Genomic DNA, 72089 nt, shown 5'->3' with positions numbered 1-72089 from the left:
AACAACGTACAGCTCAGTACCGCTCCTCTTGTATCATGTCTCATAATCCAAATCAGCAATAAACAGGGAACCAAATGCCACTTAATTAGCTCTATAAAATACAAATAACATTATGGAATGATATGGAATGTTATGGAATGTTATAGACGTTTAATAGAATAGAACAGAACAGAACAGAATATAACATAATAGAAATAGAAATCTGAAATGCTCTAGCTCCATTGTTCCTGAAGGGAAAGCCAATTTTGAGAAGTTAGGATAATAGAAATCATTCAGTCATTCTTCTGTGTCCTAGACATTTTCGTATGTTATTGGCAGATAAAGATATAGTTGCAGTTATTTACATTTTCTCTCAGAATTAATAGCTTTGTTATCGTGAGAGCTATAGAGTCACTGTACAGGTTTTACAGGTACACTGGTATGACTGTCTATGGAGTGATGATCAGATAGAGCTTAGTAAATGAAGATGGGTTTATCAAATGCCTTTGGCAGTTCCATAAAGAGCTAGACTCTGCACCTTAATAACTTCGGGCCTGTGTTTCATTTTGCCCTTAGTGGGAAGATTCATTGTGCGTGTAGTCTTTTAATTAAGACACACCTATGATCCGCAAAAGTTACATCATCTCTGTGTTTGTTCCTCAGACAAGAAAGGTTGAAGGCTACCGTTCTTCTTCAGAACCAGTTAGATCTTCTCTTAAGCACTTGCATGATCTCTTCATTGAGCCATTCTGGACATTTCTTTTAAATTTGACATGGTGTAAGGCAAATCAAGATTTTGTTTTGCAGCCATGAATGTTGCAGCACTGCACCATGGTTAGAGACCAGGGAATGTACTAAGAAAAGCAAAAACATTCCAGTTGGATTTTTCTTTAAAAGTTGGAATACGGATTTATCCTTTCTCAGTTCACAATGGAAAATATATTTTGAGCTATCTGGACATGAAGAGAAATTGCTTGTCTGCAGAACCAAGACTAGCAGAGGTTCTGATCTTTAGGTGGTAGGACTGAATTAGTTACTCTGCCTTTCTCATGAGATCATCTCTAACTCCCATGCTTGTCCCTTTGGAATCAAAAGTACTGTGTGAACCTATTTGTATGGATGCTTAAAACAGTTTCCTGTTCATTCTAAACCTCTCATTTCAGCCCCTGTGTGGCCACAGAGCAAATTTCATCATAGACCTGACAAAAAAGGTATTATTTTCAACAGATTTCTACTCAAGTGGATGTTCTCAGAAGTACTAGTAGCAGCAGGGATGTAGCAGCAGTGTAAGTCTAGCGCCTTGGGAAAATAGGGAAAAGAAAAGGATAGGAGAAATGTTACTCCTTTTGACTACAGTCTGCACTTCTGTCTGCTTAAAACCACAACCTCATACACGCAGGTTCTTCTCCCTGCTTGGGGTGTGATTCTCCCCAGTCCTATGTGCTTACTCTGCACATTCACTTTTTGTCTTCAGGAATTTTTGGCAGCTATGAGATGTGGTTTGTATTGAGTAATTACTGAAGTGGAATCATCTAAATGTCCTTAAGGAGATGAAAGTTGGGGTGGGGATTTCACTTAATCCAGTTCTGCTTTCTCTTTCTTGGAGGGAGCAAAGTTTAACTCAAAAGTGTTACAGTCAAAACTGGTCTCCAAATTACTGTCATCACTGAAGCAGGATCTTCTCTCCAAGCACTCCATTCCACTGTAGGAGGAACATCAGACTATCACAGTTGTTTGGTTATGAAAAATGCTTCAAAGCCGTTTAAGATCCAGTTATAAAAACACCTAGGGGACATATAGGATGTTTGATTTCAAAAAAATTGCTTTATCATAGATAAAATGACATGTACTTATTAGTAGAGTAAGTAATGTCATCTGCTTAATTTAATTGCTTCTTTTCCAAACATTTGCATCACACTATCTAAGCAGGTTGCCTGCAGTTTACTCACTTACCAAGAGTTCCTGGAGCACAGGTGGCTGACCCTGAACCATCCTTGGGAAACCATCCAGCCAGTAAGCCCCCTCCAGAACATCTGGTTTGTGGCTGCAACCATGGACAGCAAGATAAACTTTGAATAACGGAAAAGCTATATATGTTGCATTTTCAGTCCAGCTGCTAATGTTGGATTACTGCCTCTTGCCCAACCAACTTTCAGCTCTATCCCTTTTCAGCTCTGTTCCTAGATTGAATGCATTTAAAGTCTGAAAGTGACTTGCTCTCCATAATGCTACTGTAAGCACACTGCTGTTTACTAGTCCTTAGCTGTGTTTTCTCCAAGCTTTGAACTTTAATGACTCATGCTGATACATGCGACATGATGAGTACTTTCTATATTTAATTATGTAAAAGATTTTTGTGATACTCTGGCTGCAGGTTTAATTTTGGTAGTTGGTATTCCTCCCAGAGTAGTCTAAGTGCTTTTGGAAGTCAAACAGAAGAGGAAGTACAGTTACACTTTAAACTAATTTCTGGAAATAGGTAAAAGTGAAATATCCCAAAATAGGTCCTCCCATCAAAATTCAGCCAGTAAGCATGTTGTAAGCAGTGCCATTCCTCTATGGAGGGCCAGATATCTCAGTCTGAGATACAAGTTTGCTAAAAATGTAGAGACAAGATTTGTTTCTTAGGCTACAAGAAAGGCAACAAAAGGCCTAAGGAACTATAGACATTCCCATGTGAAAGCAATCACAAGAACAGTGTTCTTTCAATCACTTCAGCCAGCAAATCTAAACCAGCATAGGAATATTTCAAAATATGATAGAGTTACTGTGTTTGCTTCATCAAAACTTATGAACAAAAACCCTGAAGAGTATTAACCTTGCCATCGCAACTGGAATTTATGTAATGAGATAAAACCACAGTTAGAATCTTCATCTGAAAGATTATGCATTTTGCTAGATCTCATGTTAGGAACCTAATCTGTATTTATAATTTGTTTATCATCAAGTCATCTAATATTTACAGATCTCATGAAAACTATGGTCCTACTTAACTCAGTAGCATTGCGACTTTCCATCTACTTTTCATTGTTACAGTTGTGTACTCATTCAGGTGTGTCCTCTGCAGACAACATTTAACTATGATCACTGAATTAATCATTTACAGCTCTGCAACTTAGTCTTTGAAGAAAGAGTTGCTTGTCTCTCAAAGGTCAACATGAGGCAAGATTACAAATCCAAGGGTAACAGCTCAAAGGCTGTTAATTAGCCAGCCAGCATGACTAAAACTGATTGTTGTCCCAACAATCAGATACTTGTAGACTAAATTTAACTTTTGTTTTACTGGATGAGCTAATTCTTGAAAGAATGATCAGAGAAGCTTGAGCACGGTAGAAAAGTAAAGCCTTAAAGACTATGCCAAGGCCACCAGTCTGCAGGCTGGAGCTCATAGCCAGGACCAGCACTGAACTGGAAGGTAGCTTCTGAAAAATAGAAGCAAAAAGTCAGACGTAGGCCGCTTACAGAGAAAGATGATTCAATACCCTCACCTGCTGTCACAGGCAAAAAGCTAGCAAGATTAGCTCAACATGGAGAGGCATTGCTTCTAATGACATTATAAAACTACTAACAGCCTAGTAACCCAGCAGCTTTATATCACAACAGTTCATCTTAGAGAATATCTGATCAGTGACTGGCATTATTCAAACAAATGAGTCACAATGAATTTTGCAGGTACAGGAAATAGGTTTCATATCTGCACATGTTGATTGATAAAGTTCTTTCAGACTGATATGGCCCATATACTGAAGCAAAACTAGGTGAAATAACTATCTATCTGAAGACTCCAGGGAAGAACTGGGATAAAAAAAATCAAGAAATCTAAAGCTCTGTGCAGATCTGCAAAACCATGCAGGGGTCACTTCTTACCTAAATGAGCAGTATGATCTGAATCACACTCAGGGTGGATCTGAGGGTTTCAGTCTTACCAAAATGCCTGCTTCTCCCTTCTACAACCTCACAGCAGCCCATGTCCATTTCCAGATGAGAAAAACACCATTAATAGTACACAGGCCTGGTCATGCCATGTTGTCTTGTGTCACTTCATCTCACAGTGACAAGTGGGAAATAACACATGGAAGAGTAATCTGTACTTACAGTCTGTCACTGATGTTCAGACAGAGTCATAGAAAGGAAGTTTGTGCTGTTCCTCAGATGAATTTTGACTAAATAAAGTAACTAGATAGAAAACCTACCTAACACCTTGTGTGATGTGGGTTTTTTTGTTGTTGTTGTTTGGGATACAGAGCCAGCCTTCTCTATCAGCAGCTACTCTCTATTCAGAGACTTTCCAAACAGATGAGAAGGATTCAACACCACATGACATAAATCTGGCTTTTAACATAACTTTAGCATTTGACTGTAATCATTCTCCAGGGATTTTATGTTGACGCTTAGTACATACCACTAGAAATCACCATTGTTTGGCTGTGGCAATCTACACACATGCAAACAATTATTGAACATCCTTGGGAATGAGTAATTTTGATAAGATTTTTAGAAAACATTCAAGTGTAAACTATATTTGGCTCTCATAACATTCTGTTCATAGCTTTAGTTTCTACAACAGCGCAGTGCTAACTGTAGGCCTTGAAACTGTTTGCTCAAGTCCATCTGAAAAGATAGTTGTTTTTGATCTTTTCTTCAAAGCTCTGCAGATCTTCACAACCCTACATATGAACTGATTACATTTCAACAAAGCAGCATTTTTTTTACTTGAAAAAATATACTAAAAGAAGCAGACAGCAGTATTATATGACCTATATATGTTAAAGGTATGCGTAGATGGAAGCCATCATTTAAACAAATGTAAGCCATGCATTTTCAGCTTTGAATGAGAAGTGGATTATTATCTTGCATATTAAGATTGCATATACAGATGATAGATCACTAGCTTCTGACTAATTAAAATATGTATTCCATATAATATACAAATTATAACTTATTTCCTATTCTATAGAATGTTTTTTCATTAAAAAATATTTTTTACATTTCAGAATATGATTTCATCTCCTGTAAGTTTTTATATAGGTTCCACCATTGCCAGAACACATGAAAATTTCAGGAAGGCTGTTCCAAATCTGAGTGAAATGAACAGTTATCATAATACATTAAGCCCCACTGTCCCCCTCTTTTTCACTTTTCTGTACAAATATGTATGTGCCTGCACACACATATGGGTGAAGAGAAATAAGATTTTTCCCCAAAATCTGAAGGAATGGTATACATAGATAGCGTTCCTTTCTTCTGCTGGTTTATTTCTTTTACAATGTCAAGGAAGTGTAATGTCAAGGAAGAGGGCAATTTAGCCAAAACTCAGTGTTTTGTTTCAAGCCAGCTCACAAAACCCACCTCTGTAGGCCACTGTATCCTTTGTTTCTCTCAGATAAATAGTGTTGTTTCTAAAATCTCAGTTCCAATGTAAAAAAATAATAATAATAATTTAAAATATTCAGGTATTTGTTCTGGAATCATAGAATCACCAGTCTTGGAAAAGACCTTCAGGTTCATCCACTCCAACTGTCCACCCAGTTTCCTCACTAAACCACACCCCTTAGTACAACATCTAAACATTTCATGAACCCCTCCAAGAACAGTGACTCCACAGCCTCCCTGGGCAGCCTGTTCCAGCACCTGACCAGTCTTTTGGAGAATAAATTTTTCCTGATATACAACGCAAACCTACCCTGACACTACTTGAGGCCATTCCCAATTGTCTTAAACTCTCATTCAGGACATAAAAGCAAATGTGGTTGAGTGTCATTTTCTGAATCATAGCTAACTATCATAAACTGGAAAAGTAATAATCAGCTTTTTGTAACAGAAGATAGCAAACAATCATAAATATTAAATATATATATGAAGTCATCATCATACAAATTACAAACAAATGAAAAGCAAACAAAATGACAGTTGTGTATATTACCTTCTCTTAAAGCAGACTTCAATGCCATAGGATTTAGACACCTCTATCTACACTTGCTGCTATAGACCCCCTTGATAGTCACTGATAAATATTCCATATACAAATGGCCTTTATCAACACGTTGCTCACACATGAATTCTAGGATGAAACAGCATACTGAGATGAATATAGGTATCTTTTAGATGACTAGCTAAGGCTGAGATGGATCCTCTTCATCCTACATGATGAAGAGGGAGCCAGACTCTTCTCAGTGAAGCCCAGTGACAGAACAAAAGGCAATGGACCCAACTGGAAACATACAAATGAATATCAGCATTCTTCAGGTGAACAGTGTTTACTGAGGGTCATCAAACACTGGAAAAAGCTGCCACAGAGACTATCAACTCTTTGTACTTGAGCATATTTAATACTGGACTGCACATGATCAAAGGCAACTTAATCTAGCTGATATTGCTTCAGCAGGGGGATCATCGTCTAGAACATTGTGATTCTGTGATACATTCAGAAGATTTATAAATAATGTTTGCATTTCACTTTGAAATCTGTTTTATGTTATGGGATTGATATACAGTATAATTAAAACTATGTGAGAATGACTTTCCTACTACATATATTTCTAAAGAAGACAAATCCCAAAAGAAATCTGTCTCAGCAAATGTAAATACTAGTTTGATAGCTAGCAACTAATGAGTAAGACAATATATAAAGAGCTCTGTCAATATTTCCATGAAATGTTATTGTATAGTTAAACTAGAAACAGTAGTTAACTCCTTGCACATTTGGAAATAAAGCTATCAACATTTAACACAGTGGTGCAGTATAGTGATACTGTTGTCAATTTGATATACAATCTTCTTTCTTTTCCTTTCCGTAAAGAAATAAATTATGTAAGAGACAAACTGATAAAATTACAATTTCTGACATTTTTGACATCCTTATAGTATTAAGAAAAGACAAAACCTGATGAGAATGAATACAGAACTATTTCCCTTCATTCTGCTGACACTTTGAGTTATTCACTGTAGTTGCAAGTAACCTCCTTTTGAACTTTATCACCATATCTGAAAAGTTCTTCGATAAAACCTGACAACAACTTTCCTCTACTCTGCCTGTTTTGTGACTAAGTTTCCCAATTTGCTATTTTCACCAAATTAAAGGCTTGAGTAATAGAAGGAATGTTACAATATATTAATTCATAATTTCAAGAATAATAGCTTTGCTGATTGAGTCAGTAATTCCAGATGTGCTGAACTTTGATCTATCCATGATATCATTTCAAACCTTAAAACAATCTATTGAAACTGGAATGAATAATTAAATAATCTTAGATGCTACTGGGGATTAATGTATAGATTATACTCATGTATAGCATAGCCTTTAGGAACCTTTTAGCTGTTGCCCTGCAAACTTGTACTAATGAATCCAGTCTAATAATTGCAAGAATATTCACATGGCAATATGCATCTCAGGTAAATTCCCACAGTCTGCTTTCCAAACAAAAGGGGCATAAATCATTACAGATCCTGTGAAGAAGAAAGAACAAAAACTAACAGTTTTTGTAACCATAAAAGGGGAAAAGTAGTGGAACCAGCTAAACGCACAGCAAATAACTCTGTAAAAGTGACATCAAAGAATATATTGTCAATACCACTGGCTATCCCAGGTACAATATGGGCCATTTGGGGTCAGAGAATATGACTTCAGGGTTTTATGAAGACTCTTTTTGCTACACAGTTTCATAATTTAAAGTTAAATAAAAATTAAGCAGCAGACTACATTGAACAGGCTTACAGTCCTCATCTGTTAGCACACGATGATGAGGAAGAAGTAGCAGCAGAATAGCTTTATGAGTATGGTCATTTGGTCATTCCTAGGTCATTGTGATGTAGTTTACAATTCTCTTTCTCCCAGCCTGCAGTGCTGCAACGTATTTTTCAAAATGCAAAATTTTTATTCAAACTTCAATAATCTTTCTTTATGGAGATTCATGGCAGCCACCATCCACCCAGATGTATATGTGATACCTGCTTGATATCAAGTCTTATTCTTCTCATGTTTCAAACATGATCCTTTTTTCCCTCTTTGTACTAGGGTAATAGATTAGGAGAAAAGGCGTAATTTGAGTGAAATTGTCTACTTGGTCTGCTAGCTAACTGGATATAAGAAAATCTTACCAAACACTGTATAGAAAAATTTGCTGTTACAAATTATTATTTATTTTTATGTTTTAACACTAATAATAAAAAAAATAATTCTGTGGTATTTAATATCCAGTCTTACCAATTCTCTGCATTCCAGTTTTGCTTGTGATCCATTTTCTTCTAATTGGAGTTAGGCGGTTCTTTTTGATCATTTTGTAACTCTAATGCATCCTTCTTTGCTTCTTTTTTTTTTTTTTTTAACTGAAAATTTTAAGTATTTTATTCCACGTGGAATAGAACATGACATGGAACTCAAAGTGACATTTTCGGGTGCTTTGCTTTGTCAAGTAAAAATTGAATTTTTCATTCCTTTTGATGTGTACTAGTTTTACTTTTATTTATAAATTCCACTGCTGAACCAATAAAATCAATTTCTCATGTTGCCCTAGTTTCATCTGCCTTTTTTGGGGGTAATTTAAATAGCATTTAATTTACTTGCATTGTTTTACACGTTCACTACAATAATGATAATGTATGCCTTACTGAATGCCTTACCGGTGGCAATATGATGATGATCCAAAGCAAATATGTCACAAGTCTTTTGAAATACCTCTATAGGTGATAGGCAAACATAAGCACTTGATGTTAAACTAAGTGCAAGACCAATGAATGTTTTCCAATGGTCAGGCATTACCTAAACAGCACACAAAATGTCCCCATTACTTATGCACAATCTTTTTTTTCATTGCCTGCCTCCTTGACTTTTGGAAAATATTTCAGGTCTTCTTTATTTTCTTCAGAGTTTCTGTACAGAATAGTTTTCCTTGTGACACTACTATCTTCACCATACCTTCACTATCATTCTGATAATATATAAAAGTTATCACTTAATCTGTTCGCTGCCTATATATTATAATATTATGGTCTAAATGCTTCAGGAGATCTGAAAGAATTTCTGGTAACCTTGGCTAATGCATGGATTCCCAAAGCACTAGAGCACTACCATCGTTCACAGTGTCTCTGAGGTCGTCATGTTTATCTGCATAGTTAGCAGCACTGTAAAATTGGTATGAAATCTCATCAGCTACAATCTCATCAGGGCACAGTTAGGACACAACAACTTCAATGGTAGATTTTTTTCTTGTTACTGAACACAGTTAACATAGCAGACGACATATCTTCATACTATTTTAGTTGGAAAAACAAACGTTTTATGGCCACTGAATATTCACAGCCTGATTCAAACATAGGTTAAATGAGAACATATTCATTCAATATAAAGAATAAATCATTTACATGAACATTCTAGCTCTAATGTAAATGGTGAAGCTGTGCTGATGTAGTCTAAGAAGGCTTGAAATGACTTTTGATCCTTATAGGATAATCCAAATCTAGCATTAATTTAAGAATTATGTATCTCTATACTTTATATATGAAAAATTCAAGTTAATCTTTCTTCAACACTTGTTATATAGAAGCACCTGTCTCCAGCTGATGGCTTATACAACCATAGCCAAAGTATGAGGAACCCCACATTTTGCCCAAACAGAGAAATTTGTTCACATGCTACTTAGTTGTAAAGAGAATACACAATTATTTTTTTCTTTTCTTTTTTCGCTTCCTATCATCCAACAGTCACAAGGCGAGGAGAAATCTCTGCAATGAGTCTAGTCAGAATAGGTCAGGTCTAGTTGTATGGCAGGATATAGTTGCACTGGCAGACTTCCCTAACTACAGAGGTGTGTTTGAGGCTTCTTTCTCTGATCTAATAGAAAACAAATGTATCTTAGTGAAGACAGGATTAATCCTCAGACATCCCATATCCTCTTCTATAGGACACAATGGGAGTTGTTCATACAAGGAGAATGCCCCAAGCCTGCAGAGGAGGGCATTGTAACTGCTTTTGAAGTGATGAGTGGTGCATCTAACCAGTTGAAGCAGGCCACCTGCATGCCATGCACTGGAAGCTGGGGAAGTACTCAGAAAGGTGTTTATAACTCCTTGGATTGGCAGTAGCAGATTGCGCAGCCTTTTGGCAAATAGTGACTTCAAATAGTGGATTTGCATTTACCCTTAAACAAGCACAAGGGCAACTCCAACTTACGCGTTCATGTTTTTATGTGTGTGTATGGATGTTGCATTTTATAAAATGCCTTGTTGACTCATTCCGGAAGTTCTTCATGATGCAGCTTGAGCTGTGTAAAAACAGGGCAGGATGAGTTGAAGAAAATATTCCAAGTAGCATTCTTGCTGTTCAAGTGAACTTTAAGTACTAAGGAAGAGGTAAAGAAAGGGCTAAAAAACGGAAAATACAGAAAGATCTACAGTCAAGGGAACCTGAAAGGGATTAACTTGGTCTCCCAGGCATGATTCGTTATGCTGATCTGAGAGAATAAGGCAATGTAGGGCTGTGGTAGCTGCTGACCTGCTAAGCCCTTTGGAAATCTGAATTGGCAAATATCACATCCCATCCTGAATGACTTGCTCCATCTGTGTTTACTAATGTCCAAATTGACAGCTGCCTGCCATTTTGGCAAGAAAGTCAATGCAATTTGAGAATCTGCACTGGATGGCTAGTGCATGCACACACAAAAGCTCACAGACTTCAGGCTAACAAAGCCTGTTAGTTAGTGACTCCAGTAAATAAAGAAGTCCATGCTTTCCAGTATGTAAACTAATTCCAAAATTATTAGTAGTTCTTGAATCCATTCACACAGTGGTGGCTGAACATGCGTTTACTCACACAAAGTAAAGAACTGAAGACTTCTGTATGCATTAACTCCCAGGTAGTCAATTCAAATATAGAAGGCATATGTTTCTTTAAAAAACAGAGAGATATCAATCTATCTGACTCACGTTGTTCAGACAGCTGTTAAGTAGCTGTTTTAATTAGGTTCTCATTTAGCAACTTTATCAAAGAACGGAGGATAAAAAATCCTCACTTTGAATGTGTATCATTGAATACATATACTGAGCATTGTAACTGAAAGAGGTGAAGAATAAATCAATAAACAAGGATGGAATAAATAATTCTTAATTCTTAATTGAGAATTCATTAAGAATTAATAAAGAATTAAGAGTTCTTTATTTCAGCCTTTTTCACTCTTCCACTTGAGATGGAGATGAGCTGCCAATGAGGAGTGCAATAGTTAGCAACATTGTTGTACTTCTCTATGACATTCAGAAAGACAGAGTGCAATTAATACTTAACATTTATAACATGGAATCAAAATGTAAGTCCCTGCCTACTTGTGGTTATCCCAGTCACCTTTATTCAGAAGTGAGAATAGAGTCAGAAGAGTTACATGGATGTTATTTACCGTCTGCTGGCATTTATTATATGTTTTCCTTTGTGTTACTTTAGCTTTACATGGTTACAGTTTTATACATTAGGCCCAAGTTATTTTATGGGATTTTAAAGAGGTGAAAATACCTCATAAAACAACAAAAAACATCATTGGTTTCCTTTTGCCTTTAGGTACATGTACTGAAACCAGCCAAAAGCCTCAGGGTAGACAAATTTAGGTCACATTTGTGCAAAACAGCTCTGTTGCCACAGTGCAAGTTACTTCTGCTTGCATAACTGATATTTTCAAGAAAGTAAAATCATCTGTTTCATAAATAATATTTTTTGAGAGACCCAAGAAAAAAAGTTTTTAAAACCAAGAGCTGAGCTCTAAACAGAATGATTGTCCCAAGAGGATAGTGAAGAAGCACAGGCAGAATGCCTGCTGTATTTCTCACTGTCCCTCTCAAGCTGTCCATGGGGGGAAACATTTACCTTGCTCAGTCCTGTGTGGGTGAAGAACAAACAGGTGACTGCTCCAGGAGGAATGGAGTGCCCTAGAAGCAGCAGAGAGTAAGTCTTGGGCATCCTTGAGTAAAATATTTGAGTGTGTCTGGCTTTGGGATAGGCTGTAGAGGTTTAGGGAAATTACTCTTCCCCTTCTACTCTGGGCTACAGAAAAGAAGAATGTCATTTCCAGCTCTTGGGGCAACAAAAAAGGTGCACAAAATGAGTATGTCTATCAGCAACACAAAGGCTTCAAGTTCCTATCTACACAGGGACGTTTGTGCAAAACCTACCAGTAAACAGAGCTGGCCATCCAACATCTTCTGGACCCCTTCTTCATTGTAGGGAATACCTTTTTTTTTTTTTTTTTTTTTCCCCAGAACATGGAAAAAATATAAGACCGTGGTTTGAGAGGGAGCATAAAACTGAGTCCAGGAGGATAAGTGCTGAATCATTCAGAAGCATCAGTTCCTGACAGAATTTTGTGCAGCTTCTGTGCCAGGAGAAAGTGAATTTGGCCCACTATACATACTGCATGGTAAGTTAGAATAATACAGCTGCAGCAGTGCAGTTTTGTGTGCTGCCTATTAATAAATAATAAAGCTATAATAATGCTCCAGTGGTTTCCTAACAGTTCATCAGGAGTTCACTGACTTCCATCTCTGTTGTTAGACCATGCAGCTGTATTTATTTATTTGTTTGTCTGTTTGTTTAGGTGTTTGCATAACACACCCCAACACACTCCCTTCACTCACCAAGAACTTTCAGACAATTTGCATAGTTAATCGACAAAATGTCGGCTTAGATAGTGTCTCATTCTTGAGCTCCGCTTTGTTTAATACGTTTCCAATTCCTAAGATTACCTCCCTCAGGCACAAAGCTGAGTAAATAGATTGGCCTTTCACCATACCTTGAAGGTCAACAAATTCAGGGTCTGTCAAGCCACCGGATGATGCAACTACTAAAGCCAAAGATCCTGCACCAATGCAGCTTTGCTTTCTGCCCCTGGACATTCTTTATGTCTCCATAAAAAGCCAGCTCTCAAGAGCTAGGCATAGGGAGGTTAATCCTTATTACTAGTGACACTGGAAAAAGCTTATGACAGATGCGCAGTGGGTCCCCTTTGAAAGACTGCATAACTGAGAACATGGGAAGGATGTTTTGCAGAGAACTGCCAGAAGGCTTAGAAACTGTATTAGAAAACTATTTTTTCACTGCATAGCTCATTTAATGAACCTCCATGCCTCAGGGTAAGGGAACGTACAGTATTTGAGTAGATAATCTATGTGATGTAACAAATTAACCTCTGAAAAGGACCTCAATAGTTATGCAAAGCTCTATGTTGCTTTCTTTTGAATAACTAAGCCTCACATCCTGAGTAAAATCAAGTTTTTACTGTAAGATGGACAGCTCCTGCTCTGCTATTACACATCATAGTGAAAAGAAGAAAAAAAAAAGTAATAGAAAGAAAGAAAAACGCTTCCAATTTCATAGGACACCTTTGCCTAAGCACTCTGAAAGAACTAGAAGGGTATTTCCTCTACCATCCTGCCTCCAAAAGGAAAGCATTTATGGATCAAATTCTCCTTTTACCGTAGATTGGTCTTATTGGGAGGGAAGAGATAAAATCATACAGAATCATAGAATCATAGAATGGCCTGGGTTGAAAAGGACCACAATAATCATCTAGTTTCAACCCCCCTGCTATATGCAGGGTCACCAACCACCAGACCGGGCTGCCCAGAGCCACATCCAGCCTGGCCTTGAATGCCTCCAGGGATGGGGCATCCACAGCCTCCTTGGGCAACCTGTTCCAGACTGTCACCACTCTCTGAGTGAAAAACTTCCTCATAATATCTAACCTAAACCTCCCCTGTTTTACTTTAAAACCATTCCCCCTTGTTCTTGAACAGCAGTAGGAGCATGTAGAATCACTGCTAGCAAGAGTCACAAAGTAGCAGATGTGCTCTGTGACCTATTTGAAGCCCTCCCATGGGGGTGAGTTGGTGTCTTCAAGATTAGATGAAGTGCACAGATCCCTAGTGCCTGTTGATTGGGCTGATGGTGGCCCAATATTTCATAAACAAGCAGGCCTCAGGATTATAACAAAAGGGAATACAAATTGAACAGGAGCTGGTTCATTTCAGATGAAGGCTTGCAGAAAAGCAGCTACATTCTTTGTTTACCAGATATTAGGACTGCCTTAAGACTCTCTTAGATCCCGGGTAAGTGATTTCACGGTGGCAACTTTCTGAGTAGTAAGAGATCTCACTCCAGCTTTTGGCTCAGGACAGCCCAGCCAAAAATAAGGCAGTAAGGGAAAACAATGCTAATATATGAATGAAAGCATAGTCTAAAATACAGAGATGTTCATGCTCAGACACCTTCTTTTCTATTCAGAGTTTACAAAGAGAGATGTTGTATGCTCAGCAAAGAGCTCTCATGTTGGTGAAATTGAATTTAGCATTTTCAATATTTTAGCATATAATTGGCAGATATAGGAAAGCCTTTAGGAATTTCTTTTGCTTGCATATAATAACAACAAAAAGTTGGCATTCTAGTGGGTTTGTTTACCTTTTGAAAATATTTCTGTGATAATTTCTTAATGAGGGCACAGAATAAAATTGCTATTTTGTACCATGCTAGTTTAAGTAATACAATAAAGGGAAACAGAAAAACCTGTGCATCTTTCTTAACAGACCGCATGGGAGATCCTGCAATTGGTTGCTGCTAAATGTCAACTTCAGAACAATGTACATTCTAGGGAACCATATAGAACACAGTGCATAGAAACAAAAACCTTGTGAATTGTAGCATGTTTTAGTTCTTTGCTTGAGGGTATTATATTATCTGCACTAATTCTGAAGCTGAAGAGTGATCTCAAAAGGAGGTTTAAGCCACAACAAAAATATGAAGTGATTCAAAGAGGTTAGAAAGAGACCACTTAGCTTCCACTTTTATGCATGTACTTGTCCTTAGCATGAGTGCTTATAGAATGCGAGCTTTTGCAGAACAGGTTATTAAAAGTCACACAGCAGCAGTAAAAGCTGTAGGGGAGCTGAGGAGTGAGCGAGGAGCTGGACTTTAACCTTGCCACTCCTTCAGGAATGATTGTTCCTTGTCCTGACCTTGTATGAGTATGATTTTCAGAAGGAAGAAATTCCATGTTAGTGGAGAAAAAGGAAACGTTTCTCTGACACATTATTTTATTAATAGCAGCTGTCTGAAACCGCTCAGATACTTGGAATGTCCCACTTAGTCCCAACAGAGAAGTCTTAAAGGCAGAGGACAGGTGAAGAGGTGGTTGGCTGTGTGTATCTATGCATTTCTGATGTGGCTATCTTTATCAAGCATTTGCATATTTGCCCTCTCTGATCTGTAATTAGATCTGGAACCAGAATTCCAAATGCAAACACAACTCTGCTGAGGGCTGGAATCTGTATTTGGACAGAGGCAAATGTTGCTTTTCAGTCTCACCTAGATTATAAACATGCACATACAAGTGCAATTATAGTGTAGAACAAATCTCATTGGAGGGAGAATTTCTTAATTTGTGCTGCTGCCCAAACAATCACTAGACTAACACACTAAGGTCTTTTCAGCTTAGCTGGAAACAACTTAGAGGGCAAGTAATGAATCTGATTGTTATGCCAGGTTCCATGTCAACAAAATAACAGATGTACGGTATAACAGCAGAGGGGAAACTTGTTTTTTGTTTGTTGAGCAGGTGCTACATTAACTATCACATGGAAGTTTCTCAAGTGCATTTAGAGCCAATTGGAAGGGAGCCAGTAGCAGAGCTTCCATTTCATCCCTTGGACATCCAGCTGTGCAGCTGCATAAGCCCTCAGAAGCAGCTGAGGCAGTGAAGACAGTGACACCTTGTCACTTCTCCTTCAACCATTTCTAACATCCCACCAGAATCGTCAAGTAAATGAAAAACCCAGGAGCTTTCCTCCCCCAGCTACATATGCCATAACCCAGCTGCCAGATCTGCCCATCACAGCATGCTGGGCAAACTGGGGGATGGCAAGCTACCCTGTGCCTCAGTGATTACTGCTCTCAGCACATCAGGGGATGGAAATAAGTCTGCACATGTGCTAAAAGGACTTTTGGGAAGGATCAGTGGGTCTGTATAGGCAACACAGTGATAAGCTCTGTTGTAAAGAAGTGGTTTGACATGCCAGGCAACTGCAATCCTACAGGAAAACAGGGTCTGTTTAATAGCAGTGCATAGAAAACGTAGCCTGCAATTAGGCTGAAGCTGTCATCAACATGCAGAATGAGGCTTAGTGCTGTTACAGGAGCAGAGGTAGATATCAGAAACAGTCTGCCTTCTCTGAACAATTCCTCCATGGCCAAAAGACCTGGAAGCTCGTGCTTGCATTTAGCACAAAGCTCTTCACCTCAATAGTGCTAAGCTACAGATGAGGGGGAAGTCCCCAAGATGGCAAAGCAGAGTAAAACAGATTCCCGGTGTTCAAAAGAAATAGGTCTGCAAAACGTCCTGGAACCGGAGTGCTGGCCTCAGAAATTCAACTGCTTATGGGGTGAACTTCAGCTAAAGAGGATGGGAAAGCTATAGATGCATTAGAGAGGCATGCTTCTTGCAGAAGTTAGTTAATTTATTTGTAATAGCTGAAAAAAGGTTAGCTGAGTGCTTTAAGACAAATGCAAAGAATAAATAAATTTAAACATCTGTTTGGATATAGTAGGCATTCAGAAAACTTAGTGAGAGGACAGCAGTATGATATAAGAGTACCAACGTTATCAGAGACACTGATATAAGGGTAACACTGTATTGTGAAATGTACTGTGCAGCTGTGCAGAGTGCTGTATTTTAACAGATGAAATGAGTAAATTCAATTTATTGGTAAGTATAAGAAACACCTATACACCTTTGTGCATATATATATATATGTTATATATTGATGCTGAAATACATATATTAAAGCAGTGCTACTGACTGAGCAAGATGGAATATAACAGAGGTAGACTTCAGATGCTATCACAGAACATGGTGATTCAGAAATTTAATTTCTTTCTAGATTCTAAACCAACTGCTTATTGAAGCAACTAATCGGAGAACCCACAAGGGAAAGAAAAAAAAGCAACCTTATTTTAGTAATGAATGGTGTCCAGGTTCTGTTTTGCTCTGATATACTGTATTCAGTATGCTCAGATCCTGCATGCTTGCTATAACAACAACAACAAAAAAACACCCTACAACCTTGAAACCTTGTAGCTGTAGTAGCATATTTCAGAAAAAGGAATCACTAAAAATTAAGAAGCATGTTAAATTAAAAGGAGCAGCTAAAAGGATAAAATGCATACAGTTGCCATGGAAACATTTTATAAAATAAAAATGAGATGTTCAGAGGAAATGTATACTACAATAAAACTTAAGAAAATTTAGCAGAATTAAAAGGGAAACTAGGAGAAACTATTAAAAGTATAATGATGTCTTTCAAAAATAAAACTTCATAGAAGTAATGAAAAACACAAGAGTGAAAAGGTTGGTTTAAGGTATAAAAAGATGTCAAATGAGATTCTGAGAAAGAATGTTCTGTATTTTTTCCAAAAATTTAAAACAGGAAGCGAGTCTTCAGACCTCAGAGGTGACTGAAGTACAGTAAGAGTACCCTAAGAGTATAACAGAGGATAAACGATTGATTTACATCAATATTTACTACAGATAAGTTTCTACAGATAAGTTTACAAAGTTTCTGCTAGAGGCAAGTTCGAGGTAGGGGTTAAAATTGAAGACTCATCAGTTTTAGAGGAAATTCAAGAAAAAATACAAGAAATTGTCAATAACATTGTCCAAATAATCCTAAACAAATATCGGGTATGAATATGCACCCTGTGGTGCACAGCTTTGTCACTAAGACTGGGCTTTATCCTAGAGAAGGTTTATTTTAGGACTTTTCTTTTGCCCTAAGGCTTTGAGACAGAATTTAAAAAAAAAAAAAAGAAAAAAAAAGAGAAAAGAAAAAAAAAAAGACGAGAAATTGTACAGTAAGAATCCATTTGCAGATAATTCAATAACACAGTAAAAGCAGTCAGTCTAGTTTTTGTAAAAGGATGTTATCTTGGACAAAGATGTTGCAGATACTTGAAGACGCAAAACCAGTGCTGCTGCCAGGAAGCAATAGGGCTTGGGATTCCCCTTGGAAGAACCTCTTCAAACTTAAAAAAAAAAAAAAAAAAAAAAAAAAGGAAATAAATTGTGGGATAAATATAATAACTCATTTAAGATATAATTTAATAACTTCTTAAAAGTAGGAATAATAATTGGTGATGGTTTTCATAAAAGTTGGATTCAGGCAGTAATACTGCTTGTGCACACGGACTCTGTTAGAATCTCTTCATGTATGTTTGTTATGTTCATGAAGTACACGGAAATAATGAGAACAGTTGTGGAAAAGCTCATTAATGATAAAGTAATTCATGGTATGCAAAAATAAAACCATGTGTGTTTGTAACCATACTCTCAGTACAACTGTGCAGTCGCATCAGAAAACTCTACTGTGCGACCTGGCAATAAAATGACAAAATTCAGCATTCACAGATTTGAAGCAATGGCAGAGGCAAAAATCACACTGCTTGTACACAGTGGCAGATCCAAATGCACTATTCCTGCTTAAGAATGAAGTCTGGAAAGCCCCATTGAAATCTCTTGAAAAAGTCAGTCAGGTGGCTGAGCAGGACTGTGAAATCCCCAGGAAAGGGATGCAGAAGAAAGTACAGGATACCTTCTTGACAATTTACAGATACATAGCATGCATAAATTTCACATTCCGTGTGCAGTCCCACTTAGTTCTTAGAAAACAGAAGATATTAAAGCTAGAGTAAGTAAAAAAAAGATCAGTTTACAAACAAGATGCAGAGGTGTCGTGTTGCTTCTGTTCTAAGAAAAATTAAGCAGGCTGCAATGCTTCAACCTTGCAAAGTTTGTCAGAGTTTAATAGAAATATGAATAGTCTAGAGAAAATTAATTAAGTGTGAGCACTCACAATTTTTCATAAAACATGAACTAGGAGAAACCTAATAAAATCAGGCAGCAGGTTTAAACAAGCAAAACCTTAATTTTTACATATTAAATTATTATATTGTAGCACCTGTTGCCACAAACTGTTTAGATGTTAGTAGTGTAGGAAAAGCATTAGAAACTGATAGACAAATAACTGTAGAAGTGCATTATTAAGCTTGAAGAACAGTGTAAATTCCTGTTCAGGAAATCCAAAACACGTATCAGAGGAAACTCGGAAAATGTAATGAGGTATGGCATTCTATATATATATATATATATATATATATATATGCATAAAATTATATACAGTTACACTCTCTCTGGGATTGAACTAAAGGTAACTGTGAGAGCAAGTGAGTAGATGGATCACGGGTGCAATTCACAACAACATTCATATCATTTTTCCTTAGCTGACATGTTGGAGACACTTGCTGAACCTTCCAGTTCATTATAGTTGAAATCATTTTCTTCCATCCTCAGAGCCTAAAGTATTTATTCTCATATAAAGAGGTTTTGCACTGAACCTGGTTGCACTCCTGGCATATTTTGTAGCTAAACGTAAGTTATTACTAGCATCACTTTGCATACCTGGAATTTAATTACTGTCTAGCAAAGAAAGGGAAAAACAACTGTCCGTGCTGTGAAATTTCTCATACCTGGATCCAATAAGGTGAGAGATATAAACCTGTAGCTCTTCAGGCTGCAGCTTCAAAAATTTTTCTTTTATTATTATTATTTATTTATTTTGCTGGTTTTGACAGACTCTTGCTGGGGTCAGCTCCTTGACACAGCTCATGGTCCAGCCTCATGGCTGTTAGCATGGGTGTAAGGATGTTTGCAGAAACACATGGGTAATGCTAGAAGGGGAAGGTAGGCCATCATTTGAGCAGCATCTTCCACGGAGGTCAGTAAAGACAGAGGTGAAAACCGAAAAATGTAAAAAAAAAGAAAAAAAAGTCAGTGATTTTTTTCTACACAGAGCAGTGAAGAAACCTGCACCTTTCTAATCATGTCATCGTAGAAAAGTTTTAAATAGCCTGAGAAAAAAAAGGCAAGGCTTCCTGCTGCAGGAACAAAGAACCAAGCACTCACTCTCTGGTGTCATCTTTGTAGGAATTGCAAACATGTTATGAGATATTGCACAGCATCATGTGCATTCTTCAGAAATCATAGCCAAATGAACTCAGACATGTACTGACTCATGTGGCAGACTTAAATGCCTCTGCTAATCATAACCCATGCTTCTCCTAATACACTTTAGTGAACACCATACTTGATGTGTTGCCACTCAAATTATTCAAACAAGCACCTCTTAATCTAGTGTTTAAAGTAGCTTGAATGCATATCAATGAAAAGCTATTAGCTAATGAAAAAGGTGAGTTTGACCCACACAGTGTTAATTAAGCATTCCTAAATATCCATTTCCAACTTTCATTATGCCATGCTGAATTTAATGCTCTGGGATACAATGAAGAAAAATCTCTTGTTTCAAAATCCCTGCTGAAAGCAGAGAGGGAAATTACCTCCCTGTTAACTATTCTTACAATCTGCCAAGCAGGGCTGTAAAATAATGAATATATCATAAAAGATGCAAGCAGTAGACCTTTGCTCTTATGTATACACATCAATAAAATAACTGCAAAGAAAAGCAGATGGGCAGTTGTACTTTCAAGTGCAGCTCTGAAGCTTCTAAAATAGAGTAATTACCTCCCCTTGACATGCTGGTATAACCATCCACTAAGCTGCTAGACATCCATCACTAAGCAATACACAACTGGTGCCTGAGTGGCGGATTGGATTTTTCCTGTCAGTCAGCTGTGCCTCTCATGGTGTGCTCAAGCTGTATGACAGTGCCCTGCAAGGATTATTCTTCCTGAAAAGTACATAAGGAGCATAGACAGGCTTCTCCTATAACCAGTGGTAATGTCCTTTCAACATCAATGTCTGAAAGTGCCTGCATTTGCACTGAACACTCTAAGTGGGGCTATCAAAGCTGCAATAATTTCTGTCATCATCTTAGCTCTGTTTTGTATTCTTCCTTGCAGCCTGAAAGCAGGTCCACATGCCATCCTGTATCTTATCGATAAAGAATATATGCTCACATTCCTCACACTGAGGTAGCCAGTGACATCTGCTTCTAAACAAGTCAAATACCTTAATTTTCCTTATTTCACTCAGTAGCACAGACCAGGGGTATCGCTCCTGATGCAAAAGCTGTTGGCAAACAGTTTCCCACTTTTCCGTATTTCAACTCACAGAAAGTGACACTGCTGAGCTATTCTCTCTGTTCTCGTCCCAAGACACGATACTTCTTGGAGACTGAGACTTAAGATAGACCCTTCAGTTTATAAGACATGGCATTCCCTAAACTCTAAGTATCTAAGAAGTTGCAAAACCCAGAATAACATAAAAGAGGATGAGAAGCTGTTTCTCCCCAAGCTTAATTTGCAGTGATACCTAAGCAGCAGGCAAATGACCCACCATGAGGTTTGAGTATGCCTTATTCCTGGTACTTCAGCCCCTTACAGTCACTGAAAAGAAAAGCATATGCCTCAGACATTTGCAGAAAAGGACTAAAACACCATTGCTTTGAAGGAAGTGGATGTATGCACAGTTTCTGCAGATTATAGAATCATCGAATCAGCAAGGTTGGAAAAGACCTACAAGATTATCCAGTCCAACCATCTAGCTATTACCAGTAATTCTCATTAAACTACATCTCTCAACACAATATATAAACATTCCTTGAACACCTTCAGGGTCAATGACTCCACCACCTCCCTGGGCAGACTGTTCCAGAACCTGACCACTCTTTCAGAGAAGTAGTATTTCCTCATGTCCAGTCTGAATTTCCTCAGGTGCAACTTGAAGCCATTCCCTCTAGTCCTATCACTAGCTACGCGCAAGACACCTAGCTCACTACAACCTCCTTTCAGGCAGTTATAGAGAACAATATGGTCTCCCCTGAGACTCCTCCGGACTGAACAATCCTAGCTCTCTCAGTCACTCCTCTTAAGGCCTGTACTCCAGACCCCTCACCAGTTTAGTTGTCCTTCTCTGGATATGTTCCAGGGCCTTAATGTCTTTCTTGCAGTGAGGGGCCCCAAACTGAACACTGTACTCAAGGTGCAGCCTCACCAGAGCTGAGTACAGAAGGTCACTTCCCTTCTCCTTCTGGCAATGCTTGTATTTCTGATACAAGCCAGGATGCCACTGGCCCTCTTGGCCACCTGGACACACTGCTGGCTCATGTTCAGCTGAGCACTGACCAACATTGCCAGGTCTGTTTCCTCTATACATCTACAGATCTTCCATTGAGCTAGAAGGTAGGTTAGCTCTTCAGGCACTGGAGGTCCAACTCCTGAGGAAAGCATCAGTTTTATTTATGCTATAAGTAATAGATGAATTTGTTCCTAATAATTTAGCCATATGCTTATTAACATAAGGGGAGCCTCTTTCTTACTAGTGTGCTCCGGTATCCCCTCCAGATCAGAGACGAATGATCAGCATTTAGAACCTGAGTAGTTAAATACGTGCTCATGTGCTCATTTCATTCTGAGAATGTGAAGAGCTGCACAGTGCAGTCAGCTGAGGAAACTACGAGCACAATGCAGAACCTTGCTGAAGATTTGAACTGATGAAATCTGGAGGATACATTCAGCCTCCCTTCAAAAACATCAGAGGATAACATGATCAAAGGAAGAATGCTCCTTAAGCTGTTTATCTTTGCAAAGAATGACCTGATGACGTTTAATGGGATGATTAGGCGTAGCTATGGTTTAACGCATATTTAAAAGATTATTTCCATGATTAACTGGTTGTCAGAAAGCCAGTATCTAAGGACAATGGAAAAGGAATTTCATCAGTGCCTTCCAAAAGATGATTTGAATTCATGGTCCTGATATTCAGCTCATTAATTGGGTCATTTCCTTGTAATCTTGGTTACTTTTAAACTGGATCTTAAAAATGACACTGGAACAGGTCTCCTCTCGGATGGATTGACAGAATGAGCAATCAAAAGATCTGAATCTAATTAACAGAAGAGCTATTTAATCTCGTACCAAATCACATATGCCTTTTTAGGACAGGGGAGAGAAAGTAAGAATGAACATTACAAAAAAATATGCTTCTGCTAAGGCATAACGGTGTATGGAGCCTTCTGATATTAGGCCACGGTGTCAAGCTTGAATCTAGACCACTGAAATGGTGAGCTGCTACAATACATCTTATTAAAAATCAGACAATCCAAAGCACTGAGTATTGAGTATTATACAGAAGGTATGCTGTGGTCTAAAACACGATGCAGCCTGCAAACACATGTACAGCTAGAGGCTGAAATTAAGTCACTGCTGTAGAATAAGGTACAAGTTTTTCAGGAACATACAAATAAGTCTGATCAGGTAAGCAGTATACTTTCTTTTTTTCTCTTTCCACATGAAGTACTGAAATACCTTTAATTAAGTAGGAGAATGTCTGAAGAGGTTAGCTTCTATCTCAGATCAAGTCCATGGACTTTTATTGCTACTCACAATTTACATAACATAAATTACCAGATTCACTTAGGAAAAAAAAATGCATATCTGTAACAGAGCCACTTTCTTGGTTATCTGGAAACAGAGAACTCAAGAGGGCAGTCTTCATGACTCCTTTAAAAGCTCTCAAGAATTGCTTATCTAGAGATGTTGAGTTCTCTGACATCACGAAGAGAAAGCAAGAGAACTGTGAGCTCAGAAGAATAATTCTTCTGCCCTTATGTGTAGGCTTTCTTATAAGACAAGGAAAACTAGCCCAGAATTTGGCCTCTATTTATTTGCACAGGAGAACTCAAATAAATGAGCACAAAATGGACAATGTGCCAGCAAGCACTGCAAACATATTATTTAGAAAGAAACACACACCAGAATACCTGCATAATCAAAAGCACACCTGCAGCTTTAATTATATGAAAATCATGTAAACAAGGAGCAATATAAGCACCATGTTTCCACCTTTTTATTTTAAACCTCAGGACTCATTTCAGGTCTTCAAATTCAGAAGTTAGTTCTAGGGTTAGCTGTAGAGTTTGGATAGATTCTAGGGTCTAAGTTGAGTGAGGAAGCCAAAATATATTTTTTCCCAGTTGATGGCCTCCCATGCAAGAAAACAAATATCTAGAGCTGTTCCTGACTTTTGACTGCTCTGATTCTTGGCAGACTATTAATTTAAATATTTTGTTAAGTGTCAAAAGAGATACACACACTGTTGCCTCAAAGGTTGAATATGTTTAAAGAATCGCCTTGTTATACAGCAAAGCTAAAAGAACAGGAACTGAGTGACTTTCTGCCGCTTTCAGTACCAGCATGGAACTTCAACAAAACTGAGGACAGTTTTGTCATTAAAACTGTATTTCCTCTTGGTTTTTGGACTCCAGTTGCCATAGTCCTGATTCTTTGTTTTCCTGAAAATTTAAGAAAAATATTGCCCTTTTGGGTTTTATATAGAGCTTATAAGAGTTCATATCACCTACTTCCTAGAAAGCAAATCTTAAATAGTAATTAGCTTCAAATAACATGCTACAGATAAAAACAAATTAGCAGCATCAACACTTAGTGGGAGTTATAATACATTTATCCATAGATCACATTTGTTATTATTCATAACGGGTAAAGAATTTTCTGTCTTTCACTCTGATGTGGCTAGCAATATTAGCTAGGTTTGCTGAGAAATCATTTTTTCCTGAGAGAGATTGTAAGATTTCAAAAAATTCATTCTAAACTGGGACAAAAAAGTCAAAACACACCTCAAAAACTGTCATTTTCTAAAAATAATCAAAATAAACCGAAAGCATTTTACCTTAAGTTGACTTCTAATCTGAAACTCTTAATGAAATGAGAAAATTAAAATCACACTTCTGCTACTGCCAGCTTTGTGACAATTTTACACCTTTGTTTGATGGGAGAAAAAGACTGAGAAAAAAGTCTAAATATATAGCCAGAAAAAATGTCACAGACACTATGTCTTGGCTTGGGAAGAATGGAAGGGGCAAAGTGTCTCATTTGCACTTGCTTTTATTGGACTCCAAGCCAGGAATGGATGAATACAGTCCAGAAGCCAACACTCAAATCTCTTCTCACAGTGTCTCCATTGAGCTGGCTGTGAAACGCTGAGAGTGGTATGGAGTTGCAGCTAGTGTGTGGGGTACAGGGAGACTGGTGAGCTACGCACTGCTCCACTGCATGGAAATATATCAATACATTGTGCTGTGTGCTACAGGATGAAAGAAGGGAATGTTCCAGCATCTTTAGTTTCCCTGTTTCCCTGTCCAAATTTTCCTTGCCAATGATTTGGACCTTAGTTACCCCTTCTCAATCTTGTAATGTTTCAGTTTTCTCTATTAATGGTAAGTTTTACAAAATTCACTATGAAGATGATTGAAAGTGACCATTGAGAGTTTAAAAACTCACACTAAGGATGGTTTTGAAATCATTTGAAATATAAATGAAAATATTTTCTGCAAGGTCTTTTCCAGACTCCTGTTTTCAGACCATGAGATTCATATCTTAGATTTCTTTCCCTCACTGTTTTTCTCTGCAAAGAAGGTACATGAAAGCCAAGGGAATGCTGAACAGAAGCAGATCCCTATTTGATAAAATATCCCTTATTACCTGTATTTTTAAGAATATTTAATGAAAATCTTTGATGAATTGGAAAAAAAAAGTATCTTTTTTTTTTCCATTTTCTTTTTTCTTTCTTTCCTTCCTTTTTTTTATTTCCTTCCTTTAATTTTCCTCCTCCCTCCATCCCTTCCTCCCTTCCTCCCTTCCTCCCTCCCTTCCTTTTTCTCTCCCTCTCCTTTTTTTTCCATGAGCAAAAGCTGGTGCTCCCAGAGCTTTGGCACTTGTACTAGTTCATGCCTTCACAAGGCAGCTCTCAAAATGGACACACTTCTGGCCTCACCTTTCCTATGTCTGTCAGATTTACCAACAGATCACAAATGTTTTTATGATTTTTTTTTGTTGGGGTGAGAGTTTGGGGTGGTATAGATAATTTTTCTGTGCCCTTTGTCAATGGCTTATGGACTGGTTTGGTCTAGTTCCGTGACTAATGGGGTAGGAGGACCCACAGACCCACACCCCAGGAAAAGGGAGAAAGGAGAAAAGGGTAGGGAGATGAGCCTGAAAACAAAACAGCAGCAAATTTACCAAGTAAGATATGGGAATGTAAGATAACACACTATAATACAATATAATGCAATATAATTAGATCTAAAGTTAATAAATCAAATAAAAAGAGAAAGTATCCAAAAAACCAAAGGCCTTGCTCTAACACTGAGGCAAGATGTCTAGCCGGGCCAAGGAGAAGGGAAAAGAGAGCACATCTTGTGGTATGCAAACAGTTTTATCTTTCCCTCTGAACGGAAAACAGAAACAGAGCAACACAAAGTCCTCTGGGGTATGTAGGATGTAGTTATTCTTCTCTTCTGAGAATCAGGTACCTGGAACTATCCATGATCCACAGAATTGGAGCATTAACTCTTTAACTCCCAGTGCACTACATGATGTTATGATGTGGAATAGCGATAACAAAAACCATAAAACCATGACACCCTTAATGCATCAAGATGAAACAGTCAATACTTGATATTATACGTGCTGGTTATTTTACTTCACTTGAGACTCTGGTTCAAAAGCTGTCAACAAAGGAGGGAAGTCTTCCATCCCTCTAAAATTACCTGACATTTTCTTCTGCCCTCTTCCTCAGACACAACCATGATGTCCTTCATTGGGCAAAATTTCTTCTATTGTTTTCAGCCAGGGAGCAAGAGATCGGGACCAAGCCTTCTACTAAGATGGTGGCTTCCTTTAAAAATGTCAGTTATTGCATGTCTAAAGGTGTTCTTTTCAATTAGAGCTTCTGACAGACTTGTGACATTTTAAAGTTGAATGGTTGAGCTGTTCACTCCCAGAGCTGTTCACCCCAGTCCTGAGTGTGATTCTGCTAGCCCTGGGACAAGATCATCTGAACTGCTCAGAACTCGTCTCCTGTTTTCAGTGGTCACATAAGGATTTCAGTTTATCTTCAGGTATTGCACAAACCAATGTGGCAATTCAGATGCTCATTTATAGCAGATTTGTGGGCAACACCACCCAGAAGACCAGCATAGCACAAAGCTTGAGGCTGTCTTCAGACATCTGATTTTAATTTACTGCAGTTAGTCAGGCAGAGTTCTTATTTTCATGTACTTGCACTTGGGAGTAGGTTGGATTTCCAAAAAACTGAGTGGTTCAGGAGCATAAATACTGTGAAAAATTAATTACAGTAGTGAGCCTAAGTCACTTTGGGACAGCTGAGAATTTACTTATTACAGTTAGAACACTCTTAACGCTCTTCTCCATTTGTACTCCAGCATAAGGACACTCTTTCATTTATGCTCAATTTATTATGAAAAAAAAAAATCCAATATTTCATGTCAGCAAGATAGTGCTTGTAACTAATGGAATGGAGCATGGTAAAATCCCTATCAGGACAATATTTTCATTTCTTTGAGACGGGGGAAGGCAAGATATTCCAAATAAGCAATACGTATATTCAGAGTCTTCTTCATGATGAAAACCATCAGCTAACTTACGCAGAAGCAAACCCAAGTCTCATGTAACCTCAGTGAAATCAAAAGTAGTAAAAATAGTAATGAATCTGATTCTTTTTCTCAGTGCAAACATATTTACAGGATATGTGCATCCTGCATAGCCACAGACATGCACTTCTATTCTGTGACAAATATCGAAATAAGGTTAGACTCCTGAAATCTACTAGACTGTCAGACAGAAAAAATGGGAAGAAGCTCACTTAAAGAGGTCACCTAATGAACTGATTTCCCCCACTCTGAACAAAGAGCACATAGAGAAAGACAACAAAATTGTTTTAAAACATACACCAGCATAGCAATAAGGGATATTTTTTTTCCACTTGTGCATTTAGTTTTCAGCTGAAAGTCCTGCTGTGCTCCATAGCTACACAGAACTCTGCAAAATGCCCCAGCAACTGCCTTTTAATCTTAGGGCATAGTGGAGAGGAAAAGTCATGTTCCACATGGACCTTACAATTCATGTTTGAACCCTTTCCTCTATCTTTCTACTGCTTGCCTTGCTTCCAGTGTGTGGTCCATGACACAAATTCATTTCATTGTTAGATCAAAGAAGGCATTTTAGCTTACACCCCACAGGCATGTAGTTCACAGACAAATTATTCCCAGTTCCCACTTCTATACTTCAAATGTGTTAAGAGTACAGAATGAAAGCTAAAAATAGTTCATTGTGTATGCCGTATAAATACAAATAAGGAGGGTTCCCTTCATTTAGTCTTTTCCAAATCTCAGGTTTTTAATAGCAGATAAATGCCTTGGCCTTCTCATGAAGTTTATCAGCCTTGATGAGACTGAAGAAAAATCCATTCTGATTAAATGTCTGTAAGGGATCCTTGGTAAAGTGAGTCCAGTAGCGTTCTGCTTATTTCCTACTGAACTGGAGCTGACCTCTCTCTACCCCTTTTGCAATGTCCAAAATTGGCAACATTTAAAAAACCAGTTCCCCTAAGTCAAAGCAGAGATTTGTCAAACAAACAGCCTGACCTACAGAAAGAATTTTAGTGTCAGGTCCTCTAATGGTCTCAGGGACTAAAGAAGCATGTAGAATGGAACTCTTCATCTTGCACAGCAAGTAAGAGAGAGGTCCTCCCAGTTCAAACAAGACTGTTAATTCAGTTGTCACTGTGACCTTTGGATGAGAGATTTGAAAGCTGTATTGGTATTAAAAGGAGACATAATCCACATGTTTCTCAAACTGCAGAGCTTAAAACATTTTGAGTGTCAATCTAATCTAGAGGAAGTGTACAGTGTTAACATCTGAGTTTAGTGAGTCACCTTGGGCTCCTGTCACCATCAACAGAGAGAACATAGGATTTCTAGTTTCATATTTGTCTTATGCTAACAAAGAGGTGTGAATCACGTGGGTCTTATCCTAAAAGTGACTTTTTGTCTTCGCACAGCTATAAAAGCAGTAGAGGGTGATGACTCAGGAAGTAGACATCTAGCTGTAAATGCTCAAACTTAATTTTTTCAGCTCAGTATTGTGACTGAATTGCATTCTCTGTAAGAGGGACAGAAGCAGTTCTGATATACATGGTCTGTTTTACCGCAGTACAAGTCCCAGTAATCAGCTGAAATGCTCTAGCTCTTAGGAGAAGAAACCATACCAGGGAATAAAGGATTTTTGCAATTCCATCTCCAAGGACTGCCCTTGAAGGCTCTGTGGTGGTTAGTTTGCATTACCACATTTTAAAACGCCACATTTTATAAAATGGTGAAAAGTAGAAATCTGACAATATAATAAACAACAGCATCCCTAGAGAGGTGATCATTTTCAGTCATTATCAGTCTGTTAAGGATTTATGATGTTCTGTTTTGCTTCATCATTTTTCAGAGCACTCCCTGGCAAGGGTAAAGCCTAACAATGGAAGGCTGAACTGACAGCTACTCAAAAACCTACACAGACAATGCAGGGTCACATTAGCAGAATCATAACATTTCCTTCTTTTTTTTGTATCTTCCATGTTATTTATTCAAGGAAATATGACCACAAAACAGACAGGGTGTGCTCAGTCCCTTTGCTTTGTATTGTATAAGACGTAGTTCACATCCAACTCTGTGCTTAGCAGACTAAGCACAGCTTTTCTTCTTGTGGACAGATCACAGAAACTGAATTAGGACCACCAAGGTCAACAGGCATATTGCAGGAATAGAACTGTAAGATCAGTGGAAAGACAGTAAGCAAGTTCCCCCGTTGTATGCCAGCTTATTTGTTGTGCCTTGCCAATTAGTCAAGAGGGATTTATGCATTGCTGATGAAGAGCAGCCTTAGTTAGTAAATCTGGCATAATATGAATAAGCATCTGTTTATAGCTAGAAAGAAAAGCCAAAATGTTTCCTAATAACAACTCCTTTAAAAACATTCCCATTTCATTTTAAACCAGACAGAACCATAAATTTCTTATTTGTACCTAAAATTCTACTTCACCATAGTAATACATATTCTAATGGACTCCATTAGTTATATGATTTCTTGAACATTTACTTAAATAATGGTTTATACTTTTAGGACAACAAAGCAGTCTAGCTCTGCAGCCTTGTCTTCATCAAGATGAAGTCACAAACAACTATTCCCATGCTTTCACTTTAGCCTGGGTCTATCTTCAACAAAGTCATCATGTAAAAGAAAATGTACTACAGAAGTCCGCACACAAGTTCATTGAGAGGAAGTCCTTCCCCTGACTGCAGCACAGTAATATTTTTCACACAGCTGTCCTTGCACAGTGCACCACTATCCACACATTACAGATAACAAAGCAAGGCACAGTGAAGTGCAGAAAATGATTTGACCAAGGTCAAACAGGAAATGTGTGATAAAGCCAGGAACTGACCTGTTGTTTTCTGAATACCTAGAACGTACCATCTAGTCTAGGTAAGGTTTCTTATAGTGCCTTTGGTACAATATTTAAGCTTTGATCTTTTAATCCTTAGTGGGTAAAAAGCAATATAAAAAATATACCATTATTTCTATTTTTGGAGCACAAGAACAGAAGAGGAAATCTTGCGCAGAAGGTAAATATTTCAAAAGACTTGTCATGATGTCTCTTTATCACTGGAGAATTGATGAGTGAGGTATTCAGTGTGGTGTACACATCTGAGAATGAAGAAAAGAAGACAAAAAATGCAGCAAGGACATATTTTGGAGTCTGGTGATATCTATTCCTGATGCACATCTATCTTGCTCATGTCACTCGGCATACTTACAGATATAAAAAAGCCATCATCTGCTAACAATTAGCTGTCTAGACATAGTGTGCTCTTCATTAGCTAATTGTTCACACCTCTTCCCATGGGCTGTTGAACAGCAACAGAGTGTGTATCCATGCAGCACAACCAATACAACCGGTGAACAGGCATGTTGCACCGCAGATGCTAACCTTCTATTTAACTCAGCAATGGCGTGGCCTCCATCAGGACCTCTGAAAATTCATCACCTTATGCAAGAGTCTGGGTCTCAGATCTCACTTTATGTATTTCATACATTCTGTCTGCATTGACACTAGAATTGTTTCCTGTCTGAATGACCATATTTTAATGCCAGCATTTCAAGGGAGAAGTATTTCTTTCTAGGATCTACATGTGATTGATCAGAATTAGTGCCATCAAAACCTGAAACATGCCCAGAGTTCATTAAATGTTTTCCTGAAATAATGAAAAAAAGGCTCAATAACACCATATGATATTATAATGTCATCAGAGAGATCAGAAAATTGATATTCATTGGTTATGTCAAGTTTTGATAAGTACAGGCCACTCTCAAACAAATAACATCATGAGCAACTATCTCTGGAAATATGCAGTAGAGGAATAGAGTAAGACTCTTCAACTCACCCATGAAAAGCCACAGAAACTTAGTACCCAATACCATTTGGTGAGTTCACACAGTTGGTATCACAGCAGGTAACTGGCTGGCATTTCTACACCAATAAAAGTGACTAGCCAGTGGACACTCATAGCACATTTAACACCATATTCTTTATCATGAATTCCTCAGAAATGTCTCCTTTTACACCCATGTTTTTCATAGAAGTCAATTGACAGTGCACATATAACGGCTTCTGTCAGGTCTGAAAGCCACTTTAGAACTCAGTACCACTGCTTGTGTCTTCACTTGTTCTGCATTCATCACATGTGACACGAAATAGAAATAATACAGCAAATGTATGTTGGTTTTTTTAATGTATAAAGTTAAAAATCCACCTATGTTTTAGGCCTTGCCTAGAATAAGCTATGCATGTCATAACTATATTGCTCCTCATCTTCTATTTGACATCTAGCTTGCTCCCTTGCCTTCCATGTTATATATTACACCTTCTGCTTGTTGAGAATAATATACAATACATTGCATATGTATTGTATATACACAATAAGCATCATGTGCTTATGCACACTTTCAGACATTTCTCCCTCTCTCTATATATAGTGCTATGGATAGATATAGAGAAATGTGAGTTGTTTCCAATGAAGAAGCCATCACATAGCTAAGTTATTTATCTATATTAACATACTTGCAGATAATCCAAGTGAGGCATTTTATGGGAATCAAGCAACTTAAATTGTATATTACTCTCAGCTCTTTGATGTGCATGAATTCTACTAGCTCAAATATTTTAAAAGTTATGCTCATTTTATCATCATTTCCATTTTATTTGATCTTTCTTTTAAGGTGTTTTATCCTAAAAAGAAAAGAAATATAAAAAAATAAGGAGGAAAACCAATTAATTTTAAAAGTACAAAGCAGTGAGGCTTAAGTAATACAATGCCTTTTAAAGAAATGCTTTAAAAAGTTTATCCGATTTAAACAGAACTGCACATGTTTTGTATTCTGTACAACGGGAAACTGCTTTTGGCATTCACACAGTGATGTATGAGCAATCAGGTATTTTATTATAGAGAAACTAACTCCATTACACACAATCATACAGAGTCAATGTAAAACCTATAAATTCTGCTTCACTCTAGCCAAACTGTGTACAGTGGAAATTGTTTCAAATAAAACTTTATTGAAGAGACAATGGTCATGTTTCTTCACAGTGCATAGCTTGGTGCTGACCTACAATATCTGGTAATAAACATAATTATTAGAATAGTTAGATTTAATAGAACTTGTCTGGAATAGTGTTCCAGCCTGCAGAGTTTAAAGCAGTATCAGGAAATCCTATAATGATGGAAGATGAGAATTTCCAAAAGTTACAGGGTTAGTTTTTCTGTAGCTGTTACAACCATTCCTCCCTAGTTATTGGCTGAAGAAGGTAAACTTTACTTAAAAACCACTATCTTTCTAAAATAAATGTAAAACATTGTGGTTAATATAGAACTTCCCTATATGGACATTCTCTTGAGCATACAAGGAGCATTACTCAGTAAGAACCTTGTTCTTCTTAATTTGACTATTTCTAAATCATCACCTTAAATTTGAAAACAACTGCTGAAATGTGTACATTACAACTCCATATGCTTTTGTCCTAATTCAGTTTTGCTCTGCTGAAGAACAGCTCCTATTCTTAAATACACTAATTCTCAATTTCAGAGGAGAAGCCAAGTACCAAGATAAACATAACTTATGGTTTATTCATACAAATCCCAATTTCAACAGCTGGGTAACTGGTAAACACATTTCATTTTTAATAAATTTAGCAAAGATAACCACAAAGTGAATATGGTGTGTAGGCCCAGCCTAAAACTGGCTAATTCAAGTGCCTGGAGAAAAACAACAAAGGAAGGAATTTTAGATTTATTGCTGACAACCTGTAGTTTACTCTGAAGTCAGACCCAGTTTTTTGCTTTTGTAAAGAAATATATTCCCACAAATTCACACATCATCCCTGGATTTGTCAAGAATTGTTCTTTTAAAATGCAGTCAATATCCCTGCACTATCTTTTCCATATCTTGTATCTTTTAAAGTTGAGAAAACTAATTCACGCAAAGGAAATTTAATAAAATCTCTGTTCACTGTCCTGTAAGTAAATCTTCTGCATTGGCAAACTCTACCATTTTTCAGCTTGTAAACTTCTATGTAAAATACCTTAGACTTCATTCAGTATTTCTCCTCCTAGAGGAAATTCTTCATGCTGTATTTACCACTCTGTGGCAAATTAATACTACAAATCCTTTATAATTAAGAATCGGTTTTAATCCTAATTGCAAAAGAATGTTTTTAATTTATCCTGAGAGATTACACTGTGCAGTTCATGTTTTGCCAGTAGTAGCAGAGGAACTTAGGCTCTACTCTGACACGTCATCAAACAGCATCCTAAAGTTTGTTTATACCTGGTGTTTTTAGCAGATTTAATGACTGCACTATAGAACTCGATTCATTTAATCACTGCAAATCGTTCAAATGCATCTACATTCTTAACTATAACAAAAGTGTCCTGAGCAGATTATCATGTATTCATAAAATTTCATAACATCTCATCAGTTCACAAACAGATCATGGACTATTCTTAAGCAGAAGTATAAAAAGATATCTCTGTAAAGGCATCAATGTTATCTGGATTAAAAATCTACTTTTCTTTTTGTGAATACAATTTGTAAATTTCAGACCATGCTCAACAAATTATATCCTCACTGTGTACCAATTACCTGCAATAATCATTTTGGAATGAGCTTCTCTGTTTATTAGTAGTCCTTGAGAAACAATTCCAGGCCTCAACACCTTCCCACAAAAATCACTGACAAATTTGCTCCGATTTCAGTAGGGTATCCACATTCTTACTTCTATTGCTGCATATGCAGTTTCTAAAACTGCTGAATTATAACATGTATGGTATGGAAAACTATAGTTATGTTCAATAAATTAGTTCCATATTACTGTAAGCTGTCTTTATGTATTGTCATTTTTACTGCATACACCACTTTTTATAGTGCTGCACTAAACATTTCGCTATGTGAGAGCAAGTCCTGGGAAATGCTTGACTTGGGAATAAGACAGAACTTGTACCAGAACCTGAAAGTACATATGGCACACAACTTCGACATCCCTAAAGCTTGTTACGCTTAAGAAATTACAAGGTTCTTTCCAGTAGTTCTTGTTAACAAGTCTTTTCTTTACATTGACAGGCAATTTTAGGCAGCAAACATATTTGTGGGAGCTTGTCTATTGAAGGATGGGAAAAAAGGGTTACGTTTGACAAATTCCTCATTTCAAATCATGCAAATAATTGGCTCCATGGGGTGCTTATTCTAGAGAGATTTTCCACAACCTGAAAGGAGGAATTGATAGACTTAAACTGAGGTAAAACAGTGAGAGGGGCTGAGAAGCAAGTCCCGTAGAAAATTGGAGAAATATTAGGCTGGCATATTTTGCAGCAAGCACTATTGAAATTGCAATCAAACTGAATAAAACATTCAAAGGTTTGGCTTTTCTCATGACTTCTGTAACACTTGATGCTCCCTTAGGCAAAAATCTTCCCAGAGCTGCCATACTGCAAACCTTCCCAGCTTATTGCTGTCTCGCTGAGGTGACTCCTGAAAGAGGCAAATCAAGCTGGCTGAGCATTATTAAACAAATCCATGATTTCACAAGAAATGTACTGGGACATATTCACTGACTGCTTTGTGTTGCTGGAATAATGCAAAGCTGCCGAATGAGCAGCTGAATAGAGCAGAATTTGAGCCACTAATCTGAATTAAAGACTGTTTCATTGGTGGTTTAATCCATGTTAGCTATTTTAGACTAGGTTCACTTGGATTAAGAATGTGCTGTCTGGGGACCCTGCCAGATCCTGAGAACTTCATTCCTCAAGTAGAGAGTCTCAGTCTTTTATTGATTTTCTAGAAGTAAGTTTGTCATCACTCACATGACTTCCATTGCAGCATTATACCAGGATCTGTGCAAACACTGAGGAGCTTGGGTGAAATCCCGCCCTCTCGCACTTCCCTCCCTCACCCCACATCCCAAAAGATGCAAAACTATTCTTCTCTATTATCTACTGGCAGGAAGCAGAGAGGGGGAATTTGCAAGAAAGAAAGGGGAAGGTGAAATCTAGCCTTCCTAACAGAGACCACATAAACACTTCTTTAAATAGTCAGCAAGGAGCACAGATTCTCACGTTTGGGAAGTAGTATATGGGGTGAACAACATGCTTCAGTGTAATTCCAGAAGGGACACCGTGTGTTGGAAGGAACATTAAGCACACTACGCTCTGAGGCTTACTACCCTTAAGAGACCACGCAAGTTTCTCTGAGTGCTGCTGGACTGGTGTGTTCAATAGGGACAACATCTAGGTTTTCCAAACAAGCTTGAAATTAACACCTCACTGAAGTGCATGAAGAATTTTGTCATTATTACTTGAATCTTTTGTCTGAAAACTATCTTTTCTTCAAAGACCAGGACATAGGTGCATGTTGATTCTTTGGGAAACTGGTGCCCACATGAGAAAAACATGTGGAAAACAGAGACTATCCTGGGCTTCTTCTTTTTGTACTAGGACTGTAAACATGTATGAGTTCAAAAACATTACACTATCTTCTTGAGGATGAATATGAACACATCTATCAATGGTATTTATTTTTTCCTTCCACAAAAGACGAGATAAAATAAAGAAAGTAAACATGTTGAAAAGCCTAGATTCAAAATAAATGAGAGCTAAAGGACCTTAAAGGAATACACTGATTCTTAAGGAGCATTCCATCCACTCTTTCTACATAGAGGAATCTCAGAGCAAAATAAAGTAAGTCTTTTCTGAACATTTTCACAAATACAAAACATAGTATCTGGCCACATTCACAGGAGTTGCATTCTTTTCTATTTTGTTTCCATTATTTTGCATTATTCCTCTAAGAATCAAATTTAGCAGCACAAATGGTTTAAATTCAGCATAAAAATAAAATTCAGCAAATGTCATGGCAGAATACCAAACATTTAATGTCAGGTTCCCTTATGTTCAACAATTTGCTGAAGTTTCCCATCCATCAATTAGACAATGTTGGAATGTTTTACACTGTAATTAAAAAATAAATCTCTTGTTCTTGGTGTTGTATTGTGGGGAAAAAAAAAAAAGAAAAAAAAATTGCTCCTTATATATACAACTCAGTACGTGCATTTGCATATATATATACATGCATTTTTCCAATTTTCTAGTTTTATTCTAGGATTGTCATAATTAAGCTGTTTCTTTCTATGAAGATTTTGCGCTTAATACATAGTTCTGCAAGTGGACCCATGCAGAGGGCCAATCTTTTTCCCAGCAAGTCTACAGGAATCTCTCGAGCCAGCCTGCAAAGATTTTAATCACAAGAGTAAAACCTTAAAAAAGTGTGAGGAGGCCTCACCAATTAAGCCAGGAAGCAGAATGTTTAACATTACCCAGGGGCTCAGGAATAAAAGTGGGATGACATGAGAAACAGAAGGAGTAGGAACGCACTGGTGGAATGAGCTAAGAGAGATGTCACTGCCGTTGCAGGCTAGGAGAAAACAGCAAGAAGGAAAACACTTGAGCCTTGGGGTGACCTTCAATTGAGATCTCACTGCAGAGACTGTGGAAACCTCTCACCAGCACACAGGAGTCGGCCAGCCTTAATGACAGGCACTGAAATCAGTGTGGCTGTGATTCTGACCGATCTGGTATTTTCACTTTGCACGGCAGGTCAAACCATGTTCTCTACATATTTTAGGGATAGTGGAGAGCCATCCTCTCCTATCGGGGTGAAGGAGACAGATTTCTCCCAACAGAGCTTGCCCTGAGTGACAGTGCCTCCCTGCCTCCTCCATCACTGCAGTGCTGAGGGGCTGCCTCAGTGTATCTCTGTACGCACCCTGCCCCCAGAAATGTGGCTCAGCACACATGCACAGCTATACAGCAAATGTCTCTGCGAAGTGTCATGCATTTTTCTCCAGCTCAGTGTAACTGAGCGGGGGGTGTCTGCACATTGAGATCTGGCATCCAGAGCAAGCAATTACACACTGTTTTAGTTAGACTAGCCCTTAGCAAAAGATGGTGAGTGTTGTCTTGATTAAAATATTAGCTTTTAGACATCACTCTTTTAACTGTCACATTCTTCAGTTCGTTTGTTTCCTGACAGTTTGAATAGGGATTCATCCACAGTTAAGAAGCAGCAAAGACTACTGGCTATACCAACCAAGGAAACACATGGCCACAATAATTTGTTTCAATATCTAACTGTTTATTTTAAGCTTCTAAGACAAAAGTTACCCATTAAGCCTGATTGCTGTGGCTCAAAATCAGACTGTCTTGATATCTGCCATCTGACACATTCTTGAAATTGCAAGATAATGAATAATATCATACAGACTAATGCAAGTATAATCTGTAAAACATTTTTTTAACTAAATATATTTGATTCTTTAATGTTTACTGCCATACATTACACACTTCAAAGCACAGAGCTGGTCCTGGAAAGTTTTACAGTATGAGATGTGAAATCTGAAATACCACAAGGACAACTAAATCGGCCTTGAACAGTCTGAACAGCAGACTGAAAACACAAAGGATATTCCATGTGAAACTAAGTAACAGAAAAAAAAAGACTGTCACATCTTGTTGGTTTTGTTTAAATCATTTTGCAGTGATTTGAATTTTTAATAATTTAGCATGCAGTCAGCCCTCATTTTCTTCTATTTCCAAGCATTACTTGGATTGTTCTGGGCTATGTGTAAACCTCAGGCCTTTTTTTCTAAAATTGAAAGGCAATTTTATGGATTGAGCAGGGTGCTCAAAGCTGCCTTAACACAGCCCAGTGTTTAGCAGCTCTCTGTGAGAAAGCCTTTGATGCTGTTCAGCTTTTCCTCTGTACATCAGGACTATAAGTCACTGTATCAGTGGGGCATAGATGATAGAATCTTTACTGGATCAGGAGTACTGTGTGCCATAATTTGTAGAAGCCAGTGCTGAACACATCTGCAGCAGGTATAATTCTGTGCTACTAAAATCATTTGTATATCATGACATTTTCTGCTTACAAACTCATTTTTCATGCTCTCCTTATTTCAAAATTATATCACAGTTTCACTGGTCTTCTCAACTGCTTGAGCTATAACATTTAGGTGAGGATTTATCTTATTCAGCTTCAGCATTTTTCACTAATAACATTAATGCCTGGCAATCTTTTCCAGCCAGTGAAATGAAAACTGTCTAGATGTACAGCATACAAAGTATTCTTGTACAGAAACATCCTCTCAGTGCTCATCATGCCAAAAGCTACTTCCTTTCTGTTTACTCACGCTTCATAGAAGTGAATGAAAACTGCAATAAAATGTTTCACCTTAAAGGGCAGCCTGCCATTAAAGTTAATTTTATACTCTTTTTTTCTTCCCCATCACTTTGTCCTCCATCCTAATCTTAAAAATAATTCCCTAAAATACAGAATTTCAGGACTAGCCACACATACAGTTCAGTTATACAGAAAAGCTATTGTTTAAAGCAGCAGGGTTGCAATATGTGTGATCTGAAACCTAAATCATGCACAGTATAGCATGTGCTACTCATACTGTTAAAAAATAAGTGTAAACGTCTACATAATACTCCACATTCCCAATGTCTGACATTGAAAACATAAAACATAAGGCCAAGTCAGTTTGTTTTGAGAGGAGACTTTATTTTCTGTATCAGTCTCCTGCTCTGATCTATGTTATATGTTGTAAAATCAAAACTTACTGTAATAGTCTGCTTCTGTCACATTTCTCTTTTTTTAAGGCTGGCTGCTGAAACACAAACAGCGTGCTGATTCCTTTTGCATGTGAAAAGTGTATAAAGAAGCAATAGCCAACGTGGAATTTCTGAGCTTCTATGTTTAAAGTCAGGTGCTTAAAGCAATTTAAAACAATTAGAGCCAGATGCTCTCAATCACATACAAAATTCCTTTGATATCCATGAAAAGCAAATAAGTGCTTTGTTTTCTTTTTATAAAGAATTTCAAAAGCTTTGCTTTCTAAGGCTGACTTCTGGCTTTGTCAGAGGTCTCACAAATATGAATATGTTTTCCCTCAGAGTTTCCATTAGCTTTTAGCACTTGATTCCATTTTCTGGATACACTGTAGAGCACAAATTAGCAAGGATAAATAAACAAAACATCTCAACTTCCTTGGTCATCATAGGGAATACATTGATATGACAATATCATGAGGAACCATCATGGAAAGTATGTTTTCACATCGAGAAGGTCACTCATGTAGGACACTGCCATTGAAGCTGTTATAATGAGGATTCTGTTATATGTTTTACCTGGTAAATGTCTGGCCTAGCTCCAAAGGTTACTGAAGGCAGGTTGGTCTGACTGCAAGCTTGCCCTGCTGGGTCTGGGCCCCCAGCTGCTGGCTCCCTGCTGGAGGAACAGGGGCCAACCAAATACCCAGGGGCAAAGGGGTCTGGAACTCCCATGGTGAAACCAGGCAAGCTGATCTGCTGGAGCCCTGTCAAGCAAAGGTGCATATAAATATAAAGAGATCTCTGTCAAATGATGGTACTCTCAGAGAAGGGGTGAAGCAGCTGTGGCTTGCACTATGCCCATTTGTGAAGCACGATTTACAAAAATCCTAACATAATTCATCTGTAGGTGCTTAGCCAGAGTAATTTCTCTTATTTAGTACTGAGGCATCCATTGCACTACAGCAAATGCTGTACAACTGTTTTGATTTCACAATAAGTGTTTAATTAAGAGTATTTACTTATGTTTGATTAAGCTTGTGCAGGTCTTGTAGGTTTTGGTTTCTTTTTTGTGGGGTGGGGTCTGAAAGATGCCTAATACAATTATTTCCAAATATTAATTGCATCTATTGTTCAACCAAAGCAAAATATATGTATTAAATCTAGAAGTAATTGGTAGGGCAGGACAATTGTATTTGTTCCTTTTTAACCTGTAGTGAAGAGATTGAAACATTGTGAGAAAAAAATAAGACCTTTAAAATCAAATCCAATAGTTCACTCCAGAGCATTTTGAAATACTCAGCTTACTAAACACTTGTACTGGAATAAGGTAAGTGATAGCAAACTGCATAGAATGAGAAAATATCAGACAAATGTCTGCATTTATCAGTTCAAAATACTCTTGTAGAAAAATTGCAAATAAGACTTCAATGAGATTTTATAACAACTGACTCATGGATAAAATCTGATTGCTTATACATGTTATAGAATTTCCTAAGTCACCAAAATATTTTATTGTTATAAAATATTTACCAGGGTACAAATAAAAAGTGTTTGAGGAAAACAAAACCCAACCCATCAGATATTTTACAAAAGTTCTACTTCAGAGGGAGATGTACTTTTATTCACTTGTTTTTAGCTTTCTATTTTATGGATTTCATCCTGAGTTCCCCTGCTTTGTCTCTAGCTGCTCTGTAGGAAATTCCAATTCAGCACGTCCACATGCCACTCCTGTTCACACGCTGCCTTGGCTGTACTGCCACTGCATGAGATCCCATTGCTTCAGACTGATTTACAGAAGTCAGTGTGACCTGCTGTAGGATCATTGTTTATTTTACTTGAGGTTTCAAATATATGCTTTTATTCTTTGATGGGGAGAAATAACAGAGCGAACTGAACACAATCTCCCAGCGTAGCAGACATATGCCAGCATTAGGTACGCTGTCATTTCTGAGTAAAATCATTACTGCAGAAAAACCTCTCTACCTCCTCTTACAATAGTCAGTGAAACAGTAAAAAAGAGGCAGTGTTCTTATTTTGCTGCTGGGAGGGGAGGCACAAAACCTCGAACCTTTTTTTCTGCAGCTCCATATCACGTCAACAGAGAGAACAAATGATGCTACAAGATTTCCTAAAAGTTGCAGTCTCCCGTGAAACAATTCAGCATGGATTCATTTCTATTTTTCTCTGTAAAGAAAAAATTACTACCCTTTTCTTAAGGGAAATGTCTGGGAAATCCTGTGGTTTAAACACCCAGCACTTAAAGAGAGAGGAAGGGAAGTCCCATAAGAAACTGCAACCAACTGAACACTCTTTGCCAATTGGAGAGATGGATGGCATGTTTCCAAGCTCATCACAACTCACAGAAAAAGACTGTCCAGTACATTCTTGCACCTTTACACCATTAGTGCCACCTTGAAAAGGACCAGTAGGACTTCTGTCTTAGATACTGCAGTATGGGAAGTGGTTTCAGGCATGGAGTCCATTTTCATCAAGTTACTTGTATTAACACTGAGTGAAGCTTGTAAGGGAGAGAATTTCAGAACCTCAGCCCTTCTTCTGCTGAGTGTACTGGCTATTGCAAATCCTATCAACTGCAAATTCTCCCACATTCAAAGTACAGGGAACTCAACAACATAAACCCCATCGTTGGAGAAAGGCATCTTTTTTTTTTTTTTAATATTTCAAGAATGAAAACAACATGAAAGAAATGGAATGATGATCTTGACTTAACCCTCTGAGCCCTGCACCCAGGGAATTCACCATGTCTAAATTAGAGTCTCAGTGAATGCTGTAAGCAGAAGTTCATTTTGCATTCAATTACGTGTTATTTCACATTAGCGTTCCTTATTATTCCTGGGTAGAGCATTGAAACAGGCCATGCTTTAATGTTCCCTAAGACTTTTAAATGAGGACTGCATATATCAAAATTCCACATTTTTTGTGGAATTGCTTGTCAAAGAGCTTGCACATAACCACCTCCACTCCACAAGCACAAAGTACATCTCCCCAGTGGTGTCATCCATGTATCAAATGTGCATCACTATAAATTATGCTCTGTTCAGAAGACTCCATGTTTTCATCCAGACTTCACAGAGGATGAGTCTCAAATATTTAGTTCAGGTGCCCATGAAAATATAGCAATAAACCACACACTACTAAGCCTGTGGTGCTTGTGTAGCTTACATGACGTTGTTTCTTTCATATCGAAATGGAGATCTTCTTTTAAAAAGGTGATGATAGATGATAATAACTTACAAAAACAGTGTTGGGACACAGAGATGCAGTTCTGGAAATTTTTTGTCTTTGCAGGTTACTCACCTCAGTCTTTATTAAATGTTAAGCTCTTCTTAAATCTTGACTTCATAGCTCCATGTACCTCTAACAGTCTGCTTGTCTCTGCTACTGAATCAACACATTCAGTTCAGAGAACTTCACTGTCTATTTTGACATAGATGATAGGGGAGCAATTGTATCCTATATCTTAGTAGATAGTCTAAAATTTGCTGGGTGCTGTAGACAGCAATGGGCAAGGAAACAATCCCACACTCTCTAAAACTGGAGAAAATATGTCTCTATGGAACATCCAAACACATCTGAACTCTACTGAATGTGTCTTGAGTGGACAGCAAAGGACTATTTTCTTGTTTGTGTTTTCAAAAAATTTTGCAGATGATATGGCCTTTATCAGAATACAAATGGGAATAGAAATAATTTTTATGTCCAATCATCCAACGGTCTTTTGAGGCCCTCCTGGCCTACTGGGTAAAATTATGATGGTAACTCTCTATCAGAATGACCATATACCCCCTGAAACCAGAAATCCATGTCAGCTACCATAGCCCAGTCTTACTAGGGACTGCAGAACCTGTGTTCAGTTACACTGCTGCGGCAGTTTTGCTCTCTCTAATCCTAGGACAGGGGCAATTATAACAGAAGTATAAAGCAATTGAAAAGCAGTAAAAAAGTCACAGGGCTCTTCTTACCCTGAAACAGGCTTTTTGCTGCTGTGGCTTACAACTCTGAACTAGCAGAGAATATGCATAAAACTTATGTAGGAGGATGTGCAGTATATTTTGGCTCTGAAAAAGGCAACAGAAAATAGTAAAAAATTCTATCCATAACCGAGAGGGTTTTGCTCTGTTTCTTGTGGAAACTATTTTGCAGCTGCTGACCATTTGTCTGAATTAACAACAGACCTTTATTCTTTCTTGGTATGACAGATTGTGTATGCTGGACTGCTCCATACGATTTTTCCTATGCATCGTGGCAGTGCATGTGCACATTAAACTTTTTTGAGGGGGAGGAGGAAAGCCAGTCAGATATCATTTGTTGAATACTATATTCAGGAAGTGCTGAAAATTTCCAGTGTTGCAGAGCATTTGTGAAGCAGTCCAAAGACTGCAAATTTTCTTTTGCATTTAACTACTCCATATACGCATCAAGGAAACAACCAGCAGCCTGTGTAGCATCTGATTAAATGATAGGTATTTAAACTTCAAAAATGGTCTTTAGGCTTTGCCATTAGCCTTGTTGATTCATTCAGCTATACTAGGCCTAGCAGCATAGGGAATCCTGGGGTAGGCATGTTGCTATAGCACCATATTTAGCAACAAACTAATTAAATCACTGAAAATAAGAGATTCTAATAATTGATACTGCACTGAGTGTGAGAGATGGAGCCAGCATCCCAGTGGTATTGGTAGCTGTAGTTCAGAAGAAATGGACATTTTTATGTGTAAATAGATAAAAAAAACTTGTCACACCACTACCCTGACTCATGTCCAGGATATGTTAGTGGCAGGCTCCTTATCTGTACTGAACAAAACAAAAAACTGTATTCAGTATTGAATTCATGGGCTGAAGTAAAACAACCAGTCCATTTCACACATCTTACAATGGCACAGACACTACAGTGCATAAATAATGGCACAATCTACGAAAGCTCCAGAATCTGTAAAATAGCACAAACTGTTCTTCACTGTCTTTGCTCAGATCTACATGGCAGCATTTTTTTTATTTGCAGAGATTTCCTTACCTCCTTGGTTGTTTTACTTTTCCTGTTCTTATGCACACATCCTCTGATGGAACTGTTGTTAGCAAACTTGTACCTTGCATGTTTTACTGTGCCTTTTTGAATAGCCCAACTGTGATCCCAGTCTGTGTCCCACTCTGTTGTGTCCAGCATAAATATTGCAAAGCAGCAGAGACTCGTTTTGAGCTTCTGGTCTTAAGTAAGGATTAGGACTTTAAACTACCTCTCATCATGATGAGTTATTTGGCATGCTGGGCAGAGGAGATCCCAGTTTTGGCCATTCTTTTTAATACACCAGTCTGTACAAACTGAAATTCTCAGTTAACAACTATGGAAAAGATGTAACCCAGCTCCAGCCACAAGCACATATTAACATTAGCAGAATAACACATCTCTGAAAGCTTTACACCACTGCACAGATAATACCAACAAAGACAGGAGAGCATGTACATGGCAATTCTAGGGATTGATGGTATTTTAAGATGATAAACAGTATATCTCACATAAAAGCATGCAAGAGTGCTATGTCAATGTGAAAGATTTAATTTCATAAACAAATAACTAGGAGGAGACGGGACACAGAGAGCCACATCCTGCCCATATGGGAAAGCATCCTGGAGGCCAGAAGAGAGGTGTGGTTGGCTCATGCCAGCTTCAAGAACCACTCTGCCAGAGCAGCAAAATATTTCAAAGCGGGAAACTCAGAGCCATTCTCAGAGGTTTCAACAGGCCCCACAGCCATTTCCATCTGCTGTTTCCAAGACTGTGAGCAGACTCTGCCCTCAGCTGAGACATATTTGGGGCAGGAGTATCACAGAAATCACAGAAACTCCAAGGTTGGAAAAGACCTACAAGATCATCCAGTCCAACCATCCAACTATCACCAATACTTCTCACTATTCTCACATGTGCTCTTGGTAGCAGCAACTTTATTATTCAAGCAGGAACAGCTTTTTCCAGAAAAATCATTGCAGTATTTGTTTCTCCACTGGCATGAATGCAGAACACTTCTAGATTTTTAGAGAGAGCTTCTCCTCTTCTGAAAAAGTTAAAAGCCAATTGCTAGGACACTCACCTACAATGTAAGTTTAGTTGTCAATCCCCTCAGTATAGATGGAACTTAAATACTAGGTGAGACTCAGCCAATTGATATAAGGAAGTCAAGTGTCCAATGAAACCTACTGCATCATCTGCACCCTGTGAAAGACAAGGCAAAAATTATCCCAGCCACATAGCTTGGTGATCAAAGCACAGAAGAGAGATGTGAGATAACTAAGATTTTATATATTTTTTGTATATATGTATATATATAAATATATATGCATATATATCCATACATATAAAAGCTGTAGTAGCATGGCCTTTTCCAGCTCGCTCCCTGCTTGTTTTGTCCCTCTCTCCCAGGATAGACTTTGGCACGGTTACTCTGAAAGCCTGACAGTATGTTCTGCAAGAACACAGCTAATTACTTGGACACTAGGCCAACTTCCTCATTTTTGAGGCTGAGCAGGGAACACTTCTGTGTCCACGTGCATTTATCCCGCTGCACGTATTTCTGCAAGACAGGAAGCTGAGGCAGCTGAGCTCGTCACATTCCTGAGTACCAAAAATTTCTGAGAAGAATCACAACAGTCCTGCAAAGCCATCTCATGCTTTTAGGTTGAAAGAATTATCTAAACTCACCAGCTTCTCTGACACCAGTGACTCCTACAACCCATCTGTAAACTAAACAACAAAACCAAGACATGACTTTCAGGGCTGCAAACACTGCTTCAGAAGCCTGTGCCAGGGAGCCAGATGTTGCAGGAAAAACATCTGGGGTTTTTGATTGCCCTTAAGAATGAGTAGGAGGAGAATTGTAATGTGGTATGAAAAATAGCCTGCTGCATAATTTTTGGATTAATGACAAAATTATCTCTTTTAAAATACTATAAAATGTAAGAATTTTAACTCATATAGAATGGCTTAGCAGTAAAAATATATATATAATTTTTACAGTGGCTAGAAGTATGGAAAATCATGAAAAGCTTCCAAATATGACATACTTCAAATACAGAACTCAGAAGAGTTTCATGAGGATATTTAAAGGGGAAAATTTTCCTTTTCATCCAGAAGCAAAAAAAATTAGGAAGAATGGGGGGAAGAAGGAATGAAAATGGGGACAATTCAGTGAAGTAATCCACTGCAGTTATCATTGTATTATGTAGGAGTCAGTTATAATGTACACCCTGTGTGTTCCCTTGATGCAAGTCCTGAGGGTGTAAATCAAGAGTAGGCCTGGCCAGGGGGGCGTTTTTCCTACTTAACAATACCTTTTTAGATGTCAAAAATGCCCTGTGTTATATGCACACAAAGGAAAAAAGCAGAGACCTACAAAGAGAAATGCAACAAAAATTGCCTCTCCATCCTTCTGCCTGGTGTTAGTGACAGCATGTGTACTGCATGGCAAGGGAGCAGACACCAAACCAAAGGTGCCTTTGGCCATCCCACATCCCAGGCTGGAGGCTGCTCTGGGGGAAGTGTTTCCACCCTAGTGACAGCCAGAAGTCCAAGCCTACCCCAGACAAGTACCAGGGATCCAGTGCAAAAGAACACTGTGCCTTGTGAGTTGAGTTAGTAGAAACTGAACTATGAACATAGATAGTTTTGTATAGCATAAGGTACTGTCAAAAATCAGCTCCTTATGAACTCCATTTGGACACCAAAAATTAATGGCTACTTTCATTTTAATTTCTCTGTTCTTTATAAAAACAAACCCTCCAACTCCACAAGCCTGTGCTGGAAAAACAGTTTCACAGGGCAGTGAGGGAAGCCCATATGGAAATTAGTAGTTCTGCCTTTAAAGCGGGGTTACAAAGCACGCAGCCACACACAGAACAGCGAGGCGAAAACAAGCCATGGGCTGTCTGCCTGCATCGTGAGCGCTGCCCATGCTGCTCCAGGAGTGCTGGAGAAGCCCTTTGGAAAAAAACACAGCGTTTCAGCCATTAATAACCACGTTATAATGTTTGCACGCAGGGCAACTGGCTCGAGTAACAAAGTGAGTCTCAGCAGTAGCACAGCCCAACTTCTGAATTTCAGCATGGCCTGTTTTGTCATCCACATGTGCTGTACGCCGAGTTCAAAGAACCACACGGGGCAGAAAATAGTAGCTTCAAGTAACCTTTTCATCTGTGGGAAATGAACTTCCTTCAAGAAATGAACTGCAGCACATTCTGCTTTCCAAACTGTTTTTACTTCTTCCACCTACTTGCTACAGCTAATGTTCAGTAAGGCATGTCTTACCCACCACACTCAAACTGAAAACGTCTTTTTAATAATGGAAATCACATTCCTTTAGTGTTGAGTATCTACTGTATTTCTCCCATATTGTGGGAACAGCTCTCCTTGATGTTGCCAAATTCTCTTCTTCTCTACAACATTGATTCACAGAAATCTAAATTAACAAATTTTCTAATTTGGTTGTGTTGGCCAGCCTTTGGTGGGAGTATCTACCCCAGCTGTTGCCCTGACTAGCATTTGCCTGATGGGAATACGGTCCCCTCCACAATTTTGGAAATAATTCAGTACCTAAAGATGCAGACAGGAATGCAGGCAGATTTGATATGTCCTACCGTGTTTGTACATACTTGCTATTTCCACTCACAATAACTGCTTGTCTTCTTCCAGCAAAGACAAAGTGCTTTACAGGCACACATCAGAACTTTGCTGCATTTTTAAGCCCTGCAATACCTTGAGTGCTTTTGGAAACCTGAAATGTACTCCTCTTCAGCTTAGACACATAAGTACTTCTGGAAGTCTGATTCCAAGCAACTCTAGTAGCTGCATAAGATTGGTATTAATCTTGCTTAATATTTTCACTAACTACAGAAAACAGAGAGACGATGACAAAATTTGCTAGTGATACAAAATAAGGGACATCCACAAAACAGGAGATACTGAAGAGTTCAAGCAGAAAACTGAATGACTTTGAGAGCAATAGTAATATAATAGAGTACATGCAAAAGACACTAAGAACAAGGCAATAGATTTACGGGTAAGTAACAGAAACATCTGCTGTAAATTGGGAGAATAACTTCTGAAAACATTAAAAGAGTGGGAGACTCTGGGAACACTCACTAAACACATGGCTCCTCTAGAGCTTCCAAAGGCCCAGCTATGAGCAAAACAAGAACAAATCCCATGCACAGACCTGCATCCAGAAAAATGCTCATGTCTGGTGGGCTACCAGAATGCTCTGAACAGCTCAGGTCAGATTTACTGAGGAACAGGGCCCAATGATGAGAACTGGCTGCACAGAAAAGGCTGTTAGCACAGGCATTTGAACAGTTTCTAGAAAGAACCATATTGTGTAAGCTGTGGTTCCTTGCAGCTGAAGAGGATCACACTCCCTAGGTAGATATGTGGTGGAGCTTGTCCCGTGAAATACTTCAGCTTCTGAAAAACAACCAGACCTCTACCTGTGATCAATGTAATGCTATTAATTCCACTAAATCTGTGCCAGCTTACAAGTGTTGGGCATCTAGCCTCTTGTGTGGATCACCTGCATCTGTATTTTAACAACAGTAAAATAAAAAATCGCTTTTAAAATCCTTTTGTAAATCCTATTTATTACAATAAAGTTTAGTTAAACTTGCTTTAGTAGCTTAAAGTAGAACAGCCTCTAGCAGACCATTCATAAGAGCATTCTATTCCATTCAGGAAGATGGAGTTTCAACACATAGCAGCTACATCTTGCATGAAAGAGGAGTAAAAAGAAAAATAAAAGATGCTACATGTGGTTGCTTGCGTACTGCAGACAGGACCTAACTGTCCTGGGAGACTGCCTGTCTCCTCTGATAGCATCTGTGTTCAAAGAGCAGAAATCTAGATGACAAACTCCTAGTGAATAAAATTCAATGTCACAAAAATGTACACCTTGAACTGCCACTGTACCTCCCTCGCTATAACACAAATGCTGACAGGGTCATGCCTCCCAAGCGGGCCTGGTGCAGATTTGTGTGTGCTTCTACCTGATTGCATTTTATGAAGCCAATGCTAATCAGCTCAATGCAACAAGTGAGGTGTGAGAGCTAGCTACTTTCCTGAGCTTACTCATGTTTACTTGTCATAAAACAGATGTAGCAACACTAGAAGACATTGAGCAAACCCAAAGTAAACCCTTCTCTTTGTCTACTTGGATGTAGCTTGAGCAGCTGCTAGATGAGCATTACTCCACCCTTTTTTACTGAACTTGAAGGAAGAGTGTATTTCTGTTCTTACATACAGTAGCATTACAAAGAGTGAATGGACATCATCGCTCATCAAAAGCAGGTGAAAGCAGCAGAATATGCCTCACCCTTACAGCCAGGCAGACTTCTGTCCCATCCTATGTGCTCGTGCCCACCAGTCCTTTCTGCGTTTTGACCTAAACTTGCTGAAAACTGACCTATCAAAAAAATAAATAATATGGTATAGCTTGGGACCAAGAAAGGCAGAAAGAAGAGGGATGAGAGTGAAAGGAAGAATGAGAAGCAAGATTCACATTTCAGCAGGAGTGAGCAATACACTAATGGACCACAGCTGAAGGTAGAACCATGGCCTTCAAAAGACCAGCTGCACCTTATCTCATGAGAAAGTTTGGGCTGAATATCAGGAAATGCTTCTTTACAGAAAGGGTTGTTAAGCACTGGGATAGGCTCCCAAGGAAGGTGGTTGAGTCACCATCTGTGGATGTGTTTAAAAAATGTTGGGACATGATTTAGCAAGGTTTGCTAGGGTAGTATGGTTAGGTCGTGGTTGGACTTGATGATCTTTAAGTTCTTTTCCAACTTGAGTAATTCTATGATTCTATGAGCAAGTGTTAAAAATTCTGGTGAGTTTCGCCATTCTGACAACTGAATAATTTGCAGCAGCTTAGATCTAAAATAGGTAAGTTAATAAATAAAAATGCTCTATCTTGATTCAGTCTGCCATTTGCAAATTCTCTGCTACTACTGCTGTTCCTTTGATCCAAGGGTCTAGCTATTTGTAGATGTTTCTAGCCAGTGACAAAAACTGTTGATGAACTGGGTGTTTTTGGTTTTTTTTTATGCAACCTTGTTCAGAAAGAATTCACAGTGCTTCATTTTCCTCAGTGCTGAAAACCTGACAGATGACAGCACTGTGTGCTTGTGCTTTTAGCCAGCAGCTTAGCCAGAGAGCTCACATTTGCCCCCCTCTCCCTCAGCCTACCTGGCTGTGCTGTCTTGCTGTCTCTCATTTCCCCAGGCAAGCTGTTATTTCCACTGACACACCCCAGAACACTCTCCCCAGAGCTTCCCTCAGTCACTGGTATGCCTAAACTGTTTTAATCTTCCTTCATTTGGATCAGAAAATATGGGTCTAACAGTCTCTTGTGCTCCTTTAGGAGAAAGGCAGTGATCAAACTTGATACTTGGGGACAGATTTCTGAAAACAGCAGTGTGATCTCAGATAAAAATGATTTGCGATTTGCAGGCAGGGAAAGCAATGACTGCTTTTTAAATGCTTGTGAAAATGGAGGCAAGCCTGTTGACACCCTCATACTTCCTGGTTCATATTCAGTAGCATAATGAAGTCAAAGTTCTCCTGTAGCATTTTAGACACCTGAGTGCTCATTAAAGGGAAAGCATTCAAGAGACTCAAATAGCTGTTGTGCTTTCAGAAAACCGAACTTAAGTAAATCTCTTATTTGTTAGTGTCTGTGCCAGCACTGAAATGACTATTGAAGGTTTCGGCATTTCCAGTTTAGTTTTTATTATTTTCCCACATCATTATTTCTATTAACATTGAGTGCCTGGAAAACTCTCCTTAACCAAAGCTTAGGACTGAATCCCATTTTCCAGCCTAATAATTCTTCCGCCAATCCTATTTACCCTAAAGACTCACCTCAAAGTTTGTTACAGTTTCTATCCTGCCCTCTTCTGCCAAAAGTTTTTATTCCTCCACTCATTTAATGACTCCATGCATTTTAATAACTCCATGTCTCTAACTTGGCATCCTGATCTTTCAAATTACACTGATGTTATCAGATGAGTAACATCTCTGCAACTGTCATAATCAGACTTCTGTAGCAGCTAGCTTCAAAAAACTTCAGCCAGCAATAAAACATTCATGAGAAATTCTGGGAAGAAGTACAATACCAGGTCATAAGGAAGACCCTGCACCTCTCCTTTGCATTTAGGATGTAAAGGATCATAAGCAATAGGACAATATCAGGGAAATTACCATTTACCCGTGTAGTAAGTTTTTAATAGAGCTCAGATGATCTTTGTTGATTTTCTTCCTTACATTGAAGAAAAATAGAGCAATGTGTGCTCTTAATATACTCATCTCGCACCAGTCCTCATGGCTAGTTCTACCAATAGCTGAGATACACCGACCTTCATCAGAGTAAGACTCCCATTTCAGCTCCTTAGGCAATCAGCTCTGTAGGCAGGGCTAGTTATGTTAGCTATATTACACAGCCAACTAACTCATAAGATACAGCCCTGTGGTTAGCAGAGCAAGCCAGCCAAATCTAGTCACCAGAAACTCACAAGGGGTGGATTTGTTTTAAATCCTGTCCTTCTGAAGACTGTATAGAGATTTAGCCATGAGCATCAGCCAGAGCCTATGGAATATTGAAAATAACAGCCCTTCACTCTCTCACTTAAATATGATTTACAATAAGATAGTGTTCACTGCCTGTTTTAACTCAGAGGAGACAAGAGAAAAAACTACATCTTTTTCTATAGGAGATCCTTGATTATCGGACTGCAGCTATTTAGGGGCAGTAGAGGAGACAGAAGGAATGTTTCCAAATCCTGTTGAAACTTTTTTACTCTGAAAAAAAAAATCAGGTAAGGATTGGGAGAAAAGAGTGAAAAAAGTGAGACCTTCTGTGCCAGTTATTAGGGCCTTTATGTGAGGTATATTTCATCAAGTCATTTCTGCTCCTGAAAGTGTTAAAAGGTGGATAAAATGTGTAAGTATCTCACTGAACCCATAGTAAGTCTAAAATACTTTTCAGTACAGCACTCTGTGATCAAAACTCTGAAAAAAGTTTTTCACTGCTAGGCAATTAGCTTTCCTTTGCTACAGGCAAGAAGCACATCCACCTGGATCCATGGTTATCTCATTAACCCACAACATGTTCATGTAACTTGGCATTCAGTCATTCACATAGCTTTGAAAGCAGCTCCCTTAATGGCACGTACAAAAATCATTACTTGCACTGGACCAAATTCTGTTCCTGGTCACGGCAGTTATTCTTGTATTTAGGCCCACTTGCAATATTCTCATACACTATCCAGTACATAAAAATACTATTAGCACTTAAGTCCTGGAATTAAATCACTACAACAGTCTTATACTCTTATCTAAAACAAAACAAAACAAAACGAAAAAGAATATTGCTTGCAGCAAGGAGAAAATGTGCTTGCAACAGTTATATTTGTGTGCTGTGAATATGAGAGGTTTGAATAACACATTTGATGAATAAGAACTATATTTTAAAAATAGTGTATTCCAGCTTACTAATCGGTGTGAGTGAAATGGTGGGAACAAGAATATTATGTTAATATGAAACCACTTCAAGAAAGAAATTAGAAAATACACGTAGTTAATCTTCCACCCAAGAAAATGAAAGCATGAGAACAAACATTTACTTTTCTCAGAGACAGTTGAAGCTGGTGTAAATCACTCACACATTAGTATGTTATTTTCATTTAGAATTATGTACTGAGCTGCTTACATATACTACAATTCCTGTTCAAATCTATGTAACAGTAATAGCCATAAGTTTTTCTACTCTCCAGAAATACACTACAATGGAATTATTCTAGCAAGAGGGCTCGTTTTTGCTTTATAAATGACTTCTACAGGCAATAAATGGGAGTTCATTAAAAAGAGCTGATGAAAAGAGTAGCACCTCTTATTCTTCTCTATTTCTCATCTCAAATGCCATTAGTGAAGTGAAGGAGAAGGTAATACAGAAGACAAGAATGAAACTGTGGTTTCCAAGACCTGCACCTGTAATTCAGGATGTATGTTCCACCCACCTGACCTCAGACAGGAGTAACTACACCTGTTCGATTGTTTGCAGAAAAATAAGATGTAAATTTGTAAAGAGACTTCTAGAGTTTATTCCACTCCTATGGTGGACTCTGATAAAGTTCCTAGTGAATTCAGAAACAGATTCCAGGCTGACGAAACATTCTGTATAGCTCAGTTGAGATTACAGAATTTAGCTCAGATTCACAACAGTGATATTTACATCAACCTGTGTGAAAATATTTGCTACAAGTAAATATATTTTCCACTTTTACATTCATTTGTAAGTTGTTGTTTAATTTAACAAAGTACTGCAGATATCATGTGTGTGCCTATTGCAGGAGGAAAGGATGAGTGAGCCAGGGGCACCAGGGTGCTTCTCTATACTGGGGAACTCCAGGAGACCTGACAAGGATGTAGAGCATCCCCAGAAAAGAAGGAATAAAGCATGACATTTATCACCATACAGGGATGATCCACAGTGGCCATACTGAGGAAAAATGGCCTATACGTGATCAGCTGAAGATTAGCCATATCCCCTCCTAGAAAAGCAGGTCACAGGCAAAGATCATGGAGAAAAGCAGACCATGAGGAATTGCTCTAAAGGCCATGTTTATACGTATATTTAAGTATATATAAACACATAAATATGTTTATACGTATTCATATGTGTATACAAGTTTATTTGTATTTATAAACATGTATTTTAGAGCAGGCAGGGTAATCTCAAGACTGCTTGTAACTTCTTGTAGAAACAAGAGCAGACTGAAACATCTGCAGTTCAGCTACACAATTACCAGGAGGAGCAAACAAGTAGTTGATAAGAAAGGCAAGGGCCTGTGCCTGCTGTTGAAGAAGTGAAGCAAATGGAGCAGCTTGTGCACTTTCCCCCCCCCAAAAAAACTTGATATTTTTGCTACCACTAGTTATCATGCTGGGGGAAAATGGCTGTCAGAACTCTAACTATTGGGTAATCTAACATTCTCCAAAGAAACTTCCTAAATACTTTGAGGTTAAAAGTGGCAATTTATTACTAAAACCAATACTACAGCCTGCCTTCAAGATTCAAGTTTTGAAGTATAGCTTTCTAACATACATACATAATTTTTTTTTTAAAGAATAAGTCTACCTTGAGTAAAAAGCTTGTTACAATTTTTACTGATTACTACTGCTATGTTATTACGCTTCTAACCTAGTTACAGAATCACAGAATTGTAGGGGTTGGAAGGGACCTCTAGAGATCATCGAGACCAACCCCCAAGCTGGTCTGATCCTTCACATCAGGTTGCCATTCCACATTATCATTTTTCAGGTAAAAAAGGTGTTTACCACAGTGCTTCAGTTCTCACTTTCCTCCCCTCTGCCAAACTTATTTATATCCCTGAAACATACTTTCCTATCCCTTCATCTGTGGCATGTTCCAGATCTCCACTGAAAGAAAGTTTTGTGAAATCATTTAAAGTATTTTTTTAAATAATTATTATCCAAAACTTTTTTTTAAATTTGCCTTTTGTATTTATTGTTGCTGTTGTTTGGTTGACATGATTGTTCTGTTCTGTTTTTTTGTTAATCAAATTGTTTCATTAAGCAATTTCCACTTTCCCCCATCCTTTAATAAAGATTTGCTTATTCGGTTCTCTATAAATGGAATCATTTCACTAATGTGGTTTATTGCATAGCCCTATAAACAGAATAGTAACTGCAGCAGACTGTAGATTAGACTGCAGACTGCTTCCCTACTTGAAAAAATGTTACATAGATTACCTCTCTTCCTTGTTTTATACTCTGTCTCTGACTAAGATGATTGTGAAGGTAAACTTAGACTCTGAATATGCCTGAACTTTGCAAAAAATGGAATTCAAATCAGTATTCACTATTTCCAGCTAGTTCAACTGCAAAGTTGTTTCAGGTGCCAGAAGTCTTGCTGTGTTAGATGTTCAATTTAAATCACTGGAGGCTGAAATTTTAAAAACAAATTGCAAATTTGTTATAGTTTGGACTGAAATTCCATAAACATTGAAATGAATAGTCATGGTTACTGGGATTATGTTTTCACAGTCCTGTTAGGCTGATTTTAGTCCTGGTCATGTATTTTCTCTATGGGACTGCCTGGAAATGCAGTGTTGCCCCTTCATGTTTTTGGGAGTAAAAGAAAGAGAAATCTGTTCTGCTCTCCCACTTCAGCTGTCAGTTTAGGTTTCTAAACTGAACAATTGCAGTCACAAGTGGTGTCAAAACCAACTCAGGTCTTCCAAGAAAGACCTCCAGCCTTGAGTAGGAGACATTCCAAGTGCGAGTCACTTTATCTTCTACCTGAAGAATTGTGTTATATTTCCAGTTTCTCCTATCTAGTTTATTTCATGGCTGTTGATTTTTCACTGTGATGATGTCAGAAAGTGCTCTGCATAAAGCTACCTGATCTTTTATCAAAGAAAGGATTGTGAATAAAAGTAGGGAAAGGGGCATTTCTTTTGTATTTGATATTCACAAGAACCATAGTTCATTCAGTTTTCATGGACAATATTAAAATCAGAGAAAATACTGAAAGTAACCACAACATTTGTTTGAGGGCTGGTTAAAGTGCTTTAAAGTAAGAAACTAAAGCAATCCAATGTAGCTTATCAAAGACTGGGAAGTACAATGAATAAATTCTTTCATGAGTAGAAAACACTGAGATCTTTAATCTAGTGGCAAGAAATGTACCAAGAACCAGTGGCTGAAAATGGAAGCCAGACAAATTCGACAACAAAGAAAATCCTATTTTTTCTGTGAGAGGAGTTAATTAACAGGGGAGATGCAAAGAGAGTGATGAATTTGTTCATTTATTTATTTTTGATGTCTCCAAATCAAGAGTGAGTAACTGTGAGGATGTGCTTTTGCCATACACCAGCTATTGGGCACAGTACAAGGGTCACTGGGTGAAATGTACAGCTATGAAGTCTAGAGGAGGTTAGAGATGATCTAGCCTTTTCTTCTGGCTTTCACTGCTATGAGTCTATGAATTATGCTAGATTTGCTGGCATCTTTTAAGCTTGAAAAAGCAAGTGTTTGAGGAAAAAACCTGCTTGTGATTTGCCTCAGGAAAATAATCTTCTAGTTCATGCAAAGGAAACTAGATTGATCTCTATTAATGGTGTCTGGCAGAACATTTTCTTAGTTGCTTGCCAAAGTTTTGGCACTGGTTACATTGCCAACTTTAAGAAGTGATATGAATTGATATAAAATATACAAACAACTGAGAAACCTTCTCATGGGAGTGAAATATATATGATGAGCATAATTTCTTGATTTTCAGTTCCCTTGGGAGAATTCAGGAATTTGGCTCTCAAGAAAGTGTAGCAATCATGCCTAAGCATTTTATAGACTTCTAGTGAGAAACTGCCAAGCCCTAGAGACTTGTCAAGAGCAGAGGTTGAATTTTAATCTTCACCACTGTCATTTCAACTGCATCTGAGCTCCCTCTTCTGACATTTAGATTTGGTTTTAACCCCTTAGAGGCACCGTAAATTAATCCCATCAGTCATAATCCCTGGAGCAGGTATTACGGGTGAGGCTCAACAGAATGCTGTGGGCAGTAGCACCTGAACAGTAACCCCCTTGCCTGCAGGTCCATATTCAAACATTTCAAGCAAAGCTGTTTGTGATCCTTTCTCACTGATGCAAAAACTTTTGTTGTTGTTGTTGTTGTTTTGGTTTGCTTTGCTTTTCTGTTGTTTTATTGGTTGATTTTGTGTTTTGTTTTGTTTTGCTTTGTTTTGTTTTGTTTTAGCTCCAACATTTTTCTGTCACTGTTTTTTTGTGCAAACTCTCTCAGGGTAACTTTTTTGAACACATAATAGGAAAAAAAAGGCCCCAGATATTCAGCCACTGCTCCCTGATTTATCACATCTGAATAGCTTCCAAGGATGCTGTCCAGGGCAGACACTGAGACACTAGTTTTAAAGCTTGCACAATGTTTAAGGGAATCAGTTCTTTATTATCCTCAGCGGTATGTACTCTTCTTTAATCACACCACAACTTCTATTGCAGTTTGTGTCTGAGCTGTCATCCTCAGCAGGCAACTTCTATTCTTTTTTAAATACCTAGACACATATATGAACAAACACCTCCTGTCTTTTTAGCTTCCAGGAGCCTGAAAGTGTTTTTATATTTTCTTTTTCTTTTTTTTTTTAAGTTTGTGGTAATATTTATCCCTTTGACTACATTTTTTTGAAGACACAAAAATTGTTGGTATAGTCATGCATCCCCTCAGACATCTTTACCCAAAGCCATAAATCAGCATCCCCTCCCAGCCTCTTCAGTATTAAGTTTCTTCTTAGCCAAGCTTTTTTTCTTATTTTCTTCTTTTTTTGCAAGGAGTGGGTGGGCAAGAAAAGAATTTCATGATGATTACTTATTCAGATTGAGCAAAAGAATAAATAAGGGAAGACTATAATCAGTTATTATCATTTTCATGTGATTTTGCATGATAATGCTGTTCCAATTTAACACTTAAAAGTTTTATTCCAATTGGTATTCATCCAGATAAGGAGTCTTCTAGCATGTTAGAAAATGATCTCTTAGAGACTACTCAGTTTACTCATTAGATCTTGGGTGTGCCTATTCAAGTCCAAAGTTATGCTTGCCTCTAATGGAAGACAGGAGAAGAAATTCCATATGGTAGATGACTGTCATTTTTTAGAATGCATCATCTAAAAGATATGGTGGTGGGCTGGGATTTGTGGAATAGGTTTGATTGTTGCCAGTACAATCAGATATTAAAATCCCACTTGATCCTTATGGTTGTCACTGAAAACCTGATGGAAAAGAATGGTGTTATTTATCAGTTTCTTCAAGACTTTTTCTATCAGCAGACCAGTCTTCTGACCATCTCATCTTCTCTCAGCAGACCTCCTTGATAATACCTGCTTCTGACTATGAGTACCAGCAAAAGAGGAACCAGTGACAACAGTGGTAAAAATATCAAGAAAAAATATTAATAGAACAGATGAAGAATAGCAGATCAAGGCATAGCCTATATAGGAAAGGATGGCTTTAGAAGATTATTGAGACATATTGAATTGAGTTTGACAAATGCTGACAGTTTACAAAACATTAATTAGAACTAACAGTCAATTTTGTGTGGACTTTCATTAAAAAATTGCATTGTTGCTGTATTGAGACAGGTAAAAGTTTTACCATCTATTAAACTTTTCTAATTTCAATTACTTGTCTTTCTGTATCTATAAACACAAAAAATAATTATAGAGTTGGAAATATACAGAAGGAAAGAATGAAAGAAAGAAGATTCTCCACAATAGTATGGCAAGGTGTAATCTAGTCTTCTAGCACTGAATAAGCATCTAAGTTGTGATTCTGCATGCTACAGGCAGTGAGGTTCTCCTCTGGCAAAAAAATCTGACTTAGTTGATACCACAGTGCCAAGCAACCAATATGAATTTACATCCTCATCCTCTTTCTCTCACTTTCATTCTGACCATGAATTTCATGCTGAACTGAAATGTTTATCCATCTGAAATAAAAACCAATATATTCACATATTTTTTTTCAAATTTTGTTTTTCAGATGAAAAAAATGCTTCTTGCCAAAGTCTACAGACCTCTTTTTTTCAGATATATCAGCTGCTAATGACAGCTGTCTGATTACACACAGTATATCCATAAGAAGTGGTGCTTTGTATTTCTTGATTGTCCTAGATGTTTTAGTCCTGCCTTCCTCTGGACTCTTCATGGCTCCACTGCAGCTCTGCCGGCTACAAAGAAGTAGAAGATGAAGTTCAGACAAAGCTTATCCAGACTCACCATTCTACTGCTGTGTTTTCTAACCCCAAGGTTAGCAGGGTTAGGTAGTCAGCGCTGAAAACAATGGCCTAATTGAAAACAATTCCCTAATCTGTAAAGCAGCTTCTGTGAATGCTGCCACAATTAGAGACACAGAACTCTGAGTGCAGACACTGACTCTCCCCAGCTCATTTGCCTTGCAGCTGGTATATTCAAGTACTGGCACGACCTCTTTATGCCTTTCCCTCTCTGTATTTTTATTCCTGGGTGTAGAGACATGAATGTATTATTATGTCTTCCATTCTGTGGTAACAATACTGATTATGCTTGAGTGTACTACACCAGCTATACAGGCAGAAAAGTTGTGAATGGATGCTACTTGAAGGTAGCTTCTGTTCTAAGAGAAGATAGTTCTGATTAGATGCTCTAATTTCTGTGCATGATTCTGTAACCCTGAACAAAACCACAAGCAATCTAATGCCAAAGCTCTTCTCTTCTGATGATAACGAGATATCTGAGAACTTACCATGTTTATTCTCTTGCCAGGGATGACACAGATTAGAAAAAAGTAACAACACAGTGGACAGTGCTTTATAGAACAGAAAATCTGAGAAAAGTGACTAGCAACTTGGCAGGCTCTTGAGAAAGTAATGAATTAGTAGCAAATAAAAAATGATAATACCAATATGTAAGCAAAAGAAAATGAAATTATCTAGTGTCCAAAGATTTTCTCACTAATTATTTAAAATGAAAGAATGAGAAAACATTTCTTATAGAACATTTTATAAATAATCCTTAATACAAGAGTCAAATACACTGTTCAGATGGGAGTTTCAAACTTCAATAGTTTGTGTTGACTGTTTATATACAGGCATATGTTAAAAAACCTCATTGTGAAAAATGGCAACGATCCTTGTGTAAACCAGCAGCAAGAGAGTATTCATTATGTTGAACACTCTAGTCTAACATTACACAAACAAGGACTCTGTTGTGATACCAGCTAACAGGACACAACATGATCCTGCAGTGATAAGGGGGGATAAAATTTTCAGTGTTTAGCTTGATGAGTTACTCTTTCCAATGTGAAAATAAACAAAATGTATGCTTGCCTACATTGTCATCAAGCAACCAACAACTGAAGTTCAGACCTGCAAACAACATATTAGTAAGGAAATACAAATAACAGGTCTACTTAATGCCCACACAATGCTCTATCCTTTTTCCAGAGCATTACACATTTCAGCTAGCACCTAAGCCTACATTGCAAGAACTCTCACAAATCTATTGGTGGTTGTAAATTAGGTATGAAGCTAGGTATAGAAATAATGTGATTTTCTTTCAGGTTAATGGACCCATTTGTAAGTTCAGAGTGGTTCCAGAGCTCTGAGTCTTATCTTGGGAAGAACAGATCTAAACCTGGAAATGTCATTTGGTCTGAAGCCTCGGGAACACTGCATTTATAAGCAGTGGGATTTATATGCAGTGAGCCACTGTGTTCTTGGGATGGGAGGAAGGATACTCAGGCAGTGGGCAAACTGAACTGCAGTGCCACGACTCAGTATAAAAGGAGAAGGCAAGAATACACAGGATCTCAAGAGCTTACAACAACCAGTACATTCCAGTGCTGAGAATGCATCCAAAAATATTTCTCTGAGAGAGTAATGGCAAGGAAAATCTATGGGAGAGGCTTGAAATTTCTTCCATCAGAGAGGACTACAGAGGTAACTGCAGGATTCCAACCTTTATACCAGCCTCTTGAGCCAGCAGCATTTCCTAGAGCCATGGAAAATGTATGACATGATGGTACTGCTTGGGAAAAAGAGGTATCATTTGGGAGCAACCATGCCCACTTTCCTTCAGATCCATTGCCTAAAATAAAATGTTTATGAATCTGCTTCTTGCAATTGCCCCTTCTCAGTGTTCATTCCATCAATGCCAAACTCAGCTTCTCTAGCTCCTTAGGGCAGCTTTCCAAGGCTACTCCTACAGCCAAATACCCTGAGGCAGGTGAGCAAAAGGTGCTGTTCCTTTGGCTTAAACATCCTCAACCTCCCAGGTCTTGCAGCAGGCCTGAACCTTTATGTGTAATTCTACTAAAAAGGCTCCTAACAAATTCTCAGGCCAAGGAAGTGGGAGACGTGCTACTCTCTCAGAGAGCAATATAAACACAGATAATACAGTGGACTTCAGATTCATAAGAACCCAATTTAGAGAAGGTGATTTAAGGGATTGAGGAATATGGATTGAAACTTACAGTGTTTTTGCTCTACTGCTGAACCCAGCCTCAGCCTTCCCAGAGACCCCAAGATAACACATTTCATCAATCGCCTGCCTGATTCTGCCTTCCCAAGATGGGAATAAAACTGTTCCTCACTATGATTTTGTGAGGATAAAATCTGCTAATGACCATGAGGTTTTCAGATAAGGACCTAGAAACAGGGCATAAAATATCATCCCAGGCTACATTTCTGCCAGTATTTTCATTTCCTATGCTGCTTGCCGCGCTGCTGTGCAGCTCAGCTTCCATTAGCACGCTGCACGGGAGTAGCTGTGAGGCTGCATGCTCTGCCTCCACTAATCCTTTTTCCTCTTTCCTTGACTTCCTTTTGTTCATACCAGAGCTGCTGAGATTTTAGACTCAAAGTGCAGCATTAGCCTCAGGAAAAGAAGTTTTGTTCTCCCTTCTGCTGCTGACATTTTGTGTGACCTCCAGGAAATCATTTAACTCCTTCGTTGTTCATCTCCAAAAACAGAACAAAACCATTTTCTTTGTCCAATCTGCCAGTATGAGACAGTGAGCCCTCCCAGCTGTCTCCTGCTTCAGTTGTAGACAGTGGATCTTGTCTGTAGCCATTGAACATCACTACAGTCATGATAAAGAAGAGAAGCAGATGACAGATGGTGGCAGTAATGCTAGGCTCTCAGCTGTCCAAAGCAGATCTCCGAGCTTTGAGATTTTGAAGAGAAAGGTGATGGTTTCCACTCACCTCAATTCTACTTCCATATGGCTTTGGGCTGTAAAGAAGATGGCAGCTGCTAGGAATAACAGGAACCTACCCAGGAAGCACAAAGCACATGCATCTGCAGAGAGCTTCCTGCTGCCCTGTCCTCCCCATTCTTGTGTTTGTCTCATCTAATTGGGAACCTCATGCTTGGGGCAACTCATCCATTCCTCAGTATTTGTCTGCTGGCTACCCTTCTGAGAAGCTTTACTGTGTTGCTCCTTCTACTCTAATAAATACAGTTGTTGTTAAAAAGATTCGCAACAAAGTGAGGAGACTGAGACAGGGAGTGGAAGACTGTCCTACAGGATTTTTAGACCTGATTACAAAACAGTTCTCTGAAAAGCCAATTTCTACAATTTCCATGTATTCTTTGTTATAAATTGCCACTAAAAATAGTCAGAAAATGGCACACTTCATGTACCAACCCTGATGAAACTGCTTCAAAGAGAACAATATCCATCTACCTAAGATCATTAACAAAGCTGACAAAAGCATGAAACTCAAGTGCAGCAGTCAATGAAGTTTTCAGTAATTTCTTCAATAACTTCAATAAAACTTATTATTTGGAAACTAGAGCTGACTTGATTTGCTGTATCAGAAATTGGCAAAAATGGTGGTGATTTGAGTAGTGCAGCACTTTCCCTTTCATTTTCTCCTCATCCCATACATACATTTCTTCACTGATTAAAATCTACAAAATACTGAACCATATCTTTGTTAATGAAGTGTACCTTAAAATGTGTACTGAATTTACAAAAAATACATTTAAGAAATATCATGTACAGCTGACATATGTAAACACATATGCTGAGTACAGCAGAATTAAAAGCAGAATTAAGTTGCTCTTATCTCTGACTGCAGCAACCTTGTGATATTTGTTAAGGTTTGTGTGTGATGAATGGATTCGTGAGTCAATGCCTAACATATGTTTGCATGTAGATGTACTTGTAGGCAAATACAGATTTGCGTTTTGAAATACAAAGTTTAAAAACACTGTTAGGGAGACTTTCTCAATATTTAGTTCTACCACCATTTACTAAAAATAAAATTAAGAAATATTGAGTCTAAATGCTTCGATTTTATATTCTGTTACTTTTCCTGAAGACTGGTAACTGGTCATGTATAGCTTGGAGTATCACATTGGTATAGTGTTTGTGAGGAACTGCAGATGAATTCTGTTCAATGAAACAAATGACATTGCAAAGTGTTTACATATAAAGAGATGTTCAAGTAGCATAATTCAAAATGAAAACAAATATGCATACACATAAAAAAAATCAAATTTTCTTTCATTTATTTCACAAATGCACCACATTATGCACACAAATGCACTCACATAGGTGCTATCTCTACATGGCCATTTATGAAGACTTGAGAAAGAGGTAGCTAGCTCACCCCAGACCTCGTTTTGAGGCACTATGTTATGATACACCCAGAAATACTGCTGGTGAGAATACCTGTTTTTTCCTAATGCTCAGGGACCTTTTGTTCCATTAATAATTTACACGCCCAATCCCTCAACTCTCCAACCCATGGGCATAAGGCCACCCAATGGGGGCACTGAGATGAAGTTTCCCTCACTAGATTTTCTGAACAAAACTGGTAGAAACACCTCAGAATACATTTAGCCTAGGCTGGAGGTGTGCTTTTTCTCCAGACTGAAATGTACTGTCCCAAGCATTTGTCTGACCGCAGCAACAAGCTGGATACCACAGCCTTCTACCACCAGTCTGTTGCAACACCCAAGCAACATAAATTGTGTTTCCCACATTGTTTCAGCAGGAAAAAAATATAATAATAAGTAGACAAAAACAAAGAAACAAGTTCAACAAGACCAAGTGCCTGGTCCTGCACTTGGCCACAACCCCAGGCAATACTATGGGCTTGGGGCAGAGTGGCTGCAAGGTTGTGTAGAAGAAATGAACCTGGAGGTGTTGGCCAATGCTCAGCTGAATATAAACCAGCACTGTGCCCAGGTAGCCAAGAAGGCCAATGGCATCCTGGCTTGTAGGAGAGACAGTGTTGCCAGCAGCAGTAGGGAGGTGATTGTCCCTCTGCTCTCAGCACTGGTGAGTCTGCACCTTCAGTATGGTGTTCAATTTGAGGCCTCTCATTAGAGGAAAGACATTGAGGCCCTGAAGCATGTCCAGAGAAGGGCAACAAAACTGGTAATGGTTTTGGAGCATAAGTCTTAGGAGGAGAGGCTGAGGGAGCTGGGATTGTTTAGTGTGGAGCAGAGGGAGGCTCGGGGGTGACCTTTTTGCTCTCTACAACTATTTGAAAGGAAGTTATTTGCTTCAAAGTGCAACCTGACAGCACTAAGCAGAGAAAATGTCCTTTCCTGTGATGGCAGTCAGCACAGTGAGTAGCAGGCTGTGCTTTCTGAGGACAGTTCCAAAAGACACTGACACTACAGCGTTATGGCACTACTACAGGGCTGAGCAGCTGTAATTTACTGGTCCTGTCCCTTATAGACCATGGTCAGGCCCGGCCAAGCCCTGGATCTTTCTTCATCCCCATCAGAAACTATCCTTATACAAATCTCCCAGTAATCCCTCTGGCCCTTTGCTTGAAAAGCTCAATAGCACTAAGATTTTTTTATACCCCAAGACTTTTTTAGTATAAATATAATTGAAATCTCACATTGTGCTTTCCATAAAAATTTTGCAGACTTGGTCACAATTTGCACATTTAATCCAGGTATGGTTCCATTTTTATTCTGTCTAAATATGAGTTTCTATTTGCTACCAGCACAAGAGATGCAGCCTGTATTAAGAAGAAGGATGCAAGCATGCAGAGCTGAGAAGAGGTTCTCTAAAAATGAGATGTTACCTGTTTTCATCGGACACCAAAAACCCAACTGTGCATCCAGTAAGAACTGTGGCTTTCCAGTCATTTTTGGCTTCAGATTTTCCTGCCCTGACTAGCGTGGAAGTGCTTCATGTTTGCTGCTTCCCTGGCTTCTAGACCAGCAATGGCTTCATCGCAAATGCTACTGTACATACAAACAGCACAAGGCTTAAGAATGCAAAAACTTCCTGTGATTATAAATGTTTCATAAGATTCTTATTTAAAGAAAACAGTTTCACCATTTCTCAATACTGTGAGTGCAGTATTAGGTTTATAAACATTTAAATGAGCAGATGCTCTATTAGTCTGTTTCAGAAATTTTTCTTTGTATATGAATGAAAAATTTAAATGAAAATGATTATGAAAGAAACAGTGCTGAACGTAGCTGTATGAAAAGCAATCTAAAAATCCTGACAGAGCTAAAGAAATGAAAGTGCCCATGATGTGTAGTGGATTAAGAATGAAAGATAAATTGTTCCTTGCATGTGCTGTGTTGAACCAGTTGTTGCTCCAAAGCTCTTTACAGGCTTTATGCCCACACAGCAAGGGAGCTGCACGTACTCCTGGGCAGTGCTGAGTAAGATGCAAAAAAGGGAACTGTGCCCAAGGACCTTGGAAAGCTGCCAAGATTAAAGCACCTCAGCAGCTTAAATCTGCACTTTTTTATGTCCATGTGCTAACTGATAAAGTACCACCAGCTCATATAGGTAGGCCTGACCCTATAGAGCTTGCGTACTCCAAGTAACTATCAGTAAATGCAAAAGGATGCCAAGGGAAAAAAAAAAAAAAAAAAAAAGGAAGTCAACAAAGTAACCAGGCATTGCTTTGTGCTGGTAGGTGTAGAGGGAGAGTTTTAAGGAAGCATATGAGGAAATAAAATAATGCTCCTCATAAACTCAAGAGGCAGAACAGCTAAAAGATCTTAACTGTCACTTTGATGACTGAAAACTGGATAGTAGAGGCCACAGTGTGGAATGATTTGAGGAAAATGCAAGATATCAGCACTTAAACATACTGTACATTTTAGGCAATACACCATGCCTGAGAGAAGGGAGTAACTTAAATAAAAATGAGGAAGCGGGAATGAGAAGCTTTAAGAAAAGAGAACTATAAATTCTGTAGGAATAGCAACTATAAAAAGGACATTTACATGCAAAGAAGGAAGAAATAAAGGTTACATCTGAAGACTGCCAAAATAGATCTAAGCCAAATGTAAAATAGTTTCCAGTAACTCAGGTTGCTTGTGGGCACACAGGTCATGCGCTCTCCCATGCTCAGAGGGCACCCAGAGGCGGGAGAGGTATGACAGCGTATCCTCCAGTACATTCCCTGGATCTCACATGCCAACCAGTGGAAAGGAAATGGATTGTGCGGGAAATTACCATCTGCTTTTGTCAATAAAAGACCATGTGTGTTGCTTGAGCCTAAACAGATTTAAGCTAGTCTTTTATAGCTGCATGGAGGAAATGGGAAACCTTACTACAGTGTGAGAAAGTGTAATTTAAAAGGAATAAACAAAAATTACTATGACACAACTTCTTCTACTCTGTATAGTCTCTAACATAGTACAGGAGAAGTCATGGGAACTTATAAAGGCAGGGGTTCACATTAAACCTATGATTTTCTCAGCTTCCTAGAACTAATTTCAAGAACACTATTACAGACATTGTTTTCTTGCTTTTCAGTGTAAACTGTACTGTACATGGGGGAAAAAGATTGTAAAGTCTCTCTTTCCTATAAACATATAAAGGAGGCATCTGTACATCCTGTTTACTGAAAGCGTGTCACAATCTTTGGTGCATTTACTCTACCAACACACATACAAGTTTGTATTCATATCCATGTTTCATAAACCATTTAGCTGAGGCAGAGCCTGAAGTGAGGACAGGTGTAGCTGGAGCCCCACTGAAGATGATACGTCACACTGAATCACACGCTGCCACTGCATGGCTGAGATGGAAAGGCCCTGGTGAGTACTGTCCAGTCCAAGCCCCCTGCTCATGCAGGACCACTGAGAGCTGATTTCTATGTCCAGACAGCTTTTGAGCATCTTCAGCAATGAACACTTCACAATCTCTCCTTGACAAACAAGGTGAAGCAGACAAACCTGTATTTACCCAGATCTTTCTATTTGCCCTACTTGGTGCTAGGAGAGATGCTTGCTTTCTTTCAGTTCTAAGGACCCTGCCCCAGATTACTATGACCTTTCAAGGACAATCAAGAGTATCCTTGCAGTGATGTCAGGCACTTCTTCAGCTCTCCTGGGCATGTACCAACAGATTCCATGGACTTGTGCATTGAGCTTACTTTAATGTCCTTTATGCTGCTTCTCCTCAACCAATGGTATGCCTTCTTGCTCCAGACTTGCCCTCTTGTCTCAGAGGCCTGATGTTCCTGAAGGCTGATTTTACCAGTAAAGACTGGGGCAAAGAAGATTGAGCACCTTGGCCTTACTGCATCACTTGCCACAAGGGCCCCTGTCCCATTCGGCAGTGGGCTGATGTTTTTCCCAGTCTTCCCTAGCTGATAACGCATGTAGAAGACCTTCTTGACCCTCACCAGAATCAACTCCAGGTGGGCTTTGGCTTTCCTAACCCCATCCCTGCACACTAAGACAGCATTCCTGCACTGTTCTTGGATCACTTGTACCTGTTTCCACCTATTACATGCTTCTTTTTTAAGTCTGTATTTAGTTAGGACCTCTTGTTTATTCATGCAGCCTGCCAGTTGCCTTTGCTTGTCAGTGGCTTGATAGCAGCTTGGGAACGGGATGTGTTTAACAACATAGATATAGAAAGAGAGTTCAAGGCAGAAAATTTACATCATCAATGAAGGGAGTAATTTAATCTGTGCCTATCTCCACATCTTCTTCCAGTACTCACGCAAGATATACTACAGATAATGCCCAGCACCTTAGTTCACAGGGCAGATGTAGCTAAAGCAACTTAGTCCAATTGTCGCCGGGCAGAATTATGGACACAAATATCCCTGTCTTAAACTAGCTCTTTAGCCAATAATCCCTCCTGTCTCTTGAGTTGAGCATATGTGCCATTCTAAATCACACAAATGAATTTGTAATTGTTAGTCTATTTGTTTTAGCAATGCTTAATTTAATGGCATGCAGCCTTTGGTCTCATAGCTGTGGTTTCTTGCAATATCGGCTACAGAGATGACCTCTCCATTGTTCCAGTTGGTGCATACTCAGGATTAAGTATGTGGATGCAGAAACATTTATACAGCAAATGGCTAAAGCTGCTGTTAGGGGGGAAAAAAAAAAAAAAAGCTTTAATTACTAATTCCTTACACTAAGATATTGCATCAATCCCCTCAACACACAGACAGTAATTTGTGTTACCCATTAGACTGGTGGCTCTCATCCTATTTATCCATATCACTGTAACAATTTGACTTGCTGTATAAGTGAGTTGGACTCTCCTAATGGTTTGCAGAGCCAGAGGTGCCCAGCCACTGCACCATGTCTCATCTTAGAGCTCCTCTGAGGCATTCTCAGGAGAAGCACAGAGGAAGCCCCTGACTAGCTGATATCCAGAGCAGTGATCTCAGCCCATTGGGCACTGAGCTACCCTGCTCATGGAGAAGGTCCTTTCACAGGGTGGGGGTAGGGACCATGGCACAAGATCCACTCCTACCACTGCATGGAGTGTGAGGTTCCAGGCTGCACCAGCTCCACTTTGCAAAGAACTGATTATCTGGGAGTCTGAGGGATCAGAGAAAAGGAGACTGTGGTTATGTACTGCAGTCAAAACTGGACCTTGGGTGCCAGTTTTTCTTCCAAGACCTACCAAGTACAAAATGGCAGCATTTTCAGTGGAGTAAGGGCTTAAGCAGGCCTTCTCCTGCTCCCAGGAGAACACACTGAGCAATTAGGCTGCAGAATTGTTTTTTTTTTGTTTTTTTGTGTTTTTTTTGAGCAATTACTATGTAATTCCTCATGCCAAAGAGCTACTCTTGTTCATTTGCTGAACAGCTTCAGAAAGAGAAAATGAAAACATTTGTGCTCTTACTCTCTCACCTTAGAACTTCATGGGAAAAGCAGAGGGAGGTAAATGAAGGGATTCAATTTTTTTTTAGGTGGGAATTAAAGCCATGTTTCCTGAGCCCCACCATTGAGCTACGAGATGAAAGGGGGCTGCCTCTTAAGCTTTCAAAGGGGCTAACGCACCTCACGGCAGGAAAGAGGTCAGCATGCCTGCTCCTGAGTGAAGGGAAGTACTTCCCAACAGCTCAGCATCAGGAATCCAAGAATCTGAGGCAGGCACAAATGCTTTCTATTTCCTATTTTAGATAGCTTTACGTATATCTGAGGAATAGATGATCTCTGATATCAAATCTGCGCCCCAACAGCACACCTGGCGATATAGATCCCATGCATTTCTGCCAGCTTTTGGGATACACTGTACAGTGTTTATTCTGGATATCTGAAGCAAAAGCCTTCTTGAGCAAAAATAATAATAATTATTAATAATAATAACAGTAATAATAATAATAAACATGTACTGACTTAGCCTTTTGCACCTTGTGGCTGCATTACATTTGTTCAGGTAGAGTGAGCCATAAAACCAGGCCCAGCATATTAGCCTCCACCTATCAGCAATTTATAGACTGGCACTTGGCTTTCTCCATACATCAAGAGCCCTATGGAAAGGTTAGATATATGACAGGTTGGATATCAGGAAAAGGTTCTTTGCCAGAGAGTGGTTGGGCACTGAACAGGCTCCCCAGAGCAGTGGGCAAGGCCCCATGCTGATGGAGTCCAAGAAGCATCTGGGCAATGCTCTCAGACTAGAGTCTGAACTTTGGGTGGCCCTATCTCGAGCCAGGAGTTGGACTGAATAACTCTTATGGGTCCCTTCCAACTTGTGATATTCTATGATTCTGAGGAGAGGAGGTTGAAAATTTCATAAGCTTGAGCCCTTCCATTGGTTGATTTGAGAAAATCAGTTTCAGCTCCCCTTGTGACACTTCTTAGTGTCATTTGTGCATAGCGACAGTCTTATTCAAGTGTTCTCCACTCCCACTCTAGCTGAAATTCATAAAAACTGGGCTGGCTTGTTGAGCAAAAATGCTGGAGCTACACAGCATTCATCATTAAACCTGCCCTTTCAAACAAACATTATGAAACATCACTTGCCTGTGTCTCTCTAATGAATACCTGGTTATAATGTATTTTTCACTCAGATCAGTCCTCCCAGCAAAATGGAAAGAGGAATAGGAAAATGGAAGTGAACAGAAGTTGCAGAGAGAGGGAGATTATGCACAGCAATGGTGCTGTTAAAAGCAAACATCACTGGGACTACAGCTTACCTTTACGCCAAATCAGGTTATCGTTTGCATGTCATTGCTACTGCTTGTTTGGCCACACCAAGAAGTATAGAAGCTAAACATGCAGGAAATTGCTACTCCCCCTTCCTCTCCACAAAAGAAAGAGAGGAGGAAGGAGAAAAAGAGAGAAAGAGAGAAAAAGAGAGAAAGAGAAAAAGAGAAAAAGAGAAAGAGAGAGAGAAAGAAAGAACTGAGAGGGGAGTAGTTTTCATCTGGTGTAATTCTCTGAAATGGTTTATCATGAGGTCAACTGAAAGCCAAGGCACACACAATGGAAGGAGTGGAGCTGAAGGGCTAGAGCACAAGAATGAAGGGAGCAAATGACTGACAGAGTGGTAACCCAGCCTGGGTGAAACTTCTGGGAAGCTGCAGCCAGAGAAACATCTGTCCCTGGAACTGACAGATGTAAAATGTGTGTAACTCCCACTGCATGGCTTCTATCTCTGCTTTTTGCCCATTTAGTTCTTGATACAATGGAGCCCTGATGCCCAATTTTTGCTTCTGAAATGCAATTCTTAAAAGCAGGAGCAGCGCATATCAGGGAGCAGTCACTCTGTGGTGCATTCACACCCTGCGTGGAAGCTGTTGTTTCTTGCAGTGATTGCTCCTGAGAGAGGACCTTGAGCTATACTGGAGTGGTTTTGTGTCTTACGATCTAAGAAATTTTTGTTTGGATTGGGTTGGATTTTTTGTTGCTTTTTCTTATTTTTGATTTTAGTTTGCAAGTCTTCCTTTTTTTTTTTTTTTTTTTTTTTTTTTTTTTTTTTTTTCCCAACAGTAACAAGCCTTGTTACTGATGCCTGGTTAATTGGTTGTTTGGAACATATATATATTTTTATTAGATATGAGAAACACAAACTGCATGGTACTTTTAAAACATACAAGCTGTGTTAAGTTTCCAGCTTCACAGCACACTGGACGTTCAAACAGTCTGGATTCTATTTAACAAACATTGTAGAATGTATTCAGTTAATAAAAGCTTGGCAAATATTAGTAAAAGGCTTGTAATGGCTGGGAGTGATGTAAAGGTTAAAAGCTTTGATAGCATCGTACCAAGCCCAAATGAAGCTTGAAGGAACCAAAACAATGGGCCAATGAGAAATCTCAGTGTTGATGAGGATATTATGAAATATTCATTTCTTGGAATCAGGAAAAGATGCAACTATTCTATAAATCTGCATTTAGCTTCAGAACTTGAATTTTTTTATATATTTTTCAGCTCATGCAGTCCAGTTCTCTCATATCAGTGTATACAAACTAAAACAAGGAAGATGTTTCCTCACTATTCCCAGCCTGATAGGAAAGGAAGGTGTTCCCTTCTTTATGCATATGTTACACTGTTTTTCCCTAATTACAAGCCAGGAGAGGGCTGCAGGGCAGACAAGCACATAGGGAACACTATCTATTGGTAGGATCATTTTGGTGCAGCTGCTGCCCTGATCGAGCAGAGAGAAGCTCCCCATGGCCTTGAGATTCCAGCACCTCTCGGAGAAGGCCTGGATAGGAGAGGCAAAGCCAGGACCACCAGAACTCATATGCCAGATCAGGATTCCTGTAAACACTGCATTCCTGCTTCCAAAACCGCCCTGAGATTCACTTTCCTTTAAAGGCTTGTCTGGACGAGGATAAAGGTGTATTTAAAAAAAATAAAAAAAAAAAAGTGTCAGTGAAAAACTTTTAATTAACATGATTTCAGACCCGCAGTGTTGATGGGGTGTGTTACATTTTAGCGCATTTGCCAGCAAACGTGTTAAAATACATTTGTGTCCCGTCTACAGGTAACAAGTTGGGACAAGTTTCTGAAAGTTTCAACATTTAACTGGAATTAAAAGTGCTGATTGCGGTACTTTTACCCTGGCTGGGGCTGGGTGTCACAGACGGATTTTCTGGGGCTCTGAGAGCAGCTGTGAGGCACACACTCAGTATCAGCAAACACTGTGTCAC

Source organism: Tetrao urogallus (genome assembly GCF_951394365.1).
Source record: "Tetrao urogallus genome assembly, chromosome: 2".
NCBI lineage: Eukaryota > Metazoa > Chordata > Aves > Galliformes > Phasianidae > Tetrao > Tetrao urogallus.
This window is presented reverse-complemented; position numbering follows the sequence as displayed.